Raw genomic sequence first — 72,089 nt, forward strand, 5'->3', positions numbered from 1 at the left:
AATGAGAGGCCTTGCCCAGAAGTAGCAATTAGCTTGCAGGAAACATTGGATTCGTTTGTAAGGGAATAAAATTGTAAAAATGCCAAAAATGATCCTCCTACCAGAAAAACACAAAGCAGGATTGTGGATTTCTTTTTGACGCCTGCTACCGGCAGAGATCTCTGGCTATCAGCGATAAGCATACTTGCAGAGCAAAATGCTAAAACTAATGTTGATATGTCATCTTTCTGTAATTGTATTGTGGATCATAGTATTTTGGCGATAGACCTCAGAGAAGAGAGCTCATTAATAACTGGGGCTGTCCTTGAACCTATAGAATTGGAAGACAGCCAAATTAGGATAAAAGGGAGCCCTTTAATGAAGTCTACCATAAGTGAGCTGATGTTGGTTCTGACGGAGCATCCCTCCCCCACAAAGAGACGATTAGCTCGGTTGATAGCGTTACGGAGACAACAAGGGAAAATCGAAGATTACATCATACCTTGAGAGAGTTGAGGGAAGAAGTGGAGAGACTGTCCACCAAAAACCCTGTAAACTCTCTTCCTCACGTACTGGCTGAACTATACGACAATGTAAAATTAGAACTTGTAGCTCACAGTTGAGCGAGATTAAGCTAAAACAAGAAGGTATTGAGATCTTGATACATCCTATTTTCAACACTCATCATAGACTAACACAATAACATCATTGTATTCAAGGATGTGTTCCCCTACTACGAACCTGGGGCAACATGATTCCTTACAGGCAAATATTGGTACGGCAACTGAAGAACTGGAGTGCCACACATTTTGAACCTCACAACTGTCGATAATGGGTCAAGGAGGCTTAGCCAAAGATGCAAAGGAAGCTGTGCCTATGAGCCAGGCACTTCCGGGCCTTCCACTCACAATGGAAGAAGACAATGATTGGGCTAATGCGGAAAGTGTGTCAGCAAGCGATTACCAGCCCACAATTAACAACAATACCAACCTTCTTCCTGCCAAAGTTAAATAAAAAACAAAGGGAAGGAGAAAGGCATTGCCTAATAAGCAAAGTGGTAACAAGTTCTTTCTTCATTTGAACTTTCCAGCATCCCTTATACAAACTACGCAACATCGAAAGAGTAATAGGAATGATCCTAATGACGAAGTTCTACTTCAGGAGGTGCTTCATCCACTGGAAGTAACACAAACAAAACCTAATGGGAACAAGGAGACATACTCAGCTTTATATCCAGTGACAGCAACAACACGCTCAAAAGGGGCACCCCAAGATGACATTACCACACATGGAGATCCTTTGAGCTGGTTGTCCACTAAAAACAAGAGAAAAGCAGCTGTACAAACCGAAGCCCATAAACCTGTGCAAGAGAAAAGGGCAGAGAAAAATATTATGATCATGGGTCAAGCAAATGAGTGCTCAATGGACCAGGGTCAACATACTATGACCCTGTGTGTGTGGAAATGCCATCCATATCCGGTCTTGTATGGCCAACTCAGCCCTGAGCAACACAAACAGCAGTTTGGGGCCCCATGACTTATAGTTTACCACAACATCAAAGAGCTCTGGCTGTGAGTTTAGAACACAATAACTCTCACAAGGAGTTTGATCAGTACTGCAGGCGTATGTAGGCACATTGAAAGCTCTGTAACAGAGGCCCATATTTGGATCCAACAGTGAACTCGTGGCAGAAAAATTGTAATCTTGAAACGTCCATAGGATTTGTAAATTAGAGATTCATTAATTGGGGTGCACCATATACATTTATGCCGGAATTGGTTCTTAGAATGGAGAAGCCATAAGTTTAAATATGAAAAATGTGTTGTATCTATTGCTTGAAATACCATGTTTGAGGTTCCTGACTACCAAAGATATAGAGAGAGTTTTTTTCACTGATGACAAAGGGACTGACATTGTCGAATTAACTATCCCCTCTCAAAATTGTGGCAGAAATGCTGATAACAGAACTCAATCAGCTAAGAACCATGATCTTGTGCCATTGCCTGTGATGCAGACCGGCATAAGATGACATTTTGATCATATGATATGATATGGTATTTTATTTGTATTGCGCTCATACACAAGTGTTTCAGAGCAGGATGAGGCAAGTGAGGGGAACAAGGGAGGTCAAAACAATGATCTTACTAGGCCCAGTGACATTGAGAATGTGCAAGTGCAAGGGAGAGGGAAGGGGGAAACTGCAAGGGTGTTGGGAGGAGTGGAAAGTGCTGAACACGGGATATAAACAACAGGTAGTGCAGCCAGCAGGTGGCAAGTGCAAGGTTAAAGAGCAGACAATGGGTGTCTAATAAGTGCAGGTAAGGGCACTGTAGTGTTGCAGATACAGACCCAAGAGCAAGGGTTGCCAGGAGGCAGTGCAGGTGTGTGGCTGGGTGGGTAGGGATCTGGGCTCGAAAATCAGAGGGTAACCATGTTCCCGGTGGTGAAGCAGACAGATCAGCAGCAGAGAGGAAGATTGAAGGCAGAAGCAAACAGGAAGGTCTTGAGGTGCTTCCAGAACCGAAGATGATTCTCTTCAAGTTTCAGAGAGGCAGGGAGGCTGTTCCAAAGGGAGGCCCCAGCCAAAGAAAGAGATCTACCCCCAACTGATTGCTTGGAGAAGTGACTGACCCTGAGGGAGTTAGAGGTGAAGGAGTAAAGATCTCGAGTAGGAAGGTATCTAAGGAGGGAGAGTTGAAGGTATTGTGGCCCCAGGCCCCAGAAAGCCTTGTGGACAAAACAAAGAGTCTTGAATTTAATCCTTGCAGCCACTGGGAGTCAATGAAGAGATTTCAGGGCTGGAGAGATACAATACCAGGGCTTGAGGCCAAGGACAAGTCTTGCAGTCCTGTTCTGGATGGGTTGCAAAGGGCGGAGAGTAGAAGCAGGCAGATTTAAAAAGAGGCTGTTGCTGTAGTCCAGCCTAGAGAGAACCAAAGCTCTAGAGACAGTGAGTTTCTGGGGGAAAGAGAGGAAAGGAAGAATACCTCTGAGGAGGTGCGGTTGTTAGTTTGACTTCTTAGGGATGTCAGAGATGTGAGGAGAAAAGGAGAGTGTGTAGTTGAAGATGACCCCGAGGTTCTTAGCCTCACGGGTGGGAGCTGGAAGGCTGGCCAGAGAGTGACAGGAAAGGAGGGTGCAGGTGTGCCAATGAGGAGAATCTCAGTCTTACAGGCATTAAGGCAGAGATCATTGGTGGCACACCACTCCTGGATAGCAGACAGCCAGAGATGAAAGAAGGAGAAGAGGTGGCAGAGGGAAGCCTGAAACCGAGATGAGTGTCATCCACATAGCACTGAAAGTTGGAGCAGAGAGCGGCAATGCGGTGGGAGAGACATGCCAGGTATTGGTTGAAGAGCCAGGGAGATAGGTACACCCCTGGGGGACACCACAGGTAGAGAGTGAGATAGGGGAAACGAAGGACCCAAGTTGGACCGGGGCCGGATTGATCAGAGAGGAAAGAGATCAGCCAGGCTAGGGCTTGATCAGTGATATCCAGGTTAACACAAAGACAGTTGAGCAGGATGGCAAGGTTGACCGTGTCAAAGGCAGAGGAGAGATTGAGTAGGATGCGGACAGATGGGGTGTTAGAGTTGAGGTTGGAGAGCAGTACTTCACGGATGTTCAGGAGAGCAGTTTGCATGCTTCTGGCAGCTCGGAAGCCACACTGATGGTCATGGAGACACCCAGCAGAATAGGTGTGAAGATTAAGCTGGCAGATGGTCAGATTCTCGAGGGGTTTGCCCAGGAAAGGAGTGATGGAGATCGGGCAATAGTTAGCCGGGCATGAGGAGTCGGCTGTGGGATTGTTGAGAAGAGGGTGCACAAGAGAGTGCTTCAGAGGGGAGGGGAAGGCTCCAGAGGCAAAGGGGAGGTTGCAGAAGATGGCCAGAGCAGGAGCAAGGGTGTCAATGTGGTCTTTGATGGTTTTGGACGAGCAGGAAGAACCTGTTTTGACGTGACTTTCATAGATCTGGATAACTCGTCAGGGGTGGAAAGAGGAAAGGAAGAGAAAGAGGAAGGGGGTGGGTGCAGGAGGGCCAGAGATAGCGGAGAGAGAAGGGGGAAGAGGAGGAGAGGATGAGAGGGAGGATAAGATGTCCTGTGTTTTAGAGATGAAATGAGAGGCAAGGGCTATGCTAAGGGTCGTGGAGGCGATAGCAGGGTTGGCCAGCTCCTTGCAGGTTTTAAAGAGTTTGGCCGAGCTGTTAGATGCTGCAGACACATGGGCTTGGATGTGGGCTCTCTTCTTAGTTCAGACACAGCGCCGGTATTGCCTTTGGAGCAGGCAGCAGGCCAGTTTGTCAGAGGATGTACAAGAGGCCTGCCATGTCCACTCGCGTTTAGGGGTAGCTATGTCAGAGTCGTACCAAGAGTTGCTCTTGGCTTTGGGATTCAAGCGGATCCTCATGACAGGGGAAAGAATATCAAGAGTGTCAGAGATAGAAGAGTAGAGCATGGAAAGGTGCTGCGTCAGAATGCGAGTCGGCCAGATGAGGAGGAGGGCAGGAGAAAGTGGCGGAAAAAGCCTCAACTGACACACACTTCACGGGTTGGATGACCGAGAAGGTAGGTGGCAGTGTTGGAGTTGGCTTGGCCTGAGGGGTAGAGAGGGAAAGATGGGAGGAAATGGGGGAGTGATCACTCCAGGAGAGAGGAGTGGTCAGAGGGATAGAGAGGGGGAGGTCAGAGGAAATCAAAACATGCAATGTGTATCCTGCAGAGTGAGTAGGGCCAGAGGGGAGTCTAGAAAGAACGAATTGCAGAGATCACAAAAGAGTTCAGAGGTGGAACAGGGAGCATCCAGATGGATGTTGAGGTCCCCAAGAAGGAGGAGTTGAGTGGTTGAGGTCAAAGGGAGGAGGAGAGGTCTACCCACTCAGAGAGGAAAGAGGTGATCTGACCAGGTGGCAGATAGATAGTAGCCGCAGTAAGAGGGTGGCCAGGAGATAAAGAAAGCCTGCAGACAAGGCATTTGAAAGAGTATGCCTACATAGGAATGACAGAGACAAGAATCCACTCCAGGAAGATCAGGGCTAGACCCCTCCAGAACGGTTGAATCTGTGCTTGAAGAGGATCTTGTACCCATCAGGGAGGAGAATGTCAAAGCTTGTGACAGAGCTGGTCATGAACCATGTCTCGTGAGACCGAGGAAGTTGAGGTCAAGTTCTTCCAGGAGGTGGCAGATGTCAGAGGAGTGTTTGACGGCTGAGCGAGAGTTGAGAGTGGCAATGTGGAGAAGATTGCCATCCTTGAAGGACTTCAGGGCAACGGTACAGATTAGAGGCATGCCCTGCAGAAGTGTAGAAGGAGCTATAGGCGGAGCCTGAGGAACAGCAGGAGATGAAGGTGGAGAGGGCAAGGTAGCCAAGGAGGAGGCAGAGGGGGGAGGCACAGAAGGAGAGGAAGGGAGAGAAGGGACAGCAGGAGAAGGAAGGAAATTGATGAGGAGAAGGTTGGCCTGATGGCCTTGGACCAAGATGGTGCCATTCAGGTAAACATTAATGATGACCTTAGAGGAGAGGAAGGGGGCCAGGAGGGCCCCCATTAATGGGAGAAGAAGAGAATGGAGAAAGCACAGAGACCATCTGAAAAGTCCATAGATCCGGCTACGGAACGACAAAGAGGATGTCGTTGAGGGTCTGTCTAGAAGATGCGCTGGTGGTAGTGTCCGCGATAGGGAGACCAGGGTTAGAGACCAAGATATTCTTTTTGAACGTCTTTCTGCCAGACTTAGTGAGAAGGGAAGGATAGTCGATGGAGAAACAGTTAGAGAAGATAGGATGATGAAAAATATTGAAAAAGGGGGGATATTTTTAAAAGTATGCGTAAAAACTCCATAAATAGTCAGAGAAGCATACAAGTGATTGACACATTAGTACGTAAATGAAGGGACGGCACAAATGACTAGAAGTGGTTGAAGGTAACTTTTGCAATGCATTTAGGAAACTAAGAGACCGTGGTACGGGCCTTTAGCTCTTTGAAATCCAGTACCAGTTTATCTTTATTGATTTGGAATTCTACACAACAGCTTTGTAATCAGTGATCCAGTTAGACAGATGATGTTGAAAACACCACAGTATTAGTACAAGAAACATGGTTAACAACTACAGTACATGTAGACGGTTAATATGCAACGCAGCAGTTAGCGAGGCCTAGTGATGGGGCTGCTCAATGGGGTGGCTAATCACTGTGGTACAAAATGAAGAAGTTGAAGCCGTTGAAGTTGCATCTAAATATTTGTAGGGTATACTGGTGGTGAAGATTACGCTAAAAAAAACAAGTTCGGAACCCACTGTATGTGGTAAACATCTATTGAAATACGTTGCGTCAAGATCACCACTCATTTTTAGCCCAGGTTCTGGTCGATGGAAAAGAATAATGGTGGATGCAAGGGGAAAAATGTAATTGTTGGCAGAGATCTAAATTCTGATTGTTAAACAGGGTCCTGGTTAAAGCATGAAACAACAATTAGAAATAGTCATAAATCGAGAATGCAAGGAAAAAAATGCTTTGAGATGCTGGAATTGTGGTATTTAAAAAGAGCTAACTGTAGCATAAAAGGGGATGTTCTGTGTTAACCCACTTGAAATGGACAAAAGTCGGTTTCGTATCTTGACTATTTGGCATTAACATCCCTTTAGTATAATTATTGTGACCAATTCTCTATAATAGTGGAGAATGCCAGTAACCATAATATGGTGAAAGCAGTATTTAACTTCATGGTAGCATATGCTATGAAGGGGCCCCATACAAACCTTACAGTAAGCAATCAGACAATCAGATAAATAGGGTGATGAAGATAATTGACAATAAAATAGGCTTTATTGAAAAAGTTCAAACTGCAGTGGATGTGACCAAGGTAGAAGATAAGATATTTATATTTCCGGTTGATCAGTACCCAAATCAGAGAGGGAGAGGGAGAGTTCCCTTCTGGCGACCATGCTATGATAAACAAATCCAAACTAAAAAGAGGCTGATGACAGTTGCCAATGGACAATTAGGAAAGTCACACCATCATGAAACAGACTACTGCAAAAGTTATTAGAATATAAAGCAGAACTATAATAACTGGCTCTGGTCATACAAACATCTATGCAGTTATAAAGAGAGGGAGAATATGCTGAGGATATTGACTACAAATAATTCCAGAAGTTTTGGGGGATTAGTGAGTAGTTGAACAACATCACCAGAAAATCTGCAAGCAAACCCAGTTATGGAAGAGGCATGGGCAAGGCATATTCATCTCCTCTATGGGGGTAATTTCCACCTTGATTAGAACATACAATTAGCCATTACCTGACCTCAATCTTTTAGAATTGAGGAGATTGAGATGCTGATGAGAAGGCCTTCTTGTCAGTGGCGCCTAGTCCATGTGGAATTACCAACTAGATTCTCAAGAGTGATGAAGCTATGTGTACTTTCATACTATAAACAATCTTTGAACATATTGTGGAATCAAAAACTCTGCCAAAGAGTTGGTGTATGGTGACTGTTATCCCCATTTATAAAAGAAATCAGATAGGTTCGAGCCTTCAAGCTATCAACCTTTCACCTTACTGTACGCAGAGAGCAACATGTTTGCTGCATTGGTGCTTAGAAGAATGAAGGCGTGGTCTGCCCAAACAATCCAATTAAACACTTCACAAACTGGATTAACGAATGGCTTTATTGGAAACTGCCTACAGGAGAAACTGCTAGGCGAGGAAGGAACATCAGTTTATATTGCCGCTATAGATCTCACACAGGCGTTTGATATAATAAATAGAGAACATCTTTGTTCAAAACTGAAAGCCTGGGGCATCCTTGATTATCTGCTGGACATACTTTTACAGATTCATTTGGGATCAAAAGTACAGGTGAGGTGGAACAGGCAGGGGGTGGTAACAGGGGCCCTGCCCACCTTTACAGGATTGCAGCAAGGATGTTTTCTGCCCCTTGCCGCTTTAACTTATACCTATCTGATTTGGTCTGTGCTCTTGATCCTGTCGCCTTTGCTCCATCTAAGATTGGAAATTTGGTGACAAGTTGATTATGGCATTCGGATGAAACCATTTTAATAGATAGAACTCAATTGGGTCTTCAGTGACTAATTGAGGAAACAGTGGAATAAAAGAAGGAGAATTAATTGACTATAAACTGCTCGAAAACTGTTGTCATTCATCTTACAAAAGGTCAATGACATAACATGTCTGGGTTTGGTTACTGATTCACACAAGAAGAAAAAAGTATTGTTGGGGCGAATCACGTGACGTGCCTCAGTGTTAAAGTGCACTGCCAGCCACCCTTGCGGCGTTAAGCCCGGCGGGGTCAAGGCCGCTAGCTGTGCTGTTGTGCGGCTGTTAGGCGCTGGTGGCACTATACCAGTTTGGAGACTGTGGAGGCTTAATCTCTTTGATCCACTCCGGATACCAACATTTAACGTGTTCAATGGTATAAAGTTGAACGTTCTTTTTATCACAGGTTACTAAGTTATATGCCATTCTAACTTTGAAGAGTTAAGCTTCTTTTTCTTTTCCATTCCCTGCTTAAGTTGATTCTGAGTCCAAGGGACCGAAACTATGTATAATCTAACCGCAGGAATGCCATCTGTGATGGACAAGACTATGTTTGACAATAATTCTTGCAGAACACCAACTGGTGCACTCGCAAATCATTCTTTGAACACTCCGATTAACAATCTGGTACCCAAATCTTGTTATAAGCCTAAAAGCCTTACACAAACTTAAAAAAAAACATAACTTTAACACCAATCAAAAAAACGCCGGTTTCTAATCATGACATCCGTAATTTTTACGAGAAGATTACGAGTGTCTCTAATCATAGTGATAACTCGACTTTAATATCTAAACCTACTGAACTCATTATTTCTCAAACACCCATTGTTGTGACACAGGAAGTAGCAGTGTCATCTTGTGCTTCCAATATTTCGAAACTAGAGATGACTATCTCTGATTCTACTATACTCACTATTGCACAGTCCCCTCAAAAAATTAAAAAATGTCCACAACCTTTCCCAGTGGTAATAGAGGAATCCTTGACTGAAAATGCAATATCTAGTAATGAAATAGCTTTGAGTGATTCGATAATGGGTATAGAGAATGTTGAAATAATAGAAGTGGTGTCAGAGGAGGTCCCGTTACTAGATACATCAGTCCATGTAGATGGCCGTGAATTAGAAAGCTCGAGAGCATCAGTCCAGACAGATTATAATCTACCTGGCTCTATGGACTTAACAAGACATGGTGAGGATATATCCTTCTTACAACCAACACCACGCAGATGTCAATCCACGAGGAAACCTCGTGAACATTCGGCCAATCCTGCTCTCATGGAGATTACCCTTGGAGCCATAAACACTACTATATCTAGTTTGTTTAAACTGTACGAGTCCCTAGATTGTAAGATCACTAGTCTTGCCTCTAAGCTAGATTTAATTGGAAATGACTTGAAAGTTAGCTCTCACTTTGTCCCTAATACATTGACACTGGAGAAGATCATGCAAAGATTGTCTAGTTTAGAGACCTTCTGTTTGTCCAACCAAACTGATCAAACTCATGTTGGCTCAAGTATTGCACAGAGACTCGGAGCATTAGAGTCTCTTTGCAACCCACCCACCATGACAGACTCAGTTTTGCCTGCATTTACCCATATCATTCGTCCTGTAGAAAGTGCAGAGGTCACCGCCAAAAGAAAAAATGACTCTTGGATAAGTGTCGATTCTCCTGAGAGAAACACCACCCAAGCTCAGTGGGGTGCTAAAACTGACAATAGAACTACACAAACAAAAAAATCTCAACGACCGACACTAAGCAATAAAAAGAAAACGGCACAACATAAGGTTTCTTTAAGAAACACGAATGCTTTACCTAAGCCCAATGCACAGCAAGAAAATGTCTCTGTAGTGAATCAGACAAATTCTGATTGCTTTATACCAGCGTCAATAGAGACATCTCGAGAACCTTTAACCAATAATGTCACTCCACACGCGAGTGTACCTGTGCCATTAAGTTCTGTCCCCATTCCAGTTAATCATTCAGTGACACAAGACTTGACTTTGGGTTACACGCCATTAGATGATCTTATTGAACTAGTGTCTCACGATTCAAATATAGATATACCAGGTCAGCTCCAAAAGTTCGCAGAATCCATGACACACACACACTCAAAAGTGATGGTAGTTGGTGTTGAGAAACCTTCCACTTCAACTGCTATACCACAACAAGGCCCTGACAATCGATTGAGTATTCTCAAAGCTGCAGTTGATTCCTATCTTTTGAATAGATTGTCAGAGGTGTTGCCAGAATCAACTCCCGTCAATCCACAGTCCCTTCAACCCAAAACAGCACATTTTATCAACAAACAGACTAATATCCCATTTAAAGATGCAAAAACGACAAACCCTAAGTCTTCCACAGCCTCTATAGTTGGTGGCTGCTCTGGGCCTAGGGCCATTCAAACTTCCAAAAACACTGACACTCAGAAAACAGTGTCAAAAGTTCATGTGGGTGACAAAAGAGATTCTAATGCTCTGAGATTTAAAACTTATCATACTTTGATTTTGAAATGCTGTGATGGTGATTTCCCTAAATACGATCTAAGTCGTGCTAGTGTGCTTAATATTTTTGGTGATGTTGAAGGATTGGAAGCAATTGCTTCGAGTGATATAGATCAAATTGAATTTCTTTGTGATAGGAATCTGTCTGTTGTTCGTTTATGGGTTAAATCAGGAGTAGTACGTAATCTATTATAGAATGCAAGCATGGAACTCTTTGATATGGGGTTTTTATTGGCTCAAGATCCGGCCCGACAGAACCATCTTAAGCCTGATAATGTAGAGATACTTACAACTCCTGCAGTAGAGCCAGTTTGTGTATGTCATTTTTGTGTCAATGAAACCAGCCACAACTCAATATCATTCCCAATGCATAACACTCATTCATAACCACGAACGAGAGCCATAAGTATTGAAATTTCACTTGCCAGTTGGAATACGCGAGGTTCTTCTCATCTCCAGTGGACCAAAAATGATCATTTGAATAACTATGATATCGTAGTTTTGCAGGAAACATGGATGTTACATGCTCCCATATGGGACTACCATGATCTGGTCCTACTACCTGCGGAATTCTCTGGTAAAGGAAGACCAACTTCTTGTCTGCTAGTGGCAGTGAAATCTAGTAGAGGATTTGGAATCTCGGCATGGAAATCTCCAAATAAGTTTATTCAGTTAGTCAGAATCACCATTGGCTCTGAAATATACGCCCTGATTAATCTTTATCGAAATCCAGTGGGTATTCTCGAAGAAATATTCTACAATACTCTGTCGAGTCTTTTTGAAATAATTGCTAGAGACAAAGAGATCTCTGGAATCTTGGTAATGGGTGATTTGAATCTCTCATGTCTTGAAACTAACAAAAAGAGTACAAATTCTAATAGTCAGAGATGGTTGTTATTTATGAATGACCTTAATCTAAGGATGGCGAATGGTGCTATTATTGGCGATATTCCTCCAATGAACACTTGGGAGAGAGGAAATTCCAAATCCACTATTGATTATATTTTTTTGAGTAATAATATTTTTATGAATACTACTAAATTTGCAGTTGTTAAACAGGTACAAAGTGACCATCATTTATTATCCCTCAGTTGGTGCATTCAAAATCAAATTGTGCCGACCACCAAACAATGGTATAGACAAACTCTTGTGGTCAACAATGTTAGAAATCGTTTTAGCTGGTCCTATGATAAACTATCAGCCTTAAACACTGCAATTTTGAACAGCCATGGAACGAGCAATGTTGAATCATATGTTGATGTCTTAAATACTTTTAAGAATATTCACTTGCTGAAACATAAGACCTCCGTGATTCAGCACCATGAATTTGACTTAGCACTTCATGCCCGCAAAAAGGCACATAGAAAAGAGATTAGAAGCCTCCGTAAACTACCCATCGCTGATCAAATAAAAGCTATTAAATCAGCTAACTGTCATTATCGTAATTGGGTTCAATCAAGGAAGGCTGTTCTTTTTCAAAGTGATAGTGAGAAATTTTTGACAGCGTGTTACAAAATAAATTCTGCCCAGGTATGGAAATTACTAAACATTTGTAAGGCTGGTTCTCAAATGAGTTCTCAAATTAATGCTGTGACAGAAGCACAATGGATTAATCATTTTACTAAACTGTATGCTGACAGTAAAATGTGCAATTACACTCACAATACGAGCATGGCTGGAAGGTGGCGTTTGAAGTGCTCTGTAGCAATAGTTGAGGACTATATTAAAAAATCATCCTCCTCAAGGGCAGCAGGCCCAGATGGCCTTTCGAATTACATGTTTAAACAAAATGTAAATGAGTGGGCAAATATTCTAAATAATACCTTTCAATACATCATACAAAACAAAACCATTCCTAATTCATGGCGTTCATCTATAATTGTACCAATATATAAAAAGGGTGACCGTAAGGACCCCAAAAGCTATCGGCCGATAGCATTGCTAGATGCGCCAGGGAAAATCTTTTCAAGGGTGGTTTTAAGGGAATTTAATGAATGGACAGACAATGCTGGACTCCGTGATCCTGCCCAAACCGGGTTTGTCGCGGGTTTGGGGACTGTGGTAAATCTTACCACCTTGAATGCCATCAGACATCAAGCCCAAATTAAGAGATTTACACTTTATTTTGCATTTGTGGACTTACACTCCGCATTTGATTCTGTTTCCAGACCAAAACTTATGGCTAAACTAATTCATGCTGATTGTCCTCCAACCTTGATTGATATTATTTTTTTGCTTCACTCCCAGACAAAGGTATTCATAAGATTAAGTATGGAAGGGCTACTTTCCAGAGCTGTTGTTACAAATAGAGGCTTAAAACAAGGATGCATTTTGGCATCAGCATTGTTTAACTTCTTCATTAATGATGTGCAATGGATTTTCCCCAAGCTCGTAGCTGATGCTCCAAAATGAAATGGTGTAAGGATTAATGCTTTATGGTACACAGACGATCTTGTTTTGGTATCAAAGACCCCAAGTGGATTAAATAATTTGTTAAATTCACTATGTTCATATTTTCGAGACAATGAATTCGTTGTTAATAGTACCAAGACCCAAATTGTTACATATGTACCAACGGGCATGCGAAGAAAGAGAATGATCTGGCGAATAGAAAATATTGTTTTACAAATAGTTCCAAATTACATTTATTTGGGTCTCATTTTTGGTGGCCGTCACTCCGACCATTCGCAACTACATAAAATTGAACAAAAGCTATCTAGTGCCATATACCAAACCAGAATAGTCCTTTACAAGTATGGCAAATTTACATTAAAACCTGCTATTATTTACTGGAGTCAGAACGTAGTTGCTACATTATTATATGGTCTTGAGACATATTGTACAATTTCAATGACTTTTCTGAATTCATTAGAAACAAAATTTTGGCGTGCTATTTTACACTTACCACAATGTATTCCAGGAGTGCTTATTCGCTACGAACTTGGGTTAATCTCATTAACTGCAATGTATAACTGGCGTCTATGTGCCTTGTTACGAAAATGTTTGATGTCTTCAAGCAACAATACCACATTAGCTATAGTTACCAGCTACTTACTTAAAACCTCTGAAAGCTTTCCGAGACAGTGGTTGAATAACATCTTTTCTGTCATGCTTCATGCTGATATTTCTCTTGAGACCCTCCTATTTAATCCAGACCGGGCTAAAAAAAAAATGTATCTGATGGATTGGATTTTTACGAGGGATAGATGTCTCCAATATAAGGACTTTGATGCCTCAGTATTCAGTCCTAAATGCTATAGAGAAATGGCTTCCTACTTAAATCTAGCACCATCAGCTGCATCAAGATATTCCGATTTAATATCTGGCCTACCCGCGAGATTAAAGCCAGAAGGAAACTGATACCTTTTGATGAGAGATGGTGTTATTTTTGTAATGATAATAGTGTTGTTGAGACGCTGAAACATGTAATTATTGACTGTCCGGCACTTACAAATTTAAGGAGGATTCATTTTTCAAAACATCTTGCGTATTTTGCACAGATGAACCCTGAACACCGCTGGATAGCATTGGCCGCCTCTAAATCAATGAGTATTAGTCTAGCCACCATTAATTTTTTGACAGCTTTGAAAATGGAATGAATGGCATTTTATTGACCTGCACAAATGCACTTTAAATTAACTTAAAATTGAAAAATTGTAATTGTATATGTAAAAATTGTCTTTTATCTTTTTTCTAATTTTCTCTTGTAAAATTGAATGATTGATAAAATTGTATTGATTGAAAAAAGTTGATTAAATTCAACTATATTCAATAAATAAATAAAAAATATATATATATTGTTGGGCCGAATTAAAAATAAGGCCAAACAAAACCTGTCTCAGTTAAAATGGATAAAAGTCACAATATTGCAGGTTTTCAATACGTCCCTTGCTTGAATACTATAGGTTCAAAGTGGTCACAGCACTTTTATATGGCTTATTACAGAATCCCTTACGCAGAGACACATATTCGGATGCTATTTAATCACTGCTTTGGGAAAGCATATTGTCCCTTCCAAACTGCGTCCTTATTTTAGCAATATCATTTGAGCTAGCCCTGGTCTCATTGTGAGGATGGTATTACTGGAAAGTGTTAACTTTGTACAAAAATATTCTAGAACCTGTTCAGGGGTCTCCTCTTAATGAAATATAAACACAAATACAGTGGAAAATACAACCTTATTGGAGGTTTCTGTACATTTGCAGAACGGATTCTGGCTGAGAACATTTTTTCAGTGCAGTTGTTAAGAACCAATCCTTGTAAAGCAAAGAAGAATTGTTTCCATTCTGACTGGGAAAAACCCCATAGCCCAGATGAGATCATATAGACTGTATACGAGTCTTAGTAGTTGTGATAAGATGTTAGGTACATTGCCAAACTCTTTTTCCAAGATTCGGAAGGCATATTGGGGGACCCAATTCCTTTGTTTTAGAATAAACTCACTCTTAACGGGAGAAATTGTATATCTGCGTTCGAATACATCTTCAGATGTGAGAATGTGTTCTTTATGCAAAGAGATAGAAAGCATTCAGACGAGAGACCACTTGCTTATGCATTGTACAGATCTTCAAATTATAAGGCATATATTATTTGAGAAACTTGTCCATGATGTAGCCTGGTTATGGAGAAATGAGTTCTGGAATCGCGCTGTAGGTGGCTATGAGACTCTAGTGACGATTGCAGTTTCGAAACTCTTGAGTGTAGCAGAAGTGATTCAGATTAAGGAAAAACTATTTTAATATTTTTTATTCTTTTGACTGCTACCCAATGCTCGCAAAATAGGAGAGAGGAATGTATAATGACTTAATTTGGAGATTGGTTTGTGGTTGTTTTAACCAAATATTTTAGCTTTTGTAATGGAATGTTAGTTTTCTTTTTTGTATTGAATATAATGTATAATTAATAATGTGTAAAAATCGAAGTATGTTATGTGTAAGGTTAGTTTATCTAGCCATTTCACACAAAAACAAGGTAAACAAATCTAAAAAGCCCCCACAAACATTTGAAATACTTGTTTTCCTTCATGTTAAGGGACACTATAGCAGAGTGGGGTTCAGGATGTAAAAAATGAGTCATCTCAGATACCCACCTATTTATATTCTTTGCAATGTAAGGTATTAAAGGATCCATATTGGCACCTAGTACTTTATTGGTATGACTTGCAAAAGTACCTAATCCATGTCCTATCCCACGCAAGGTTAGAAATTGATTTTTTAACTGTAGCTACTAGGAAAATTCATGCAGCGATTCATAAATAATGCATGCATTATTCATGATAATCTGCATGTTTTACTACTGTGCTAAGGTTGCACTAGTATTTACCACAACTAGTCAAATAAATTACTGTGCGTGGTAATCACAGTCAAAAATCAGCAAAACTTGTAATTAGGGCCTAAGTAACTACTCAACCTATCACATTCAGGTAGCTGATGACTCAAGGCCATCTCTCTCAAGTAACCAAACTACCTCACTGAGACGTTCAGACTCTCCGGAGGCCTACAATCCACCAGAAGCCAGGATATGTGCAGACTTGAATTCTGCAGGTGTGGCAAGGAAAGAACCATAAGACAGGCCTTTTCTGTCTATGCTCCTGAACCTCCTTCCCGTCAGCACCAGACTCTCCCTGGTCAAGCAATTTCTCCTCCTTGGCACCTAGGACTCACTCACCCTCCTTCCCACCTACTCTTAAATTGGGTGATGTGTTCCCACATGTTTCCCGCCCTATTTACTTGCTGATCCCTTCCTACCTAAATGCCTGCCCTTCTCTTCCCTCCCTTAGCTCCCCGCTCCCCTGTGCTGATCCCTTGCAATCTGCTTCTCTTGCTGTGCACTTCCCCTGCGACAAAATACTTCCCAAGCACCAAGACCTGCAAAGCTAACAAGTAACAGAAACACTAATCTAAGGAAAATCAACCGATTATACTTAGGACCTTCAGAGCAGTGCATGTCATTCTCAGACATAAAAAGCCACAGAATGGATCCTATAGGCAGAGCACAATTGCACTGGGCTCTGGGGACCTGTGCAATGTTGTGCAGTAATGAAATTGCAGCAAGAAAGTTGTCTGTAAATTAAATCGCACTAAAAATGCTGTGGTTTGACCTGGTAAATGTGTACCCATTATACCACTTAAGGGAAGCAGGGGTTGCGGGGGTGTCTCCCACTCCCCGTTAAATGGTATAATCGGTCCTGGGGGTTGCGGCGGTGTCTCCCACATCCATTACATGGATGGCTTTTTGTCGCAATTTCTGATGTAAATGGCCAATTGTTCCACGATTTTAAAACATGGAACCCTGTTAAATACCATCAAGACCAGTTACCAAGAGCCTCGTCACAGCCATTACCTCATTTTACAATCCTTAGTTTTCTGAATGCACTAACAAACACAATAATAATAAAGAGAAAGAAAACATCCTGAAGTGGATATATTTGTATCAATGCCTCCAGCTACAATACCCATACTGAATTAGTCAAACCTGCACTCAACTAAGATAAGGTCTGATGTTTCTCCCGGGAATCAGCTCCATTCTGCAATCAAAATCAGACCACATACCTAAATAACCAATGTCTTTTATGTAATGTACAGTACTAACCAAGACATATCTCCAGAATCCCGGAAAGCCAATTCTGCAGTCCGCTCAGGGACAGCATGGTTATTCTTAAAGGTGCATATTCTTCTATTTGTGGATTGCCCTGTGGGGGTGCGAAAGGGGTGGAGCACACTATGTTCTTTTTGCAGCCTCAACGAGAAACCTTTAGTTTTCATTCTGTTTCTTTTTCTTTTTTTTTTACCATGGGCTTGAATACGTTTGTCGGCGCTTGCCATGGTTTGATTTACTGCTCTGCCTGTGTTCATGATTCTGTTTTGTTATGTCGTGTTTCTAATATCTTGATAAAAAGATGTAATCTAAAAAAAGACAATTCTATAGTTAACCCAAACCTTATCACAACCCATGTTGAGTTTCTCCACAGTAGCCAATGTCAAGCAGCCACCTGAAAAGGGCCAAGAAGCAGGACTGGGCATCTCTGAGGGAGATGAGAAGCTACCCAATGTTTGAGGTTGCCACTGATGGTAGTATGTGGGGGATCCAGCAGACCTCACACAGCCAACCTCATAAGAGGCCCAAAGCAATACACCCACAGAAAACCTCCTTACGTACCTCATCACAATAGCTGTTACAAAGAGGAGCGTGCCAAGAAAGTTTGGGTGCCAGGAGATCGCTTGCAAATGTGTTTTAAACGGGGAGAAATACAGAGAAATGTCTTGCGCCATCAGATTTTTCTAACAATGAGTTCCAGCATTTCACAGTGACTGGCAGTATGTATTTTAAAGCAGCGGCTGACATTTTATCAGGAGCTGCAGATAACAAGCATTGGCAATGGCAATAGTTTTGGTGTTTACTGATGTTCTTTGCATGTTGCATTTACATGTACCTGGGTGCAAGGAGAAGAGTGTGCGGTTTTAAAGGAGGATGCGATAAGAGGAGGAGAATATGAAGGGGAAAAGAGCAAGAGAGGAAGCCATTGAAGATGAGCAAGAGAAAATATGAGCAAGAATGGGTCAGAGCGAGAAGGTAAGAATAAAAAGAGAGTGTGAGAGGTAGGATGAGAGGGGAAAGGGAGAGGCGGTAATGTGGATGGAGGTATACAGGGGGTAGACTGTGGTAGGTGTGTGAAGGAATATGGATGGTCTGTGCACACTGTAAGAAACCAGAGGGTCTCTCAGCTGCTAGTCCCCGGGAATCTCTATCTCAGGTCGCCAGGGCACGGCCATCGCCTTTGGATCCAGATCCTGGGCGTGGATCAGTGTGGGAGGATCACCTGGGTGAGGGGTCTCCGAGGAGTGGGGGTGAGGCAGCCGATGGTGAGATGCGGTATTCTCCCCTATTTTGTACATCCAACCCTTCCTATTTCTTAGGATCCGATGTTCCAACTTCACTCCCCCCCTCTCTGCACAAACACTAGGTCAAGGAAGAGGGCAACTGAGAGTAACAAGACTAAGTATTATACATTGTACAGGATATGTCCCACTAATCGGGTCAAGCAAAGTCAGGCACTTGACTTCAAGTACATACACCTGATTCAAATTAGCTCTCCTCACACGGATAAAAGTTGGAACCTAGAGACACACTCTGAGCAAGGTGCAACACGCATATGAGCAGAACATCAGAGATGAAGATGAACCTACTGGAGCAGAGTGACGGACCAAGGGACGAGAGCAGCAGGTTGAAAACCCCAAGATTCCCATACGGGAGGTTGTTGCCTCAACAAGGCCACGAGAGACACATGGAGAAGGCCAGATCCCAATATCAAAGACGCATTGTGTTTCGAGGATGCCAGCAACCCTCCTGGGTGAACGGCAGAGTTGGGGAAGCAAAGCCAAGCCTGTGATACTAATCTTGACCTGGCAAGAAGGAACCGCACACAGCCAGTGAGTTGGCAGGCGACCTGAGGGACCAATGTGTGATAAGAAAGATTGAGGTTTTATTTACAACAATATATCGCAAGTGAAGGCTGCACGCGTGTGGATGAGACGTGAGGAAAGGCAGACCTGTGAGTGAACTTTAAGATAAAGGCAGCTGTGGAATCAGTGATATTGAGTAACAGAGTGGTCCGGCGAAAAGGAGTAGCTCATTCAAAAGTCTGCATGAAAGGTACATTGTATGAAGCGATAAAAGTGAATGAACTGTAAAAGCGAAAGTGAATTAAGGTAACCATGAGAGAATGGGAGAGGAAAAGCTGAACATTGTTTTCTGAGTCAAAGTGATCCTGAAGTGGTCTGTAAAGAAAGCCGGCATATTCAAAAGTCTTTAACATCTGTGAAGGGGTCTGAGCCCGACTGAGGGAGACCCGAAGTGTAAAAAGCTTGGGGAAGGTAGCCCTGGCAAATGTTGTTGAACTGTGAAAGGTCTGAGCCCAGCAGAGGGGGAAAAACGTTGAAGTGTGCAATGTCTGAGCCCGGCAGAGGGGACTAACGTTGAACTTTATATGTTCTTGATGAGGTCTGAGCCCAACAGAGGGGGACCGGTGTGAACATTTTGTATCATTATTTAGAGAAGACTGGAACAAGAGCCTTTTAACGTGGAAGGAAAGGTGGCCAGCAATCCACGTTCCAAACAGTTTCAGTGTTAAAGCCGGAGCCAGAGTGTGTCATCCTGCCTATAGAGACTGCCTAAACGTAGGGAGGAGAGCTGATTCAGCCACATTTACTCTTTGTCAAACACTGATTTTCCTTTTGTATACATACCTCCTTTATACAATTTTTTGTACAAGAGATAGGGCAGGCATTCGGTTTTATTAACATAGGCCATTTTGATTTGACAAACATGACTAACACTGTTTTCTTTATTATTTGATGGTTGAGACGACTTCCATCCTAGTTGTATGGCAAAGTAGGAGTTTTTCCAAACCCCACAAAGTTAATCAAGGTTTTACAAATTGTATCCTTTGTGTCAGTGTCATACTTGTGATACCATTCCTTCCCTACAGCATTCCCCAGCCTTAGGTAAATATGCCATATATGTGATCATCACCAGCCCCTCTACACGTTCAGTGTGTACACTCAGCAGCAAACTCTACTCTACCCTGTGTGTTATGATGGATTTACAAAGTGCACCTTTGCCATGTCCCTGACCGTGTGGCACTGTGTGTTCACACAAGTCCCCTACATGCATGTGCAGCTCACTCAACATGTGTGAGCTCACTCTATTTAAGGTCTGTGCATCATATGCCCGAGTCCACTGTGGCCAGTCCATCACCCGTATTCACTATGTGCAATCACCAGCTCCCTGCTGTACATTTTGCATGCACAGAACCCTTGCACCTTTTACCCTATGTGCCTGCTCTATGTAGCAGCCAAATTGCACAATGAAATGGCAGAGCTATGGTCCCTGCCTGCTCCCGCTTTCCACCACCCCCATACCTGACAAGGCTCTCCCCCAATGAAAGCCCCATACCTGCATCCTGTCTCTGCTCAACTCCCCAACACTGAGTTTCAGATCTGTACTATCAACACTGAATTAAGCAATGAAAGGAAATGTCCTCAATAATTTTCAGTCATTTCACTCATTTAAGGGACATTCCAAGGACTACGCTCCACACGTATCACCTTCACACAGAGCATTAGGTTCTGCAGCATCAACTGGTGTAAGAACAACTATGCACAGGTTTTGTTAAACTCCCAACCCCTACCTTGTCATTGTTTCAAGTGAATCCCGCCTGCAGGAAGCAATCCAGTTTACAGCGATTTGTGTAGCCCTCGAATGACATTTACTTTGATGAACTGGTCCCCCATTTAATCAGTTTCATATGTGTAAAAAACATACAAAACAAAAAAAACAATAATCTGGCCAATGCATTTCAATGTGAACGTCATATGACATAACCCTCACTAAAGGAATATGCACATGGCTGAATAAGCAGAAGTTAACTGCAAAGCTGTAAAACCAGTGTCCCTCCTCATTACTGCTGTGTTGTTGCTGGGATCTGGCAAAGGATGTGCAGCAGCACATTGAGTGAGCTTGGTTCAACCCCTTCTGCGGGACAGAGGGGCAGTCTCTGTGCCTGACACTGCCGGCGCAGCCTATGTTGCTCTCTCCCTCCTTCTGCAAGCCTTCCAGCGGCTGAACTGCAGGTTACTGTGGGGCAGCCTGGCGCCCACGAGGCGGGAGGATAGCATGAATGCAGTCCCGCAGGAAGGTGTTGAGGCTGCTACAAGAAGCCCTGAACTAGGCTCGGCGGAGGCTGCCTCTCCTAGATTAGCTGTCCTTCTGCAGCGCCCTGCTAAATGCCATCCTGTGGGAGGAGCCGCTTAGGCACACAACGGGGCAGGGACCAGATCTCGGTGGCATCCTGAATCACCGCCAGGTTGCGGTTGCCAGGCTCGGGCAGCACCTTTCACTGCCTCCCTGCAGACAGCAGTTGCAAGAAATGGCATTCGAACACATGACAGTTTCTAGGCAATACGGTGCTCATGAACGTCGTGTGCGTGCAGGGGATGCCAGTAGCAGCGCCAGCCTGAAAATGGCTCCAGCTTCGGCTCAGAAACAGTTCAATCCACGGCAGAGTTAAACAGGAGTTTAAGTGACAAAAAGCATTGGTGCCTACAAATGAAAACAATAACGGGCATATAGTTAAGTGCAGTCCATTTGCTCCTACTTCGGAGCGCGCAAAACTTCCTGACAACAGCAGCAGGCCGGCAGACGTGTGCGCGAGGGTCAAGGCCCTCTAAGTGCTTTGGCAATTACATCATCATCATCGTCATAATCATAACTTTATTCGGCCATGAGTCCATGAAAGTACAAACAGCACAAAATAACAAACAACACATCCCCAAAAGCATTTTTGCTTTTGTAAGCAATTACAAAATAATTAAACATCGTACTACTTTCCGCCATGCCACGTCCCGCCTACAGAGAAGCACTGATATATTAAACCCAAGATCCCCAGTCCAGATCATACTCCCTACAATAATCAGCTTCCATAAAATGTACGTATTTCTTTTGTCATTGTTCTATTAGATTTCATCCAGGGAGGTTTACCCAGTGGCAACACATTTTCCCCTGATTTCATAAAATTCGGGGGCTGCACTATAAACAAATGAGCCGTTATGGGGTCACGGTAGGGACTGATTCGGATGGGGCTGTTAGTTGTTAGAGGTCTTTGCTTGTTAATGCCCAAAATGTTACGCACAGTACTGTGGTCCCAAAACCCCAACTTGATGAAGTCACAGTCATTAACCCCCTTATCTTCTGGTGCAATTAGAAATGCTCTCCCTGGATACAAAAAGACAGCCCCGGACAGTATGCATCCAGTGTAGGCATTTATTTAGCAACGCCTCTCTTGAGTCATATTGTTTATTTTGGGAACTTGATGCAAATAGTGTGCCGCTCCTTAGTATCTGCACAGGGCAGGTTCTGCTTACCCTAGTCCATGGCACCGCATTGATGTTATTTTGTGCCATAGGGTCATCTCCAGCCAGGGGCTTGTTGCTTAAAAGTTTGGTTTTTGTAACCTGGGCTGTTTCCCCATGTGAGGACTGGTCAAGACTTTGTGACTTTTTAATCTGTATAAGGGAGACCAACCCAGAGCACCCAGACTCATATGGGACTGCTACTTGCTTGTTCGTGGATGTGGTGACACCTCTCCAAGGGTATGCATTGATAAAATCGCAGCAAAAATGTCACCTGTGCAAAAAATCACAGCAAAAATGCTGTGGTTTGACCCGGTAAAGGTGTACCCCATTATACCATTTAAGGGTAGCAGGTTTGCGGGGGTTTCCTCTGCTTCCCTTAAATGGTAAAATGGGTCCAGAGGTTGCAGGGGTGTCCCCTGCATCCTTTACATGGATTGCGACAGCAAAACCACAGCCTTTTTGCAGCAATATTTTGTGTCCATGGCCATTTTTGCCACGATTTTAACACATGGAACCTCTCCAAGTAGGATCACTGTTTCCAGACGCTAGCACCCTCTCCGTCCTACCCATAGCACTGTTCACACTGTCCAGCTTAGGCTGAGGTAGCACCCCCGTTAAACAGTTAGTACTCATACCGTCCCTCGGATCTACTTTTCCCCTTGGAAGCCCCCCCAAAAGAATCCGATTCTCCTTGGCATTGATCAGGATCGATAATAACCTTTTTACCTCCCAAAGTTCGGCCAGGATGGTTCTACAGAAACAAACACAAGGTAAAGATGGACCCTCAGCAGCTAGACCAATAAAGGGCAGGGTTACTGTGTTGAAGATTTTCTGGGATTTCGGGGGTCTTGAGTAGCTGGATAGCTGGGACAGAATATTTTGGGGGGGTTCATTGTTTGGCCGGAAAGGTGGGGGTTTGAGCTTTGTGTCAAAAATGTCATGAACAAAGGGTCTATTCAATTGCAGTTGAAAAGAATGTGGCTCAGGGACTGATGCACCCAACAAATCCAATAAGTTCATATCAAAACTGGTGCTCTTGGGAGATGGGATCGCACTGACTTTGGCCATTGGGGTAATTTGATCATTCAAATCAACCATCAATATGTTCCTCCGTGGCGACCCCATCCCCACTTCTAAGTTCAAATTTGGATCAATACTGCCAGTGGAGGTGCAGTTAATATCCGAGGCCCTTGGCGCTAGTATGTATTCTCGCTTGATCTCGGGCCCTGCGCTAGTAGAAACTATGGTGGATTTGACCTTGAGAGTTTCCATACCCAGGAATTGGTTAATCTCCTTGCTTAGTGATTCATTCCAGTGTGGTCACCGGGGGCTACCTCTAGCTTGCGTTTGACCATCAAAAACTTGCGCTTATGCACTGCTCGGTCTACCCCCGTGATGCTGCTGCATGGTAGCTCAGGGGCACTTGGGTCATCAGCCATGCCAGTGTTATTAAGGCTCCTCACCTGTGATTCCATGTCTCCCAGTTCCACCTCGCTTTCCTTTCTTAGATGAGTGGACCTGCCAGTAAAATGTCTTCCTCCCCTCGGTATGGCCAACTCCCTTCAGGAGCCAAACTCCCTCGCCCTTACCCCCCGCGGGCTTCACCCTTGTGGGGGGAGGCCGGGATCCTTGTAGAGAGGGCACTGTGGCTGTAGTCAGCTTCCTGCTGGCGGGAGGATTATGCAGCTGAACTCCCGTGCCATTACACCTGCGGGTTTCAGCCCGCGGGGGAGGCCGGGATCCTTGTACAGATGGGGAGTGGCCACAGTCAGCTTCCTGCTGGTGGTAGGATTATGCTGCTGTACTCCCGCACCCTTACCCACACTGGCCATTTCATCGGCAAGCTCAGCAAGTTGCCATGCCAAAGCCATTCGCGGCTCCTGCACACCCCTTTCTCCTTTTTTTGTTTTGACATTTACAGTACCAATGTTTTGGTGATAGATGGCTTACGCCACCAAAGCGCCAAAAATGAATGCAAAAATGGTGATTTTGTACAGGGTGTCAGTGGGTCCCGTACATAAGACACAACCAGGATTTGTTTCAATATATAAAAATAAACTAATACAAGCTGGGACTCGAAACTGTCCTCTCTGTTTGTAAGCTATGAGTCAAAAGAAAACATCTATTTTTAACTTAGAGATAAATACAAAACGTGTATGTCCGTGTTAGCTTACATTTTTCATTACATGTTTCATTTATTGCAGCTAAAACCAGATAGCACAACACGGTATGTACTAAACATACTTAGTAGCGGAATGGGTTCAAGTCCCTTCTGTGCCAATTACGCCCAATTCTCTCCTGAGGTATGGGGGCTGCAACAGCAGACTCGACATCTCTTACACAGACAACACTGAAAGACGCCCCTGCCAAACCGGGGAATGCTTAGCTTTTTGCGCTTTTTGACAGAAGGCACACAATAACTTGCGCAATGGAGCGAGCGCAAGGGCTTCATAAAATGTCGGCCCTCAATGCTGGTTGTTTGTGATGCATTGTGTGCCATTATACCAGTGTATTGTGCGGCATGAGTTACAGTTGAATAGCTCATCATAACTGGTGATTTTCTTTGGTTTTAGATGTTCACTCTACCCACAACGTCCCTTTCACAACGCTTTTCCACTGAATACAAACGTGTTTATTACAGAACGTAACTACAAAATCCCTTTAACAAAATCCTTACACTGAATTTCACAATTTTTACATAACGTCGCTTTAACAAGATGTGTCACTGAATTTCACATGTTTTTATAATGGCAACTTAACAATAACGTCGCTTTAACAAAGACTTTTCACTGAGTATATATATGTATGCAAGTTGGTACGTTGGTCTGTTCCTGATGGTTTCTCATATTAAACATTCCGTCATGGTCCACGTGCAAGACTTGTGTTCATGAGGAACAGCAAACTCTAACAATACACCTGGGGGGAACGCTACATCATGGCGTGCAGGCTACATCATTCGTTCTGTCACAGTACATGGATTTTTAGAACAAATGCAGATATAAATTCCAGGTAGCATTTCATGCCGCCAGATGGAATTCCTCCTATCATCCGTTCAGAAGCTGCTCATCCACTAACGGGCATTTGTTTAATGCTGCAGATGGTCTGAATGTTTCCCAGTCCGGAAGCAATTTTGGAAACCAGGAATCATCTGTTTAGATGTGGTCAAAAAGACAAAAAACGGGATTGCAAACACCACTAAGCACAATAAATCCTTTCTGGTGAAGAATGCGCAGAGAAAATAATTCAGAAAGAGGCACAAGAAGGGCCCGTGGAACAATGTATGTTGCCTGTGCAGGTATCATGCTGGCCAAGGCAAAGGATCTTCTTGACATCGCCTGCCTTATAGTGTTGCCAGTATTGATGATTTAAGGGCGAAATGGCTCCCCTTCTGTCACGCTTCTGTATTTCCCAAGGCATCCATCCGTCTACAGTGGACACGCGAATGCACTACAGTAAAAGGAAACTGCTCAGCGTGTTTACATCAACAGATATCACACATGAACAGTGTGACTCTTCCTGAAATATGATGAATTTTGGTTGATATGATTTTGGTCATATCCCCTAAGCACAAGCACGCCACTACAATGTGTAGAAGAGTTACTGGTTCATATGTTGGGGTATAAAATCACGTGTACTCACGAAATAATGTGAAGCACTCAGACTTCCCCAGAAGCGTGCGTCACAATAACTGTGCTTGTCCTACTAGCAAATGCATTATGGGACGTGAGAAATGGAACCGCCCAAAACCAGAACTCGGCTTCACAGATAGAGTTCCAGTGGGACGAGGAAGAGAGATGGTCCGCATGATAGCTGTAATAAAAGATGAGGAGCAACTGTGGTGGGCAACCTTGTGATCGGAAATATATTCTCAACAAAATGGATATCCCTGAAGTGGGAAATAAAACCATATACGTCCAAATCACTATTTGTATTTATTTATTTCCATTTGTAAAGCGCACAATCGGCCCTTAGGCATTATGGCGCGGTTGAAAACAACTTGCCTAGTTATGGGGAGATGACATTGCAAACATTTGAGTAGGGTACAAAACACAGTATAGGTAGGTTTTTTTTCATTTAGATAACAGGTTTACAGTGGTTACATTGGAACAGAGTAATACATGTTAATTAAACAATTTAGTTTAAAATGATTTAATTAAAAGACCTTTGTAATTACAAGTGTCCAAAATCCCTCTGAGATAGAACTCCAAGAAGTACTAAGGTATAATACTTGTTTAACGCAGATATCGAGTCCGGGGATGATACTCTATAATAGTTGGTAGAAGGAAAGGGATTTGTGAGTTGTCATCAAACAAAGATTGTATTGCATGATCATGGGAAGTGGAAGGGGATCTTGATCGTCAACTGGAAAGGAAATGTGATTCTAACTCTGCAATGCTATATGAGTGGGAGGCTTCATTCCTTGCTTCCTAAGAATTCCCTGGAGGACAAGGACCTCTAAGAGCATCAGAATTGAGGCAAGTAAGAATGGAACATCAGTGGAGCAGGGGACAACAGTTGGCTCCCAATGTCAAGTTATGCAGCAAAAGACAATGTGCTGCGAAAACCCTACTAGTACAAAGCAAGGATGAAGGTGAGCTCAAAACTCTGGACAAAGGAGGCAAACTGTAAGGGCGACAAACGTCATATGTCCTTGGAGCTACATTGGAGTTCCTGGTGAAACTTTAACTTGTACAACTGGACCCACCATCAAAAAAGAAATGATTCGGTTTACTACCACACAATCGTGAACTATTTCATGGGCCTACTCGTCATTCCCTCGAATTAGAAACAGTTTTTTAACCTAACCTTTCACTTTCATTTTATTGAATGTATTTAGGAATACAATGCACTGCATTTGTAAAATATCTACTCTGACGCTGAAATCTTGATGCACAAAAGTGTCAAAAACAAATATATAAAACTTGGCAATGTCCATTTTGTCATCCATACCATCTTTTCATTGTAGTTAATAATGCATTTTCATCACATGTTATGTTATGTTATGTTATTTTGCACTTATATAGCGCCTTATATACCATTGGTATGGTCTGAAGGCGCTGGTAGGTTGAACGCCCTTGGGAACCGAAGTTCAGATCAGTAGAGAGAGTAGGGAGAGTCAAAAAGGTGCGTGTGTGCACCGGATATGTGTGCAGCTCGTGCGGTACGCGTGTAATAGCTGATTCTTATCGGTAGGTGTGGTGGTTGAGAGATCAGGAGAATGTGTTCGTTCTGGCAGGATTAATCCGGAACGGATGTGGCTGCGTTAGGCCTGGGGAAAACGCCTGGCTGAGGGTGTGAGATCAGCAGTGTTTACATAGAATGATGTGGAGTAAGCGGCGGATGTTCGTATGAGAACAGTTATACCGAATGGTGTCATAGTATCTCTGTGTTCTAGTTGAGTGGTGATGTAAAGGAGAGAGTAAGCGTGGGGTGTGGTATGAATTGTTATATGCTCTTTCAGTGTGCAAACTTCTAAATGCAACTTTCCCAGATAGGGTACTGGGCGAACTTCTAAGTTCTATTTTCCACAGAGAGGCAACTAGGCAAACTTAAGTACAATTTTCCATACAGAGGCTATTGGGAACATTTCTAAATTCAATTTATCAGCGAGGCTACTGGGCACACTTCTAAGTGTAACTCTTGCAGAAGTTATTGGGTACACTTCTAAATGCAATTTTCGCACAGCGTCTACTGGGCACATTTCTAAATTCAATTTTCCAGAGAGGTTATTGGGCGAACTTCTAAATGCAACTTTCCAGAGTGTCTATTGGATACACTTCTATAATCAACTTTCACAGATGCTATTGGTAGCACTTCTAAATGCAGCTTTCACAGCGTGGCTAATGGGCACACTTCAAATGCAGCTTTCACAGAGGATATTGGGCCCATACCTAAATTCAGTTTTCCACAGAGAGGCTACTGGGCGCACTATTAACATCAAACATCAGCATGTCGATGTACCTATTGGGCACATCTACATTCTCAGTGTATAAAGTTATATGCCTTTGTTAGACCATCATAAGGCAAGATTCATCCTCACATGCCCATGTTCAGTCATGCTGGTCCAGGATCGACCATAGGTGTGCACATATCACCTTCATATGCTGGATCCACAATCCTGTGCCATTGTATCACCATAGATGTCAATGTACAGTCATTGTATGCCATCAATTGCTTAATATGTCCAGATTCAAATTCACACTCCCCTGTTAAACAATTTAACTCAGCAATAAAATGCCAGATTGAAACTCAAGTAGCCAGGCGCCACTATATATGACCGGGAATGTCTGTAAATTATCAGATTCTGCCTCTTTCACAAAGTAGAGCAGGATTACCGACAGGCAGACACGAGATATGTATCGGAAGTAGGGAGAGCTGTCATGCAACAATAAGCCTCTTACTGAAAACCAATAAACTGCTGATTGGCTGTGGAATCTACAGACCAATCAGCCTGCTAAATACAGACAATAAAGCACTGAGGAAGATGCTAGCCCTGCATTTGGAAGTGGTGCTGCAGAAGATGGTCAATGACAACAAGTGCAGAGTCACCAAAGGAGAAATTTGAGAAACAATGTGTCGAGGCTACTATCAGTCATGTTGAAAGGAAGGTACTGCAAAGACTCTCTGGCACTTCTGGCACTAGATATGCAAAAATCCTTTGACCGAATTGTGTGGATTTACATATTTGCAGTCATGTAACATATGGGCTTTGGTACGAACTTCATTGGACTGACTGGGCTGCTACATCTGAGCCCAACCCTGCCAATAATTCATGACAGTCTTGATGTAAAGTTAACTGGTGTCATTCATAAATTCACCCTTTTTCACAGGCATGTCTCAAAAGTGGTCAGGAGAACATGGGTTTCACTTGGTGTTTAAAAAGACAAAAATATCTTGGTACATGGCTGCGAGCAGATGTGGCTGGCCTTGTGAGGTAAAACATTGATACAATTTTGGAAGAATTAATAACACTGCTGAGAGATGTATGAAAATCCAGCTACAACTGTCGCAGCAAACCAATTTGAGAAAAATGGTCTGTCACTGACAGTGAACTAAATATTGTCCATGTTTCCCCTGCCTGAGGAAAATCTTTAAAACATTTACATTCTAATGTGGGCATTTGTGTGGGATGGTAAGGCAGTAAGAACCACCCTCAAACAACTTTTGCTACAGTTCCGGCCAAGGCAGATTTGGCCTACTTGACTTCATTCCACCTGAATTTCGCGTCCTCACAAATAGGTGGTTGGTTGGAGGGAGATGGTTCGGCTAAGGAGAGGTGGTCTGCTACATAGGCAAATAAGGATGATCCACTGCTGGTGATGTCACTGCTGATGGTTGCATTACTGGCAGGCCACAAGAAGAAATTTTTGACGGGCTTCCTGAGATCAGTGTAGTTGAAGATTTGCAATCTTCATGGCATAGAACCTCTTGTGTTCCCAGTGTACTCACGCTTGCACAAACTGGTAGACATGCTTGGAAAACAATGTTCTTGCGTAAGGGCTAAGTGGGTGTGTTGAGGGTGATGGGCTGGTCAGGAAAGGTCCCAACGTTGAAGAGGAGTTAATGTTGCGCATGCCATATTTGTGACTGGGGGTGCAGCGAGATGGGTGCAATGTTGCAATTTCATATGTATCCAGTGTAGTTAAATGTGAATGGGATGTGTTACTTTAGTGTTGCTTTGTGCTCAAGATGTGTTGCATGCGCGTAAAAAGATAAATGCCCAAACCGCCAAATGAAATATAAACATGATGGTGTGCCTAAAGGTTGGGCAGTGAGGAGTTTAATAAATGCGCATGCGAGGAAGGGGATTGGTCACAGGGGACTCACTGTAAAGAAGAGACAATACTTATTAAACATGCATGCAAGCTAAGGTACATACATTGGGACATTTCATAAATCTACATTTAGTGTGCTCGCTGTATAAATCGATATGTAGTGGGCTTTTTAAAAATGTATTAAACCTCTTTGGTCAGGAGTTTGCACATTGAATTTTAAGTGACTGGGAAATTCTAGATCTGCCGGGTTGGTGGTTGGAGAAGTAGCAATGATTAACCGAGCAGATGGGCAGCCAAGGAACTGACCAGAGATGTATGGCTTGGCAGTATTGTGGAAGCAGATTCAATCTCTTTTAAGGGCATGGGAGCTTGCAGAAGGGCTCCAGCCACTTGTTTTGACCAACAATAAATATGAGGTGAAGTGATGCTCGAGGCCAGAGTGGCTGATATTCAGGAGTTCTGATTGTTGTTTTAGGATGTTATCAGAGAATATGAGTGTTGAATTGGTAGTTGTATGAATCAGAATGTTCTGATGATGCCAGTAAGCCCGGGTGGATGAGATGATTATCAGCAGTTCAAAGGGAACCTGTTTATTCTGCTCTCCCACATGTTGTTTAAAGTACTCTTCTAAACCATGTGGAATTACATTTAGGGTTAAGGGTTTCAGGCCAGTTGGAACTTGTAATGAATTATGTTTGTAGGTGAATTTTTAATTGTGTGATGATGTCATGGTCTACCATGGACACATCCTAAAAAGGGGTGTGCTGTGAATATGACCTGAAGATGGTAGTTAAGATATTGATGACCAATGAGAATGGGGGAATTTGAGAAAGATGGGATTTCTTTGTATAGGTTTTGACCAATTATGTATGGGGTGGATTGTAATAAAATATATGGGAGTGCATTAACTGTTGCAAAAATGTATATAATATGTCCACTTATGTGGTTCCATGAGACGGGTTAGTTTGACTTGACAGGGTCATCTAGCTCCTCGCCGGATGACTGTACAATAAACTTGCTTTACGTACAAATGTGCACTCATTCCTTAACTGGTGGGTCTGCTTGGTTAAGGTAATTAGGGGCCAGCCATACCAGGCTTATTGAGGACCTCCGTGCTAATGGCCGATAGCTGATGTTCCCCAGACCAAAAGGTAACCTTGTGAAAGCATCTTTAGGGGATACCTCAAACTTCAAGGAACCCTGACTAGGGTAAACTTGGATGTGTGTTGGAGGGAGCCTATGCACAAAGTTATGGATGAGTTGAGAATATTGACAAAGAAAGCACACAGGGTCTCTAATAATATAAGGCAAGCTTAATGATATTGTGAATGCCTGGTGATTAAGGATACCTCCCTAGATGTCAGATTAATTTGCTTCATGAATCCTATTAGACACCATGTAAGATACCTGCATTAGCTTGCAAGGCACAGACACTTTTTGGGATTACGAACAAGCCAGGGTCATGTTGTTACACAAGCTGCAGGGCTGTAAAATGGTTGCACAATTTTGGGACAAAGTTAAGAAAGACATCTCTAGGGTCCTCGGGTCTGCAATGACAGATACATGTGAGGTATTTGTCATGGGAGCAATGAGTACCTAAGTTTGATGTTACAAAGGTAGAGAGTGTTGCTTAAGAGTGTAAACATACTGATCTGGAAGGTGAATTTATGAATCTGGAAATAACCTAGACATCCATCTTTTGATGTGTCACTTAGAAGTGTGCAGAACCTTTGGGACAGAGAGGGCTATCTTTGGACACAGAGTAAGCACCAACAGAGTCGGGGTAGTCTGGTGCATCATCAAGGAGCTCTTGGACTAGGACGATTTTTCTGTCATCTACCAAGACAATAGCCTACCTGATCAGATACATACATTAACCAATCGAGGCCATTTGCCAATTTCATAACATTCTACCGTTGTTTCATGGTTTTATCTGAATATCGTACAACCAATACATTTTTAAGTGGGAAAATTAAGGTTTATTAGGGATATTTACAGGGTTGGGGAAAAATAAACAGTGAAAAGAAACTTAAAGCATTGTTCAGTAACACCATTGGGATGACTTCTCCTTGGGATTTGCAGTGCTGGGTATTGCCAGTGTCCCTGATATGTCTTTCTTATTTCCTGTTTCTTCAGGCTCTGATCACCTGCTTCTTGTGCTAGATGTTGAAGGAGACTGCCCACAGAGCTCCCCTGATTAGCATGCACCCACACACTAGACCTCACAAGAGGCTATAGTTGGGTTTTGGTAAGAACTGTGTAAACCCCAGAGCTTCCACCACTATTCTGGCTCTCTTTACTTGCTCTAGTTCACTACCTCCCTGCCGCAGGGTCCTAGCTCTACACCTGATACCCATATCCGACCTTGTTCCATGGCAATTCTCAACAGTCTCATCCCTAAAATATACTCTCTCACGTGTCCCACCCCCCTCTCTTTTTCTCCTCACCTACTTCCACAAATCTATCTTCAAACTCTCCTGTAACAATCCTCTGGACCTCCGTCTTTTGACTCACGTTAGCTTCACACTTGTGGTTTCCTACCACCCCATCTTCCTTGAATTCTATTCCACCTACCCTGTGATATGAAACTGGACCTCTCCCTAGCTAGAGGTCCAACAAAGACCTATGGCTGCGAACTCCTTCCAGCTTCTTCTTCACACACCTTGCCCGCAAGCCTTTTCTATGGTGCTCGTTCCTCCACCTTCCTATAACCTATTTCCACCTCCTCTTCAATGCCTTCCTCTTCAATGCTCCTTCCCCTACCCAGTTTACAACTCCTTGCCAACTCATCTCCAATACATTTCCACCTGCTCCTCACAACTCTTTACAATCTCCTCCATGTTGTTCACCCTTACCTTACGCCAGGTATTTCCTTCCCCTACTTCATGCATCCATTCAGCCTTCTTACTCTACAATCCCTTTACTTCCTTACTGTTCTCTAAAACAGCCTCATCTCTCTCACAATCTACGTGCCTCTCTCCTTAGCTTATAACACCTAAACTGTAACCAAGAGCTCCTGGATTGTACTGGACCTCAGCCCCTGCCTCCGGATTGTTGGGTCTGTTAGGCAACTCTAATTCAGTACATCTGATGTAAGTGCAGGGCCTTAGCCCCTCCTTCTGGGTCAATTAGCGAGTGCACCAGAGTGGGATGGTGGGTTAGAGACATTGATTGATTTGTTCGACGTCTCTGCTTCAGCGCATGTGGTGTAAGTGCAGCCATGCTGGACCATAGTAGCACACTGACTAAGCTTGCAAAACGATCGCCTGCCATTTTGAATTGGTCATGTGCAGTTCATACATAGCCATATGGATGGCCCTCATGCAGCACTCCAAAGCACTGCTTGACCACCAACTCTACTCCCTTGCAGCCGTTGAACCAGGCAGGGGTAATTACGTCGTATAATTAAGCCTTGCGTTGTGCCTTTGTGCTGCAATCTGATCCAGCTTATATCAACACTGCAGACTTTAGGAACGTGAGAGGAATTATACTTTGGAACATCCCTTAAAGGGATCAGAGTGGCATGGGCAAGTACCCTCTTACAGTCATCTGCCAAAAGCTGGGGATTGAACTAGTGGTTCAGGGGATTCCCCATATACTGCCATTGGATCCAGCATCAATCCAGTGATTGCACATGTATCCCCTGTGACCACCCCCAGCACCACCAGTGACAAACACAGGACTACTCCCAAAGCAACAGTAGTACATGTAGCATAGGTTCAGCCATGCATGCCCGTGCACTACCATCAAATGCAAGGTTCACAATCGCATGCCCATGCTCAGGCCATAATGTTACCCCTGCACAGTGGAAGTTGTGGTGTTACCTTTTCAGTGGCAGGAGAGAGAAGCAGCAAGTTAATGGTAGACTGAGTGAGGCCAGCCTCTGCAGTGCTGCTTGTTCTAGACTGCTTAGATCTCCACTGCTAACAGAGGCCGGCACACAGGACCTTTTGTTCCTGTGTCAAGTATCACCCTTTGAAAGACTTCCTGTCCTAGGGTGAGCCATTTGATGTGCTCTGGTTCTTATGAATTCAGTGTTGACTATTCTGTGCAAACTGAACCTGATAAAAATGGGGTCTGACTGTACTAACTGGTGCTAAAGTCAGGCCTTGAAATCCAGCCTGGGAATAATGGATTCATAACTTTCATACCTTTCAGAAAGTAAGTGGTTTGGGCCTCATTATGAGTTTGGCAGTAGCCATGCCCTTAATTCGGGTCCGGCTCCGGGTCCCGCAAAAGGGGACTTACTGGGCCATTCTGACCTTTGCGGGCCCGGTAATTCCCTTTTGCGGGACCCGGAGCCGGTACGTCCCCATTCCCATTGGGCCCTTGTAGGGCCCAATGGGAATGGGGAGGATGGTAGTAGCGGTACCATTCATAACTGTACCGTTGCTACCATCCTGTTCTGCTTGCAGGTGTGACCAGGCGTGCAGAGCGGCCCCCGGGAGCTGAACTCATAATGTGGCGGCATGGCAACAACGGCGCCGGTAGCACTACCTGTGCCGTTGTTGCCTTGCCGCCACTGTCGTAATGAGGTCCAGTGTCATGAAGAATCAAAAAGAGTGCAACACGCTTTGGGAAAGTAATGGACATTCGTGAATTAAGTTTTTTAAGCAATGTGATGCCAGCAACACGGAGAGCTGCTGAGTGAGGCACCAGAGAAACAAGCATACGCAAAGCCAAAAGAGTTGTCTTTTGTGTAGGCATGGGATAGGCATTTGCCGTACACTGCCATAATGGAACTGGCTTGACTGGCAATTTGGTGTAGTCAATCTAGCCATTTCTTACTGCGGCATGGCATTTTTTACTTGACATCTATGATGAGGCAGCATGATATGTGTCATATTACCTGGCTATACCAGCATTTTAATCAGCCAATCTAGCTATTTCTTACTATGGCATGAGATTCTTTTTCAGGCATTTTATGATGGAGGTTTTGAGTGCCTTCAGGAAGGCACTCAAAACCTGGCACTTCCCTACAGCACCCTTGCACACTTAGACTGAATTTCACACCCAACTCGAGCACCAACCACCGCCTGAGGAAAGCAGAACAAAAAAGGATACCTAAACTTGACACAGTAAGGAAATGCCTAACCACCAACATTGAGTGGGGGCTATTTATGAGCTAGCTGGGTCTACAGGTGAACATGGTTGGGCATATACACAAAACCATATATGCTTTCCCATTGTGTGGGCCGCGTTCTCTTACTGAATAGGTCTATTCCTCAGCCCTCTGTTAATGTCACAAATGCAACTTAAATTTGGAACAACAAGGGTCTTACCTATATGAATAAACACATGTGTATTGTTTATGCAGGACAAGCATGCAAAAGCTGCTCTATAGGAACCGGCAGCCTAAGAAATTTTAGCCATCTCAATCAAGTTTTTCTACAAGTGAACTCATCTCAGATGAGTTTAGCTTGGTTAATAAGTTTTAAAAAGGACATTTGGTTGCAAGGATATTTTTCGAAATAAGTTGTCCTGGTTTTCAGTTAACATCTACAACCATTTTGATATGTCACTGAAAAAGCGAGGCATCCAAGACACTTATATAATAAGTGTTTTGTTTTTCTGTCGAAAACATTTTTAAAAATCTTAAAATGATCTCCTAATATGTGGCCATTTATAGCCTGAAATGCTACAAATCCATTCTGGCATATCTTTGTAACAACAAAGTATACAAGATGCTAATATAAAATATATAAATTATTAAACAGATTATACCTGCCATCTCTTGTGTGAAAACGTTCTTAAATATCTTTAAAACGATCTAAAACCATTGTTTCCCTTAAACGGCTGGCACTTGTTAGCTTTTCAAGTTTTGCAAAATGGCACTGCAAAAAGACGAGAAACAACCGTGTCGAGTGCTCTAGTCGTCCGCAGGCTTTTAAAGAAATCAACAGACTCCCTTGATTGTTACATCCCGAGAGAGCGAACGACGCCGGCCTTAGACATGCAGAAGAAGGTAAACAATTTCTCATGTATATCTGCTAATAACGATAATCATGCCTTTCTTTTTTTTTTTTTGCAACGGCGGCCCTTATCGTTACACAATAAGATGACAACGACCTTGAAAACATTTATTAAACCTACCTTAATTATAAATGTGGTCTCTGTGCTGCAGTGTTGAGTAGTTACTCAATGGATGTTACTTTTTCAAACAGTACGTTTTGTTCACACTAAAGCAGCAAAACAATAATAAAAACGATTTGGCAATATTTTGTCCGTACAGTCAAAATATCACGGTAATAAACATATTTATTTTCTAGCGTCCACAGGCAACTAAATTGAGTGTCGTGAAATACCGTAGTTGAAAAACAAGAGTACCGGTACTTCACATCAGACTCAGATGGCCGCATGATTTGCCCAAGCCTTTCTGAGGTTAGTGATTTCGTCATCCCCTTACTCACATCCTACTGATGTAAAAATAGGAAATTAAAATGTCTTTTCTAAGAAAATTAATAAAGCTATTAAGGCGCAGTACCTTTAATCGGATTTGCACTACGAGCCGCTCCTCGACTCTTGCTGTTCTCTACCCCTGACACACGCTTCCTGGAGGAGGCGGGGCTACGCACGGCACGTGCTCGGATCACGTGACCTTGGGAGCAGCTAAAAGACCAGGCTGCCCCCTGCACTGTGCGCAGTACCTTTAATCGGATTTGCACTACGAGCCGCTCCTCGACTCTTGCTGTTCTCTACCCCTGACACACGCTTCCTGGAGGAGGCGGGGCTATGCACGGCACGTGCTCCAATCACGTGACCTTGGGAGCAGCTAAAAGACACAGGCCACCCCCCTTGCGGTGTTAAGCCCGTCAGGGGTGAAGGGCAACAACCGTTTTGCGGCCGTTTGGCGCGGGTGGTGCCATACTAAGACGGGAGACTGTGATCCTTCATAAAGACATGACTGCAAGGGCAGTAAGAGCAAATAGAAAAATTGAGGTCATCGGATCCCCCCTAGAAGATGACGAAGGTAGGTGTCTAAGAAGTATGAAAATGACCCAAAAACAACAGGGAATCACCCCAAAGAGTCAGGAGGGAACACCGACACACAATCCCAAGACAAACAAAAATGATAGAACTAGTGAATGGGGTCTGCAAGATAAGGGTGGCCAACAGACGTTACACCAGATTTTGGCTCCGCAATTAGATCAAAACATGCAAACACAACAAACAGATCCCACAAAATCGTTACTGACTGCAATATGGGTGCGCTCACTAAACGAAACAAAAACATCACAACCGCAGCCATTGTCATCACTGCAATTATTACCTGAGCCCGATCCTGATCCCGTTGAGGAGCCGGTCTCGATAGACCTGGTTGACTTGTGCGGGGGGCCCGCGGCTGGGATGCCGGGGGCTCATGGAACCGGCCCCTCATCCACGAGTGGGGAGGGGAGTGGCCAGGGAGGTGGGGAAGAAGGGGAGGACGCAGAGTTCTTGCAAAATGCACCACCTGGCGAGTCGAGCCAAACCCCTCCCAGCACAGCCCAACAGGGGGAGTCGACGCCGGTCCGGATCCAAGTGGAGGCAGAAATCCACGGGGAGACGGAGGGCTGGATGGATGACGGGATCAATCAAACAGACATAGAAGCAGTCCTTATGGCCAGCGAAGTTAGTAAAACACCTAACAAAAAAAAAAGGCAAAGACAAATGGTTAAAATTACCACAAAAAGAAACAATGGTGGTAAACGCTTCAACAAAAATAGGCCAATAACAAATGGAAAAAACTCAGTGACCAACTACTTCACGTCTCGAGTAAACACAACAGGGGCAAATAGACATCATATGGAGCTATCGGATATGGAGATACTTGATGCTTTAAACGAATGCTTACCCCCTTTCAAACTACGAAGAGTAGAGTGCAAAAAGAGTGGAAGGCAAAGATCAAGGGACGTTTCAACATTGGAGGAGAAAGAGAGACCATTGAACCAGTTAGATAGAGGAGCAAGTGAAGATCCCGAGATACCCAAGACACCACTCCCCCCAACGATTTTGCAAGAAACAGAGACGCCCAATGGCGATCTGCATCTACAAATCGATACAGAAATGATAGAAGAGGGGGAGAAACGGGACAATTCGATGGCTAGGGAGCAGGAGAAATCAAAAAACCAACCGGAAATAGAAAGCCTATTTGAAAAATCAGACACCAGGGAGAAAGAAGAAGCCTCTGGTGGCACACCAACAGGGATGGACAAGACAAATAAAACACGGCGGGAAGAAGATACCACACTTTTTTCGAAACTGGACAAAGGAAGTATGTTTGAACCAGACAAAGGAAGTATGTTTGTAACATCTACTAACCCATTCAAGGAGTCCGACCCGAAAGCAAACGATGGGACCAGACGGGAACGACATCTGAGTAAAATGGAGGAAAACACACACTCAGTTGACCGGTCAATCCCGTCTAAGGTGATAACATCAGTCCAGGCCCAAACGAAGAAAAATTGGTCGAACCACCATCAAAACCTGTGGGGCCATGAACCACTTAGCCCTCGACCAGATACGACGGAGAATCGAAGTCGCTTACTTGACATTGCCGCACCATTACAAAATCAGGGGGGAAATACGACAACAACTGTAATTGATGCCCCAACAAGGAGATCCTCAATGCAACAACATTCTTCGAGTCCAGCGGAACACTTAAATAAAAAGACTGATCTACTTTCCATCATGTCATCAGTAAACATAGCACTTTCTCCATTTATGAAGCTCTACGAAGCCATCGCCGACTCATTAAAGGATCATACCAGTATTCAAGCAATGATGTACAGCAAAGTCATTTTTTTAGAAGCCTATATCATGGCCTTAGAAGCCAGGAAAAAAAACCATCAAGAAGTAAACCAAGATTCATCAGCCACGTCTAAACAAACACGTGGGAAAGACGAGGCGCAGGCAGTGGCGACAAAAACTATAGAGACTCAAACGATCACCATGATAGATTTAACAGCGAGCAAATCATTAATAGAAAAAGCCTCTAAAGTAGTAGAGACGAATATCCGATCAGGCCAATTAGAGTCTACATCGAACTCAAACAAACCAGAAATTACAATCGAAGTATCAGGAGAAAAAATTCAGGGGCGAAAAATCGTCCAAAAAAAAGGGGAACAAAAATACTGTCACCTAAGCTGGTCAAGCCAGGCACAGAATCAGTAGAGGCGATTTTTCAAGTTTTTAAGCGGCCAGTAAATCATAAAGACAAAGTATGCCCGGAGGAGAGCTTGAACACAAATACAGAACCCAGAAAAAAACAGGAAAGTTCGGAAACGAACAATACATCACCACTGAAGATGACTCATGATTTTCTGGTAAACGAGGAATTAATGAACCAGAGTCAATATGTGTCGGAAGACTCTACTTCAGAAATGAGCCCAAAGAAAAGCTCTAAAACTCTGTATTTACAATCGGCCAGTAAAACCAACAAAGCAGACAATGACATAGAGGTAAATTCACAACAGACCGAACAACGACTAAAACAAAAAATGGTAAAAACCAGTAGCCGAGACAAAAATGAAATCGAGGTAATTGAAACGTCGAGACAAAAAATTCTGAGACAAATGATGGAAACAAAAAAGGAGAGAGAAAGGCCTAGATCAAGAACACCAGAACAACGGAGTAGCAGAACTTTAAAGAAGGTAGACTACCATCCCCGTGTAAGACCAGAGGCCCGTGAGGGCGAATGCTCCAATCGAATACAGCGAGAGGACTTTCAGTATCGCCAAGATGAGCAAGAGAGCAAAAGTAAAAGCTCAAGAGGGCATACGCCAATGAGCATGGATATGAAATATAAACACGACAAACGTGGAAAAAATGAAAAGATCTCTGCAACTTCATCAGGCGGCAATGGAGAATTGAGTTCGCAGCACAGAACTAAGACCAAACGGCCCAATCAAAAACTTAGGAAATGGGACCAAGCGAAATGGCAGATCAAATTAATGCAAGTGGAAGAAAATGAGGACAAGGTAATACTAAATAGAAATTCGGTGTTAAAGTTGTTCAACCACAATCGAAATCTAAAACACATCAAATCAGAAGATTTGTTAGTGGTAGAACCAAGTCATAGAAACACCAAGGCTAGAACTTACTTGCATATAGCGTCAACGAAGTTAAAAAATATCTTGCTTGAAAACAAAAGAGAACTAGAAAATATGGAATATGACTTAAAAGTGTACCCAGTGACGCAGACAGAGGAAAAACACGACAGTAAAGAAAGGAGGAGGAAAGAATCTCCGGATAAAAACTTGAATAAACAGAGGAATTCCAACTTGCAAATAAAGAAAAGTTACACAAGTCCCGGAGTTAAGGAAAAGGCGCGAGAAATGAAAAAGCGAGAAGGACAAAAATCATCGAACTTGAAGGATAACACCCAAAACAGAAGAAATGAGAGAGAAGACAAGAGACAAATATATAGCGTCATGGAAACATCCTCCCGAAAACAGGAACGAAAACAAGAAGACCCAAGAAAGATTCACAGAGCCAGGGAAATAACAGCCCGAAAGGATCAGAATCAGGAACAACAACAAAACAAAATTGAGAGCGAATTTCCACTAAAATGTGCCCCAACGAAAGGAATATGGTCCTGGTTGCCAAAAGCGCTAACAGAAAAGAATCAAAAATAGCAGTTTTTTGGAGTCGAGCACATTCTACAAGGGACAAGCAAGGGAGGAGAACAGAAGCAGTTAATAAAAATGTGCTCGTGGAACACGAGAGGACACTCTCACCTCCTATCCGCCAGTGACATGACCTTGGGAGCATATGACTTAATATGCCTTCAGGAGACCTGGCTGTGTGAACCACCCTCTATGAGAGGATTTGATTTAATCTTGGCACCCGCTAATAAGGGCCATTTGGGAAGACCATCATCAGGGCTTCTGATTGCCTGTAGAAATGGAAGTGGGATTAAACTAGACAAGACATTGATCAGTAATCTTGATATATTGATGGTGAAAGCCTCATGGACCCGCAAGACAAATAACAGAGAGGGCTATGGAAAAACACCACTAATAATAGCAAATGTCTATTGGAATCCAGCAGCCACAGAAACAACCACCTTCCTGGAAAAAGTTGAAGAAGCATTGGATGTAGCCCTTGCGGATCATTTAGTAAATCACTTCCTTATCTGCGGGGACTTAAACGCAATTTGCTCTACAGTCCAAGAGAAAGGAAATAGCCAAGTAAACAGACAGCCGGGAGAACAGCGCAGTGAACTATGGACCAGCCTGATGAAATCGAGAAATTTGCACAACTTACATGAAGCCTTCCCAGACCCAAAGCGGCCGCCAACATGGGAAAGGAACAACTCTAAGGCAACAATAGACTACATGTTTGTTACAGAACCAATTTTGGCTATAACAAAAGACTTTGGAATAATTAGAACAAGGTCCAGCTACCATAATCTGCTCTCAACTTCTTGGGAAGCCTCAAGCCCCCCGAATGATTATATGGAAGATAACATCATAATCAATGGACAAGGAAATCGTTTAAAAATATCAAAGGAGCACATTGTGGAATTAGAGAACAGATTTACTTCCATGACGGAGATAGCAGAAGTAAACAAAACCAACTATATCCCGCTCCTAACGAAGTACAAAAAAACTGCATTTGTAAAAAAGTTCGGAGGAAACCCGCCAAAACATGTGTTTGATAAATCTCTGGTGGAGAAACGTCGTATTCTTCGCAAAATCCAACGTAGAGCAAAAATTAAAGGTACATCGGCAGCAAATGAAGAAGCAGTGGCTGCAGCAAAACACTATAAATCCTGGGTTAGAGGACATAGGTTAAAACTCTACCAATAAGACTCGGAAAACATCTTAAAATTGATAAGTGGGAGAAATACAAGGGAATTTTGGAGCACCTTGAGAGCCACGATGGATGTACAAGAAAAATCCTTAATAAGTGAGGTGGGCGAAGCAACATGGGTAAAACATGTTGAAACAATGTACTTGGCTCCAACGAAACCTTCTACCGAACTCGTTGGATGTGAGCAAGGTCCATGGCTTAAAGTGGATGACCCTGAGGAGATCCGACTAAAGATCTCAAGTTTAAAGAACTCAAGAGCCCCCGGGCCCGACGGGGTTACTAATGTGGACTTAAAAACAAATCCCGAAGAGTGGGCAAGCCTACTGAGTAAAATCTTCAGAAAATGTGCGGATCTGAGAACCATACCACCGTCTTGGAAATCAGCAACAGTGGTACCCATTTTTAAACAAGGAGATAAAAAGGACCCAGCGAACTACACACCAATCGCGTTGCTTGATGTCATAGGGAAAGTGTTTGGAGCAATGTTGCTAGATCACTTCAAGCTATGGGCAGCAAATGCTCCATGTGATGACCCATTCCAAACGGGATTTAAGAAAAATATGGGCATGACGGCCAATATCCTACTTCTTTCCGTCCTGAAAAACAAAGTCCTGGAAGGGGGTCCAAACATCTTTGTGGCATTCATCGACCTGACCCAGGCCTTTGATCGTATAGACAGGGCTAGGCTTTGGTCTAAATTGGAGGCGTGGGACTGCCCAGCCACCTTGCTAAACCCAATCAAGGCTTTGTATACAGACACCAATATGCGGATCCATTTGGACCAAAATGGTTTACTATCAAACCCGATATCAACAGCTAGAGGTGTGAAACAGGGGTGTCCATTGGCCCCGGCCTTGTTTTTGGCATTCATAGGGGATGTAAAAGGCTCAGACGCAACAACACGATCTTTCCCACCGAAAATTTGCAAAACATCTATAACGAGGCTTCTATATGCGGACGACCTAGTCCTTTTAGACTATACTCCTGTGGGATCACAGAGACAAATGGCAAGTTTGCAGAAGTATATGCAAGAAAACAGGCTGGAAATCAATGCTAAAAAAACTAAAATTGCTGAGATTCGAGAAGTCGACTAGAAAACGCAAAGGACCGTGCTTAAATCTTGAGGGCAAGCCGATTGAAACAGTCTTGGTTTTCAAATACCTAGGAGTCACATTAGACAGCACAAAACAAGACAAAGCTATGCAAATAGCGTTAACAACGAAAGTAAACCAAATGGCAGCCCAAGCCAGGGCAATAGACAGAAAGTTTGGCAGATACTCGCTGATACCAGTGCGAGATTTTTATAAGAAAAAGGTGATGCCAACACTTTCATATGGAGGCGACGCCATGATAAACTTGCCATTAGATATCTGGACAAAAATGGAGGCAAAGTTTTGGAGAAAAGTCCTCATGCTGCCAAATTCAACAGCGGGTGCTTCGATTCGTAAAGAGCTTAGTTTGCCGTCCCTTAAAAGCTCCGTAGAACAGGCAAAACTGATGCTTTATAGGAAATGCCGGATGGCGGAGCCTCCATCAATTTATAACTTAATAAATCAGGAACTTGAACGAACTACTACCGGAAGCCTAATGAAATGGAAAAACGACAACATCCGGGTGTTGAAACAAATACAGGTGAACGAAGATACATTAATCACCAATCCGAAACAAGTCCTCAAAAAATTACGAGAATACGATTGGATACTAACTCTGGAAAGCGCGGAAAAAAATAAGCTAACTGCACACCTGCCACCAAATGTCAAAAGACTAAACGAATTACAAGAATTCATCAAAAAATTCCCTTGCAGGAAGGGGAGAGACATGCTGCTACGTGCTCGCCTCAACCTTTTGCCTACAAATGAGATCTTGGCAATAAGAGGCAAAACTGCATCCAATTTCTGTCGTTTTTGCAATGTACAAGAAACAGAATCAATACGTCATTTACTGCTAAAATGTGCCGCAAACCAACAAGTGAGAAGCCGTTATTTGAGTCATATTTTTTCAGATTTTATCATAGCTGACGAAGACACTTGTTGGGCTCGCTTAATGGGAGGAGACAAGACAAAATGGCAGATAGCTACATATAAAATATTAGAATCATTTAATCTGCCACGATTATAGTCTGCGAGGACGGCACATTTTAGCGAGACCATCTGTTTCACTCAGCGAGACCACCTGTTTTATGCGAATTTTATGACAAAATGTCATTTTGTAAAAACCTATTGATTAAATACAAAAAAATAAAAAAAAATAAAAAAATAAAATAAAGCTATATGTGTTTCCTAAACAGATAAATGATCAAGTGAACTTCAGTTTTGGGAAAAATTATTCAAAGTGCCCATCTACACCCCACACAAAATAAGGTTAGTGCTTCACACTCTGAAAAACCCACAAAACTGGTATCAATGTGGCATCCACCCATGACAAAGTTTTTAAAACATTTGTATTCTCCATTTTTATTATAGTGTGATTGTCTCAAAGAAAGGGGTCATATCTATTTTTTTCACATATATAAGAAGAACCATCCTGAAGAAAGCCCACTCTTCACCTGTCAATAACGTTTGGATCAACGGATTAAGACACAAGGGCTGAAACATGTGTAGAGATAACATGAAGGCCTAAATGACAGGCTGTCGATCCTTTCTCCCGTTTTTCTCCATTTAGGTGTCTCAGCAAAAACGTAGACACCCCTTTTGTGTTATTCTTTATTTTGTTTTTTTGAATCCAAGCAAAAGCAAGAGCAGTATTGGAGCAGGAGCCTCCCCCGACCTCTGCAGGAGCAGCAGGCTGCATCCGAAGGGCAGCCTTCCACCAAGGTATGCTGATAATGCTACCCCTTCGAGCATTTGTTTTATTTGAATGAGATGCTCTTAGCGCACTAGGAGCGGCATCTGACGGCATTTATCTGGATATGTAAGTGCTTCATCCTGATAGCGCTTATTTGCCACAATTAGCCCTGGCAATTCTGATGCCCACAATAGCGCCATTGACACACACGAGGCTCTAGCCAATCCAAGATGGCCGCCCGTGTAGCTCAACTTCTTTGTGCCTCCCTGCACCTTCCATCTGAGGACAGCACCTCCCTGATTAGCTGTATCACGAAAGATACTAGCCAACCCAAAGCCGGCAGGTGTAAGCCGGCCCTTCCTGGAAAGGCACTGAGGTTAAGGCCAACAACTGTCCAGAGACTGTCCTGAGCTGACCAGAGCCCAGGGCCATACCTCCTGCCCGCATCTTATGAGCCTGTGAGTAATGCATGTTAGGCTAACATACTCTATCTGCACCCTCTAGATACCTATCCCCTCAACCAGTTCCTTCCATCACCTCTCCTGCACCTGCCATGTGCTCTAATCATTGTATTGGACCTGAAGGCAACAGTGCGCAGCCCTAGTCGGGCCTGTGTGCCCTGCATCCTGGTGGACAACTATACCATGCCCACTCCTCATTGGCAAATCACATTTATATGTCCTTTGTTAATGCATTTGAATTTAGTGCCTTTTTGCATTTGAATTTAGTGCCTTTTTGGCTCTTACTGCTAAAATTGAATTTAGGTATCTTTTGTTTATGCTCTTGCTCAACGGTACTCTCAGGTCACCTTTATGTTTGCAGACACCTAGTCTACTCGAGGCACCTGTATCCACTGTGCCACTCTGGTCATTGATACTATAGTCCCATCCAATGAGACCCTATCTTAACCAGTGTGAACAATTTCGTAGGCATCCTATTCAGATAACTAGCATTACCATCATGCACGTCAGTGTGCTCCTTCTACTATACTACACTCTAGCCTTACGGGCTGCCCAAGCCACTCAATCACCTATTGCAAAAACCTTCCCCCTTTGGTACAAACCCATCCAGCCACCCAATAGTCTGTCCTGCCTGAACCCACATCACCAGGCACAGCAACTGTGACTGTGACTCCTAGAATGAGCCCTGCAGCAACCACCGCAGGCTTACATTACTCTAGCAACCTTACTAACCAATACCTTAATGATCCAGCACTGTGGCTGGAACACTTCGCCAGGAAACCCACCCCCAACCAACCATGCCCCCTCTTTCTTAGAAACAAGAGATTAGTACTAGATTCCGCCTTTGACACTCCCGCAACAACGCTACCAAGCCAACTCCACACTTACCACTCGATTCTCCCTCATGCACGGCCACACACAACTCCACCACCACAGAGGTTAAACTACCTGTGTTCAAGGGTGCCCTTATCAACGCTAGATCGCTCACAGCACACGCATTAGACATTGCTGACCTTATCACCACCTCTGACCTCGACTTCATCGCTATATCCGAAACTTAGCTACATGCTGCATCTGGCCCCTCACTATCCCTGGCCTTACCACCTGACTACGGCATCACGCAATGTGACCGTACCATTGCTCAAGCTAGAGGCGGTGGTGTGGCCTTCATCCATAAAAACCCTCTTGACCTAAGAGTGGTACCTGACTCCAAACTCGAACCAGCCGAGTCGTTGTCAGTCAAACTATTGCTAACGCCCAACCAAACAGCTACCCTCCACCTTATCTACAGGCCCCCAGGTCCGGCACCGACCTTTGTCGGTGAAATATCCACTCTCCTCCTTGACAAAACTAAAAATAATTCACAAACCATCATCCTAGGCGACCTTAACTTAGGCCTTGGTGACCCTAAAGATCTGTCGCAATAGATCTAGAGAATGTCCTTACTGACCTCGGCCTCACCTTGTACATTCAAGAACCCACCCATATCAAAGGCAGAACCCTTGACTGGTTAGCTGGCTCTAACTGCAATATTAAAGTCCTTGGCAATACCCCTTGCTTATGGTCTGACCAGCACATCATAACTTTTAATATCGAAGCCACCCCGCAAACTCCGACACTGATAGCCCCAGCAATCCCCACTAGAAGTAAAAAGGACATAACTAAGGAGAAACTCCTCCCTTTGTTACTCCCCTCCCTTAATGAGGCCACCAACACCTGCTCTGATCCCACTTCCTTAGCAGACACATATAATCAAACTATGCTTACGGCCATAGATTCTATAGCACCTTTCAAACTCAGGAAGGCTAGACCACAAGCACATCTCAACTCATGGTTCACCCCACAGTTAAGATTGCTCTGCAAAGCTAAACGCTGTGCTGAAAATCGATGGAAAAGCACCCCTCTGATGAGCATAAAGATGGTTTCCTTCTTGCCTCACTTACCTACAAAGATGCCATCATCACGGCAAAAAACTAATCTCTTAACAATCGCATTCTGCAAGCTGATTCAAATACAAAGGAGCTCTTCAAAATCCCAAAAGAGCTAGAAACCCCAGTCTCCCCCCCAGATACCTGCACGAAAGACAGTAAATGGTGTGCTAACATTCAAGCAGCCTTACTAATTAAAATCTCTACGTTACAATCTAAAATTAAAGACAAGCAGGACAGCCTGAAGCTCGTCAACCGTTCTCACTCCCCGGCTAGAGCCCCCCTCCAGACATTGCTAACACCAAACCATTTGCCTTCTCACCACTCACTGTTACCGAGGTAGAAAATATCATCCTGAGAATTAAACCGTCCAACTGCCAAGGTGACCCCTGCCCAGCTCCCATCATTAAGGACTCTGCACACGATTTGGCCCCAACCATTACAGCCTTTATCAACTCCTCCTTTAGTACAGGTATTGTCCCAGACAACCTTAAGGACGCTTGGGTGATGCCTTTGCTCAAAAACCCATCCCTAGACCCAAGCATACCTACTAACTTCCGACCTATCACCACGGTTCCATTTTTGCTTAAGATTCTAGACCGCGCAGCATACCTTCAGATCCAAAATTACTTGGAATCTAACAACTTTCTAGGTCTACGACAATCCGGATTTCGCCCCAGTCACGAGACGAAAACTGCTTTAATAAACCTAAAAACCCAAATTGAGGTATTGAAGGATAAGGGCAAACTAGCAATGCTACTACTTCTCCACCTCTCAGCCGCATTTGACTTGGTCAACCACCAGATCCTTTGCAAGCACCTCCACTCTGCTGCCAACTTCTCGTCCTCTGCTGCGGCTTGGATCAAATCCTTTTTGAGCAATAGATCCATGAGGGTCTCTGCCACTTCCACAGCCGCAGACCCCTCCCCAATTCATTGCGGCGTACCTCAGGGATCTTGCGTATCACCTACACTCTATAACATCTTCACGAAACCTCTCTTTGATGTGCTTGACTATCTGGGTGTCTCCTACACTAACTATGCGGTTGACACCCAGATACTCATACCCATCACAGGTGATTATCTAGCTGACACCAAGGCCCTTAACGACGTCTACCTGGTCATCCAAGCCTGGATGGCCCAACACCAGTTATGCCTAAACGATGACAAGACGGAGCTCTCGATCCTGGGCACCGCACAACGCCTGAGCAAACTAGAGCCGTCCTATCAATCATTCACCATTGACGGTAACACCATACGAGTCTCGAAAGATACTAAAACGCTAGGTTTCTACCTTGACGCCACCCTATCATTATCCCGTCAAATAAATGCAGTCAGATCTGCCTCAGCATATACCTGCAATCTTATTGCAACTTGCAGCCCGTTTCTCACCACCCCTAACAGTGTCACACTAGCTAGAACCCTCATTATGGCTAAGATTGATTATTGCAGTACTCTTTACTTAGGTACCAGCCAAGAGAACCTGAATAAACTCCAAACAACCCAGAACAATGCCATTTGTGCTGCCCTAAAGATTCCCCGCAACCACCACATCTCAGATTCTAGAACCAACCTAAAGTGGCTACCTGTCAAGCAAAGAATTTCACTTAAAACACTCTCCCTTACGCCTAAATGCTTGGCTAACAAGGCCCCTATCTACCTCTGCAGTCGGCTGTCGCGCCACTCGTCCTCCCGATCACTAAGAACTGCCCAGTCCCACTGTCTATCGTTCCCTAGGTTTAAACTGCAAAAAGCGGGGGGCTCGAGCTTCCCTGTCCTAGCTTCTAAGCTATGGAACTCCCTCCCCGCTACAATCAGAGCTGAAGACTCTTTCAACACATTCAAGGCCAAAACCAAATCTTGGCTTTTCAACAAACTTTATGACATGATAAGTACCCTTGTCTTACTTGCTTTGACCTGCCGACCGCCGGTTCTATCTCCTGCTGTACACCCTATGGGTATATCCACTGCTAAGCCTTAGCGGCACTGAAATCACTGTAATATTTGTAGATAGGAACCCTGTTAATATTTCTGTTAATGTTAATTTCTGTAATTTTTATGTCTGTATATATGCATTCTTGTAACTTGTACAAATTGCGTCCTGATGCCCCCAGGCCTGATGGTTTGCACGTTAAAAATAAAACAAATACAAATACAAAAGTAGTGAGAAAAAGCGAACATGTTGAAAAGTAATTAAATCACATTGCTACTAACCCCACGTCAACAAAAAATACTTTTTGTATGTAATTTTTATAAGCAAGATTATAGTATTGTTGGAGGATTTTTAAACATGTATTTGTGTAATTTCTATGAATAAATTGATGTTTCCTAGATTAATAATGTTGTTTATTCTGGTTGGACTATTATATGCCATATTCAACTATAGCATAAGAGCAGAGTGTGTTGTAAAATAGAAGTGTAGATGAGGAAGGGGTAACCAGACGCTCTTTTTGTTTATATAGTCTCATAGGCATCTTCCCCATAAGTGACTAGTTCCCTATTAACAAAAAATTGGGAAGTACCCATAGTTAATACACACCCATAACTAAGCAAGCATTGTAAGTGTTAATATGTACCTAGATTGTCATTTTGGTGCAGCCACTCTAGGCATTTCTTACTGTGACATGACATTTTCTACTGGACATCTAGGATAAAGCAAGCATGATAAATGTTATTAGGTGGCTTGACTGGCATTGTGGTGCAGCCAGTCTAGCGATTCTATTACTGCGACATGACATTGTTTACTGTGCATCTATGATAAAGCAAGCATCTTAGGTGTATTTACCTGGCTAGACTGGCATTTGGGTGCAGTCAGTCTAGCCATTTTTACTGTGGCATGGCATTTTTTAATGGACCTCTATGATAAAGCAGCTTGATATGTGTTTTATTACTGGGCCATAGAGGCATTTCAATCAGCCAGTCTATCTATTTCTCACTGTGGCATGAGCTTATTTTTCAGCATGTATTATAGTGGTTTTGAGTGGCTTCAAGAATGCACTCAAACCCTGGCTCTTCCCTACAGCACCCTTGCACACTTAGACCAGATTTCACACCCAACTCGAACACCAACCACTGCCCACCCTCCTTCACAGGAAACTCAGGAGCACAAGAGGAGTCAGTTAGGGGGATCATAGCACTCCTTACCATGCCTATACGGAATGCACCGCTTAACAAAAACTAATATGCTTCAGTCCTTCTCCACAGGACCCTCGTGCACTGCCTCCCACAGAATACAGCTGAGCACCTCATAATAATTCTCTCAAGCCCACTTCCAGCTGCACTTCTTCAGAGGTATTCTACCTTTCCTCACTTTCCCCACAAGCTGTCTTTCTCTAGAGTCCTGGTTCTCTCCAGGCTGCACTACTGCAACAGCCTATTTCTCAGTCTTCCTACCTTTACTCTTCGCCCCGTGCAACTAATCCAGAACAGGACTACAAAACTTATCCTGGCTGCAATTACTCAGAGCCTTGCAGCCCTGATCTCACTTCTCCCTTTCCTCTCCCTTGCACAACCTTCTCCTCTTTCCCCCCGCACTCCTATTGTTCCACTTGCATGATCCAAATGACACAAGGCCTAGTAGGAACGTTTGTCTTGTCCTCCCTATGTGTTCCTTCCCTTGTTTTGTGGAACCTAGAAACACTTCTGTACAGGTGCATTATATAAATGACATATCATATCATATCATATCATATCAAGCTGCTGAAATAACCGCAAGCACACCTTTGAGATACACGCTAGTTGTCTATACCTTGGCCTAAAGATACATCACCCTCCACCACAAAACACTATAATGCATGGAATACAGCTGAGACCCACGCAAGATTCGGTCCAGCTGTTCCCATAACTTCACTCTTTGACTCTTTGACAATCTGGCACAGTGCCCGTCCACACACCTCTCTTATAGGGGCTGCTGTTTAGCCATTCTCTTCCTACCTTCTATTTTGTTGTAAATGCACAAACACATTTACCACTCCTTCATTACTTTCAACACAGACTGCAGTTTTCCAAAAAGCGTTCATCCTCACAGTGCTTGCAGCCAATCTAGCTATTTATTACTTTGGCATGGCCTTTTATACTGGGGATAAATGATAACGTAGGCATTATACATGTTAATGTGTGGCTAGACTGGGAGGTTAGTGCAGCCAGTCTAACTATATCTTCCTGTGACATGGCATTTTTAACTGAGCATCAAGTGTAAACCAAATATGATTAGTGTTATTTCGTGTCTAGACTGGCCTACATCGTGCAGCCAGTTTGGGCATGTTTTCATATTGTGGCATGACATTATTAATGACAAAGCCAACATGAGTATGGCATTATGTGGGGAACCTGCCATATGTTGGTAGAGCCAGCATGGATATGTTTTCTTGTAGTAGTATTACTGGCATTATGTGCAAAGCAACCTTGAGTATGTTCCTATATGGGAATACTAGCATATAATGGTACAGCCAGAATGGAAATGTATGGGCACAGCCATCATGAACATTTGTTTATGCTGGCATATGTTGTGGGCAAAGGCTTCTGTGCTCTGTTGGTGACTTACATCTATTGGATTTTTTGTTTGGAGTTTCTCTACAAAACCAATAGCAAACTGTCTGGCTTTTTACTCAATTTGTAGCAGACACTATGCTCTATAGTATACCATTTTAACCCATTATTCAAAACATTTTCCAGTGGAGAGAACACACCTGAGTGATTGGTGTAGGCTAAGCATACTTTAATGAATCAATGCTGCTGTCCCTACCAACAATCTACTGTATGTGTGAGGTCATACCCAGAGTGCTTTGTAACAGGAAATGTAAAGAGGTAAAAACCTGTGATACTAAGTCCCACCTATCTTCCTGTCTGTTGTTGATCAAAGAGTCTCTCTGGTTAATGGATCTCTATGTGGTTCCTGATGAATGTGGCAGGTCTCCCTTGAAGCTGTGGCAAGCCCAGACTCTCTGGCTCCTGCAAACCACATTCTCGTACATTAGCAACTAGCAGGTTGGCCTACTGTACACACAGTCCCAGACATGACAGCTCAATGTATGGATAATGAGCATCAAATCTGGCTTCAGGTTGACACAGTTACATATGAATTGTTGTTGGGTTTCCTGTCTCCTTGGTTAACCTCTGCAGCCAGGCCCCATGTAGGCCTTTTCGAAGTACCCTCTAATTGGTATGTTAATCGCTGCCACCAGTTGCAGGGCCTAACAAAACAGCAGGGCGGATACGTGGAGCCTTTGTTAGTTAATCAGGCTTGCCATGGAAGGGGGAAGCTTGGTCCACCCTCCCTGGAGATGACATAGTGTACCACTGGCTGTCACATTCCGACTAAATATGACAGGTTGGGCTGTGCCTGTAGTCTGTGTCTACCCAGAGTACACAGGTGTTATGGACTTGTCATGGGTTGAGCATAGGAGAATGTGTGTGGATTAGCCACACACATTTTCCTGAGGTTCGTCTGCCATCATTCCATTTAATTACACATTTCAAAAAGCCCAGGCGAGCACATGCTCACCAGGCGGGTGGTTGAATTCCTCATACAGTCACTGAGTTAGACTTCTTCCTGGCCCAACACATGAGTGTTCTCAATAGTTCATAAAGTTCGACAACAGTTCAAATCTTTCTTGCAGATGTCAGTTCAAAAGAAAGGTTCTTCAATACATTTCCCTGTACCCCAAGACTCTTGAGAACAAGCCTGTCGCTCTTGGACTGCCCCAAGTCTTACAGCTTTCTGGGAGACTTGGTCACTCTCGGCTATAAGCTTAATATAGGGTGTTTGCTCACTCAGTTTACTCAGGTTCCCATAAGCTCGCTGGCTTCCACAGCTTAGATGCAAAATGTTTGTATTCAACTCAGTTTGGTTCACACAGGGCACTTGCCCCTTTGGGTTGCGGAGTCTCTCTCTACCTTGCTGGTTTTTCCACCTTATATGCAAAGAGTTTATGTCTGTCAATCAGATTCACAAGGATGCATGCCCATGTTAGTGAGTGGGGGCAGAAGTCCCAGGTCTCTCTGCAATTTAGGATGAGGCGATTGTAGAAGGAGATGTTGTAGGGGAACTGGGAGAATGGAGTGAGAGGGGAGTCCAGCATAGAAGCTGGATTGCAGTGGAAATGTAGTGAATCCTGGAACTAATATTGCATGTGTAATGAGACTCAGTTTTATAGATCAGACAACATCTTGAAATTGAGGCCTAGTGCCATAGCTATGTCAGGATGCCTAATCCTGTCCCAAGAATTAGAGGGGTGTGCATGCATCTCCAACTCACAGCCCTGGCAGCAATGTAGAAGGTTAATTCACTGAAGACACACAGTTCTCCATTGTGTCTTATCATTAGTGCATTTAACCCAGAAGGAATGTGCCCTGCAAGGCCAAGAGAGGGTGGGAATTGATCTTTCAAGAGCTAACCCATGGGAAGGGGGGTGAGGGCTTTAGGCCTTCGAGAGTCCAGATCTTTAAGTCATAGAGATCATGGACCCCCAAGTCGAGGCCACAAGTATTTGGCTTGTGGGATGTTTTTACCCATGCATCCAAGCCCTACCATAAAACTGTGCAGTACTGGCATGGAAAACATCATGATGGCCAGAGCTCCCCCGAGAGTGCACAGGGAAAACATGAAGAATAGGCTGCCACCCATTTTTGCCTATGTTGTGAGCACAGGAGGGCACCGCCTAAAACCACCATTGAGCTACACACACAGTAGCCTGAAACCATTGGGAATGGCAATGCTGATTGCCAAAAGCAACCCAGAACTGTGGGGAATTCATTTTCTTAATAACAAAAATGGATGTAGTACCGGTGCTCACCACTATCAGAAAGCCGGCGTTTTAAAACCACCAGACTTTTGTGTAAAACTGAACAAATGAACCGAAACCAGGCTAAGGAAAGACTTGCTAAAAGGTGGATACAATGTAAAACTATATTCTGAAATGACTTGAAGGAAGTAATTATTTAATGTATATATACAAAATAGCTGCATGTAAGTTGGATTTGAATGTAGAAAACTGGGAACTAAAGTGACATTTAGCTGAATTCTGCCTGACAACTACCCCCGACAGGAGTTGAACCTGCTCAGCCACTCTTCCCAGGCCTAGCTGCATCCTGCTTCCCACCAAAAGGAGATGGCACCTCTCTGATTAGATTAGGGGAGGGGCACCTGTAGGAGGTTGAACAAAGCCCTGTCCTGGGCTCAGGCAAATGTTATATTGGGGGGGTCGTAAAGTGGCTTCCTCTTGGGGGAAACTGGGAGGGGCAGTGCCTGTGAGAGCCAGCTGAGCTTGGGGGAAGTGGATAAACCAGTTATTCCACCATGTGATGTGGGAAGCCACACCCCTTTTTGACCAGGGCATAATTTTAAAAAGATAGATAACTCATAGTGCGGACTGGTCAAAATTATATAAATAATATCATTATTCTTGGGATTTTTCCGTGCACATTTTAAAAGGTGTTAGGACCATGTGGGATGTTCTTGGGGATAGTAGCGGAAAAAAAGGTTGTTACTCCAAATGTATGCATGTTAAAAATCTGACACTTTATCATCTGAAACCCATATCCCTGGTGCACATTTGTGTAAAATCTGGAAAGGTTTAGAGGGCGTTATCTGGATGAAAAGGGGAGAATTCTGTCATCAGTGGACACAACATCGTACAAAGACAGGGATCGGATGGTTTGGTGCTACAGAAAATATGTTAACTGGACCTATAATATGAGAAAAATGGTACATAGATAAATATGTATTTGGATCAGAAATAGATTTGTGTGTAATTTGACAAGAGGAGGTTCCTCTGACCATAAAACCTACAGCATCACTCTGACACTCCATTTCTTCCCCCCAGTCATGGGAGAGGGGAGAATTGGGCCAATGACAAGTAGATAGGGGCAGGCTCAGTTAAGCCAGGCACACACCCATTTTCAAAACACATAAAAAGGGCTACTGAAACACAGGTAGGGACATTCACTTTCCACTTTCTTGCGGGACGCTTTGCCGGGAGACTCCAGACTTCAAATCCATCAACCTCCAGAGACCAGAGATCCAGAGAGACCAGAGATCCAGAGACCAGAGATCCAGAGAGACCAGAGATCCAGAGAGACCAGATATCCAGAGAGACCAGAACTGTGCAGTGCTGAGAGCAGAACCAGAGACCAGACCGCTGTGCGCAGAACCGCCAGAAGTCCCGTCCAACCTGACCAGACCTTGACGGCTTATTTCAAAAATATAGTGTGAGTATAGTGTGAGTACTCACTGTGCAAAACCAATTTCTTAGTTTAAAATAATCTAATCCAAACTATTTTAGCCTATTAGAACTGCCTCCTAGAATCGTGTCATTCTGTCATCTTTAAACTGAGCTTTAAAATTTCAAATCCGAAAAAACTACTTTCACAAAATCGTCCGTATCTCCGGAACCGTTTGTGCTGGGAATTATATTTAACTTTCATCTTAAAGCTAAGATTCTAGGCTTTTCAACAAACCTACTCCTTATAGTGCCTCCGTAATTACGCTCGACGCGCGCGAGTAAATTTGCTGCGATTTGACAGTTTGCACAATTTCAGCCACGTGTAAAAATCAGCAGCTTCTTGCTTTCCTTTGCTAAAATTAGTTTTAACCTGCTGGTTACACATAGAGCATTGCTAAAGTGAGCCTGAACTAATATAAACTAGATATCACCCACCCTGAACCTCTAGAGGGAATAAAAAGGAGTTTTAGCACATTTCTCACTTCATTGTCATCACATTCAAAGCATTTTGGGCCTGTGTTTCAAACTTCTACCTGTTTCCTCTATGCTTGCTGGGGGGAACTGAATTTCGTATTGTATTTGATTGCATTCCTGAGAACTGTGTGCTCCTCTTTCCATCTCCTTCCATTTCTTACATTGCATAGAGGGGGGGGGGGGTGAATTGCCAGAGAAAAAGTGATTATCTTATCTTTTGTTGATCGATATTATATTCATAAGTGTGATATCAATTATTAAATTCTTATAAAAGTGTGATATATATATCTTGTTAATTTTTCAAATAAACCTTTTAATTTGCAAAACAAACCTACTTCTTGTCTCAGTGGGGTCAGGGGGATTGTAAGAGGGGGGTGTTATACAAGGGTTCATCATCCAGATTATAACTTGCCATAAAAATATATAAATAAGGGCTTCCCTTGGGCATCCCAGACAAGGCACTGACTTAGTGGGATTGCTTGATTGGAGTCACTTACAGAGTGGGGGCTCGGAGCAGGGATATTCTGGGTTAGAGTTACCACTGTGCAGATTAATACAGTGTGCCAACTGACCAGATACACACATCTGGTTAGATCACCACGCTGTTTTACACTGTGAAAGCACCCCTCAAAGGAACGCTCTAAGGAAACGGTCTGTTTTGCAAAATAAAATACTAACTGTTGTAAGTCAGGAGGGAGATCAATCTCCAGCATGAAGACCGTGGTAGATATGAAAATAGCGAGGGAGCACCTCTTACATAAGCTATTTGTGAGAGGTGAGTGGACTCATCAGGACCAGGCGGTCTGGTTGCAGGCAATCGCGCAACAGGTCACTGAAACAGGGTCAGATATATGGAGAGATCAGGGTTCCCTACATGTGGCCCTGAGCGAACTATATATGGCCCCTAAGGCAAAAGATGAACACAATAAGATTGCCAGGATAGCGGCATATTTGTATCTATATATGGAAGTCATGCAGGACAAATGTGCTGAAGGCCAGGATTTGGCAAATAGGCAACAGATGGCGTTGGAAAAGGCCCAATCTGACCTGGTCTCTTCTGAGCAGAGGCTGCACGGGAGCCAGGAGTCACAAAATGACAGCAGACATTACATCACTAAAATAAAGGAGGATATGGATAGGCTGCAACAGGAAAAGGCTGACCAGGATACAGGTACCAAGAAGGTTTGGGCTCCCTTCTGCAGAGCCAGAAAAAGCTGGAGCAACAACTGGACTTCAACAGGGCATGCACAGAGCAGGTAGCCACCCTGCAAATTCGATTAGACAGAGAGAAAGAGGAAAGCAATAAATTGATTCTGAAAGACCTGGATACCCAGGCAGAGTTTGATCAGGAGCGCGAGAAAGCTGGTACCTTCCAAAGGCAAAGGGGCGACCTGGCGGCACAGATGCAGGCTCTTAGTCAGGAAAGGGATACCTTAGGCCAGGAAGTCTGCCACTTAAAAAGGAAAATGGAAGAAAATCACCTTGCCCTCCAGGGACTTGGTGACCTCCAAAAAGAACACCAGACATTGTTAGAGCACACCAGGAGGGTGGAGGATGCTCTGGCAAGAAAGGAGCAGGCCAATAGGGACACAGCTCAGGAGGTAACCCTCCTGCAGCAAAGACTGGCCCAGCACTCCAGGTCCAATCAGGAGGCACAGAGAGAGAATGAGGCTCTCTGCCAGCACAATGATAGGCTCCGGCAACAGGTAGTGAAGCAGGAGAGACTGATAGAGTCTAGTAAGGCCTTAACTGAGGAACTGAAAGCGCAGGCTCTGGCATTGCAACAGGGAGCAGGGGCGGATAGAGATGAGGTTCGCTGGGAAAGAGAAACTCCTGAGCATATAACCTCAGGAGCCCTAGTGCCAGAGGCCTTCACCTCTACCAGTCCCTGGACTCTGCCACCCCATGTTCCCTGGCGCACATTAGCACAGGGCCACAGGGATGGCAGATTACTATCCAGCTAAAAGTAGGGGGCTCATGGGCCAGTACCACCCAGGAATGGAGGGGCGGGCATCCGGGTATGGGCACCCAAGCACAGTGCAATTTAGTGGGGAACCCCAGGAGAGTAGGCCCATTAAGGGCATCCTGAAAACCTCTGCCCAGTTAGGTCAGTGGGGGGTTACCCATCAAATCCTGGCAGCAAGGAGGGATCTGAATCTCCTCTGAGCGTCACAGGACACAGGAGACCAGGTCCCCACATTCTGCCAGCCATTCCCAGGCTCGCAGAATCCGGGAAAACCTGGAAGATCAGACGGGCACCTCTGGGAGCAGTGCTTCTGCGTTGGAGGATGAATGGACCAGGGTTACCCGAACCAAAAAGGCCAATAAGGCAAAAAGGGCCTTGCTTAAGGACCCATTGAAACAAATAAAGGCAATAAGGAGTGTCATCACGCCTTATCATAAGAACGCCAAGTATTCTGTTTGGGAACACTTGGAGCTCTACGAGCAAATGATGGAGACTTTCCATTTGAAGGACAGCCAAAGCTGTATTCAATATGTAAAGTGGACCTTCTCACCAGAATACTCCAGTGTCTTTGCGGGGCTGGAGGATCAAAACCATTCAAGGTGGTCCACATACAGGGCGGCCATCTTGAAACATTTTTCTGTGCACAGAAATCCTCAAGAGGCTCGCAAGGCAGCCTACAATTTGCAATGTGGGGAGGATCAGGCCCCACAAGAATTCGTACAAGAATTGATGCGTGCCTTTGCGCAGACCACCAGAAGGGTACGCACGGACAGCAGAGAATTTGTCAATACTTTTTTCCATGCCTTGCCCATATACATCATGACCCAGCTCGTGAGAGATTTTCATGAGAAGAGGTCACTAGACTGGGTCATTGAACAGGCTACCCGGATCTATGAGGTGCAGAAGCCCATAGAAAATAAAAATAATGTGCAGAAAAACCCCAAAACCAACAGCAGCCCTGCTGCTGCCAAGGTGGCAGAGGTAAAGTTTGCCCCCGTTTTAGATTTGGAGATGGGGGGGCCTAAAAACCTGTCTGCACCAAATAACTCTAACACCAGAAGGCCCTCGGGCCAGTCACAGACAGGGAGTCAAGGAGGTAGTCCCACAAATGGGGTCCCTCGCTCCCCTGATTATGTAAGTCCCCGCTACAAGGAAACCGACCCATCCTGGGTTATGTGTGGACTCCTCCAGCCCAAGGGGGGGGATCCGGCCAAGCACCTAACCCAGGGAATTTCCCTCCTAACTTCCCCCAGGAGGGCAGAAATTCACCAAACCCTGGGCAGAATTTTTTCCCCAGGTATCCACTCAATTTCCAGCCCCAAAATCATCCATCCTTCTTTCCCCAATTCCCTGAGCCCAGACAACCTAATCCAGGAGAGGGGAGGCCAAGGGTGGAGGGGTACCCAAATCTTCCCAATCCGGGGTATTACCAGAGAAGGGATAGCTACCCTTCCCATGATCAGCCCAGGGGAGAAAATAGAGCCCCGTATCAGCCTGAGCGGGTTTCACAACTTGAGCGCCAGGTCCAAAATATGGCACGGGATCTGGGTCACATACTGAGGGCTCAACAGAACCCTCAGATGAGCATGCCACTGCAGAATGCCCCAAACTCTGGGCCTGGTGCTCCAGAACAATGACGGGGGCAGCACCCCGATAACCCACCGGTTCCCAGTGAGGAGGCACAAGGGGAAGGGGGGTGTAAAGCCTTGCAGGAAGCTTCCTTCCCAACTTGTAAACAGCCCCTGAAAAACCAGGAACCGGAAACAAAATCTCCTGCCCCTGAAAGCCTGCCTCCCAAGGAGCAGAGAGGGGGTAGGAGAAACAAAGGACCCAAACAGACCCACTTTGTGGAGGAGATACAGGTCTTCCAATTTGAGGGAGAGGGATCCTCAGAAGATCCTGGGAAAAGGATCTTCTCCTTCAGAGATGGGGGAACTCCTCCCAAGGAAAAATGGGTCCCAAGGGATGCCAATTCAGACTGGGGAGATGTGGAGACTGAGCTACCGCCGCCCATCATCTCATCCCAGAACCGACAATACCAAAATCCCATGGGTCAAACCCATCCTGGTGACTGCCTCCAAAAAGGGGGGTCGGCCCAGAACCGGAACCAGGGGAACCCACAATGGCTCTGATCTCCAGTTGCCAACTTTTTCTTTCAGATTCCCAAGACTCTCCACAGAATTCTGCCCAAATCTCTTCGCTAGCAATGTCCAAAACCAGAAAGTTAGCCCACCAGTTGTCCAAAAATGTGCATTATCTGTGCCCCCTTGAAGTGAAGGAGGGAAGATATTATGCCCCTGTACAAGTACAGGGGCAGGGTACAATTTCGGCACTGGTGGACACTGGATCCCAAGCTACCCTTCTGTCCAAAAGGGCAAATGCAGGAAGGGGGGGAGAGTTACCGTATCCCTCTCACCTCTCTTCCTGGACAACTGCAGAACTTTGACGGGAAGGAAATTCCTGTCGAGGGGACTGCAGATTTGGACATCAAAATTGGGCGACACAAGGTGAAACACCCAGTCATAGTAGTGACTCCAGAGGGCACCTCTTGTTTACTAGGGAACGACCTCCTGAGAAGGTTGTCACCCCTAATAGATTGTGTAAACCCCACATTCAAACTGATAGACAAATGGGAAATGGATCTGGAAACACCCAATTCCAAACATCTCCTGCCAAGCAGGTGTATGCTCAAAATCTCCATTGGCAACAAGAGCATAGTCCATAATTGTTAAACACAATCTATTAGGGGTGACTAGCCGACCAATAACATTAAAATAGAGTGTCAACCATGTTAGTTTAAATGGCACCTGCCACATGGTTGAACAAAAATCTGACCAAGTACAATTTCACTTCCAGAACAACCAAATTCCAGACGTGACAGTAATAGCAGTAGGACAACAGACTTGTGATGAGGGGTCCTCTCTATTTCTGAAAATCAACCTTCCTTCCAGTTTAAGGTGGTATTCCACACTGGAAGGAAATACTCTGAAATTCTTTACCAATCCACAATCAGACACTCCCACTCCTATTGTCCAGAAAGATGTGAAATCAGCTCAGAGCCTGGCTGATATTCAGCAAATTGGAGAGCAGTTGTTCATCCCTGTTCAGTTAAATGATGGGAAGGACTCTGTTCTCGCTCGAGTGTGGGTGAACAACGGTAAGAGCTTCATCAGCGAAGCCATGTTCCGCCAACTCCCAAAAGATCCAGCCATTCCCACATTCAAACTGATAGACAAATGGGAAATGGATCTGGAAACACCCAATTCCAAACATCTCCTGCCAAGCAGGTGTATGCTCAAAATCTCCATTGGCAACAAGAGCATAGTCCATAATTGTTGGGTCGTGCGAGACGTCACTGCTGCCTTTTACTTAGGCAGTGACATTCTCAATCGCTTTGCCATTAGTTTGGACCTAATAAACTTCAAAGCTTGGTCCCGATTAGCGGATAATCCCATGAGCTTTGATGATCCAGAAAAAGCATTTAGGTCAGCTCAATTGCTACCTTATGCAGTTTAAATTCAGCTTAAAGAGGAAGTCACCATCCCGGAAAGGACCCGACAATTCTCCCTGGAAGTGAAAGTTAAAAGAGGACAAAAATTGAAAAACCCTGATGCTTACATTCATCTAAATGCTTGTCTCCAACAGCAAGGGTTAGGGGTAAACCCAACACCATTAGTCAACATAGAACATGACACCATTCCAATAGAGGTGGATAACAGCGACTTACAGAGTATTACTCTAGCCGCAGGCACCATCATTGGAATGGCATTTGATGACCGACATTTCTCCATTGATTTAGGAAATGAACTGTTAGGACCAATCCCCAAGGACTGTTTTGACAGTGACAGTGAGGACAATACAACCCCAGACAGGATTTTCACCCGGCATGGGGGGAACTTCCTGGTGTACACTTCTTGCCCTTATGGTAAGGAAGATGTGACTTGTGACTTCAGGAGGGATGAGGTGATTTTCCAGGTCCAAGAGGGCTGTCTTTCCCACCTGAAACCTCCAGTCCAAATCAGCACTCTGACCAGGGACTTCTCCACCCAGCTGGAGGAGGCCGCTGAGATAGCCAAACCAGAAGTCTTTCCAGGCTTCAGGCAGATGGTGGAAGAGAGAGTCAACCTAGCTGATGCCTGTGTGACTCTGGAACAGAAGCAAAAGTTGAAACAAGTTTTCTTGGATTTCCAGATCTCTTTGCGGTAGACTCATATGACTGTGGTCGCACCGACATCCACACCACAACAATTCCCACAGACCCTGGAATGACTCCAGTGTTTGTGAAGCAATATCGTTTGCCTCTCGAGTCCCTTACTGAAATAATTAAGAACCTTGAGTCCCGGAGAATAATCCGTCCAGTACACAGCACCTTCAATAATCCGGTGCTGGGAATATTGAAGCCAAACGGCCAGTGGAGACTCTGCGCCGACCTTAGGGAGCTCAACAAACGGGTCCATACTTCCCGATGGCCTCTGCCCTACATTGACCAAGGGCTGGCCCAGATCCAGGGGTCACAGGTGTTCACTGCAATAGACCTAACCAATGGATACTGGACCGTGTCTGTCAGTAGGGAGGACCAATACAAACTGGCTTTTACCTTTGGGGGCCAGCAGTACACATGGACCCGGACTCCCTTCGGATACCTCAACTCCAGCAATGAATTCAACATTTTCCTACATAAGGCCATGCCCGACCTTGGTGCGAGGGGTAACCTGGCTTATGTAGATGATGTCCTCATCAAAAGTTCATCTGTGGAAGAACACATAGCGGAGATCCGTTATGTTCTGACACAGTTGAGGGCCGCCGGAGCAAAACTTTCCTTTCAGAAAGCACAGTGGTGTAGAACCCGTGTTAATTTCTTGGGGCATGAGATTACTCCTCAGGGTCTCTGTCCCCAGGAAAAGAAAGTGGAAGCACTTCAGAAACTGAAGGATCCCACAACTCTGCGGGAACTAAGGAGCCTCCTTGGACTGACCAATTACAGCAGAAAGTTCATTGAAGGCTACGCAGAGATCACCAGACCCCTGATTCATCTCTTGAAGGGGGGGGTCAAGTGGGAATGGGGTCCAGAACAATCTGAGGCAGTAAGACAACTCGAAAGAAGCCTCTAACAAGCGCCTTGCCTAGCTTACCCTGTCAGAAACAAGGAGTTCTTCCTGGAGACAGGGTTCTCTAATACGTGCTTCACGGCAGTATTATATCAAAAGCATGATAAGGTCAATAAAGTAATCTCCTATGCGAGCAAAACGTTATCCTCCGTGGAGGAAAAATTCAACGATTGTGAGAAGGCACTCCTGGCAACGGTGTGGGCATTGAAGAATTACCGGCCGTTTATCCAGGGGGAACACATCATAGTGGAGACTCCACACCAGCCTCTGCAATATCTCCAAAGTGACAGAATCCGGGCCGGAAATGTGAGTAATTCCCAAATTACTTCCTGGATTCTGTCAATGCAAGGCTTTCCTGTGGAGGTCAGATATGGCCAAAACAAGAATTGTCCCCTCGCGCAAGGTCTGGCTGACTTGCATGATTGTGCCAGAGAAAACTGTCTCGAGGACGAAAGTCTAAAAATCATGGAAAACATGGAGGCATACCTTAATTCCCCACACAAAGTCTTTGAAGAAGACAAGTGTGAGGAAATGCCCACTGTCTATGTGGATGGATGCTCTTACCATGTTGACAACAACGGGGAGAAAGAACTGGTGGCCGGCGTAGGGAATGCATGGGTGAAGGAGTTTCCAGAACCCTCCGCTGGATACAAAATTGGTCCCCGAAGTAGTCAGGTGGCAGAATTGATGGCTGTGCATCAGGCCATCCTCACTGCTGTCCAACATCAACTCCACGAACTGGTCATAATCACAGATTCAGATTATATACAGAACGGGTTCGTGGAGCACCTGGTTCACTGGAAAACCAGAGGCATGTTATGTGCTAATAACAAACCCCTGAAACATGGGAAGTTAATCCAAAATATTGATGATCTGGTCACATCGAGTGGGATGACCATCTATTGGAAAAAGATCAAGGGTCATTCCAAAGTAGAGGGACCAGCAAAACTGGAAATGACTTAGCTGATCAGCTGGCCAAAACCGGGGCCATTCAAGGGGATCTAATCAAAATAGAGTCCCTGTTGGGGGAAATCCAGGTCACTGCTATCACTAGGTCCCAGACAAATGCTCACAATGATCTTTCAACTGCACAATGGAGTAAGGGGACCCCTGATCCTTATTTGATTACAGCTCAGAAGGGGGATCCAATAATTGGTAAGTTTTACCAACACATTGAGGACCCTGAGAACTTTCCCCTGACGGATCCCGATTACATTGGGAAAGAGGACCTAAGAGTGTTGATGAAATGTCCAAAAAGGTTCCGAATCCAAGACGGTTTGTTGGTAAGGAAATCCCAAGCTGGCCATGATCAGTGGGTGGTCCCTACCTCATTCCGAAGCCTGATGTTAAGTCACACCAATGATGCGGCCACCGCCGATCATAGGGGGTTTCACACAACACTGGAAATCTTAAGAGAGGTTACATACTGGCCACACATGGGGCAGGACCTCGACCAATACTTGAAGGGGTGCCTTGTGTGTGCACAGTTTCAGCCATCATCCCTCACACACCGTGCGCCTCTCCAAAAGAGGGGGATGACACTGCCATGGTCAGATTTGCAAATCGACTTTGTAGGCCCTGTAATTCGCTCGTCTAGAGGAAACAAGTACATGTTGACCGTTACATGCTTGTTTACCAAGTGGGTGGAATGTCTCCCAGCCCCAAACTGCAAGGCAGAAACAGCAGCTGCCCTGATGATTAACCACATCTTTTCCCGTTTTGGTCTACCTCAAAGGATTGAGTCAGACAGGGGTAGCCACTTCACCAGTGAAGTAATGACAAAGATGTGGGAGATTCTGGGGGTCAAAAGGAAGTTACATATTGCTTACCGGCCAGCTTCTTCTGGAGCAGTGGAGAGATACACCCGAACCATTGTGAGCATATTAAAAAAGTTTGTGGCAGATTCTGGGCCAAGTTGGGATATCCGACTACCTCTGGTCCTAATGGCCATCAGATCTACCGCTTCATCTGCAACTAAAATGTCACCATTTGAGTTGATGACTGGACGCAAGATGGTGCTTCCTCAGCATTTGCTCTACAGGACCCAGGAGCAGACACTGATAAATGCTTCCACAACTCATGAGTATGTGGAGAATTTAAGGAAACACCTCCAACATGCTTTTGCCTTTGCTCAGCGGAATCTAGAAAGGTCAGCTGAGAGTATGAAAACGCACTATGATTTGAAAACCACCAGGAAGGAATATTATGTGGGAGACTGGGTCTATCTATACAATTTCCAAAGGAACCAGGCCAAACAGCGAACATTTTTGCCTACATGGAAGGGACTCTTTGAAATTATAGACAAGATCTCCCCTGTTGCCTACAAAATCTGCATCCCCAAAGGTAATTTGGCGGAAGGGGAAGATAAGTGGGTCCATATTAATCAGCTTAAGTGTTGCCATCCCAGGCACACTCTGCAACAACTGGAGGAATCCACTGGAATCCCAGAGGGGGCCGCTCCAGAGTAATTCAGTTCCAACCCTAAAATATTCCACATATAGCATATATAGTTCTGTGATTCTTGTATATATATATGTTCTTGTCTCCTAATTTAAAAAAGAAAATGTATATGTTCATATCTTCTGATTTATAAAATGTATATGTTCGCCACACCATTAATAGTGGTGGAAAAATGTCTAGCAATGTGTATTGCTGCTTTGCTTTATCATCCTAGGAGAGATGAAACCATGGAGACTGACCACGGAAGGTGACCTGGGGACCGGGAGCGAAGATCCGAGGGGCCCAGGGTACCGCCCAATCCTCCCATCAGGACCAGCAAGGAGAACTGATTGATCGACTGGAGGGAGGAAAAGATGCTGAACTGTGCCATCTACGGAATTGGAAGAAGATGAGGCGAACATCCCAGATCTTGCGAGTTCCATCAGTGAAAGGTCAGAATGGCCATCGCAAGAGGGGGGGCTTGTGGGATGTTTTTATCCATGCATCCAAGCCCTAACATAAAACTGTGCAGTACTGGCATGGAAAACATCATGATGGCCAGAACTCCCCCGAGAGTGCACAGGGAAAACATGAAGAATAGGCTGCCACTCATTTTTGCCTATGTTGTGAGCACAGGAGGACACCGCCTAAAAACACCATTGGGCTACACACACAGTAGCCTGAAACCATTGGGAATGGCAATGCTGATTGCCAAAAGCAACCCAGAACTGCGGGGAATTCATTTTCTTAATAACAAAAATGGATGTAGTACCGTTGCTCACCACTATCAGAAAGCCAGCGTTTTAAAACCACCAGACTTTTGTGTAAAACTGAACAAATGAACCGAAACCAGGCCAAGGAAAGACTTGCTAAGAGGTGGATACAATGTAAAACTATATTCTGAAATGACTTGAAGGAAGTAATTATTTAATGTATGTATAAAAAATAGCTGCTTGCAAGTTGGATTTGAATGTAGAAAACTGGGAACTAAAGTGACATTTAGCTGAATTCTACCTGACAACTACCCCCGACAGGAGTTGAACCTGCTCAGCCACTCTTCCCAGGCCTAGCTGCATCCTGCTTCCTCACCAAAAGGAGATGACACCTCTCTGATTAGATTAGGGGAGGGGCACCTGCAGGAGGTTGAACAAAGCCCTGTCCTGGGCTCAGGCAAATGTTATATTGGGAGGGTCGTAAAGTGGCTTCCTCTTGGTGGAAACTGGGAGGGGCAGTGCCTGTGAGAGCCAGCTGAGCTTGGGGGAAGTGGATAAACCAGTTATTCCACCATGTGATGTGGGAAGCCACACCCCTTTTTGACCAGGGCATAATTTTAAAAAGATAGATAACTCATAGTGCGGTCTGGTCAAAATTATATAAATAATATCATTATTCTTGGGATTTTTCCGTACACATTTTAAAAGGTGTTAGGACCCTGTGGGATGTTCTTGGGGATAGTAGCGAAAAAAAAGTTTGTTACTCCAAATGTATGCATGTTAAAAATCTGACACTTTATCATCTGAAACCCATATCCCTGGTGCACATTTGTGTAAAATCTGGAAAGGTTTAGAGGTCGTTATCTGGATGAAAAGGGGAGAATTCTGTCATCAGTGGACACAACATCGTACAAAGACAGGGATCGGATGGTTTGGTGCTACAGAAAATATGTTAACTGGACCTATAATATGAGAAAAATGGTACATAGATAAATATGTATTTGGATCAGAAATAGATTTGTGTGTAATTTGACAAGGGGAGGTTCCTCTGACCATAAAACCTACAGCATCACTCTGACACTCCATTTCTTCCCCCCAATCATGGGAGAGGGGAGAATTGGGCCAATGACAAGTAGAGAGGGGCAGGCTCAGTTATGCCAGGCACACACCCATTTTCAAAACACATAAAAAGGGCCACTGAAACACAGGTAGGGACATTCACTTTCCACTTTCTTGCAGGACGCTTTGCCGGGAGACTCTAGACTTCAAATCCATCAACCTCCAGAGACCAGAGATCCAGAGAGACCAGGGATCCAGAGACCAGAGATCCAGAGAGACCAGAGATCCAGAGAGACCAGAGATCCAGAGAGACCAGAACTGTGCAGTGCTGAGAGCTGAACCAGAGACCAGACCGCTGTGCGCAGAACCGCCAGAAGTCCCGTCCAACCTGACCAGACCTTGACGGCTTATTTCAAAAATATAGTGTGAGTACTCACTGTGCAAAACCAATTTCTTAGTTTAAAATAATCTAATCCAAACTATTTTAGCCTATTAGAACTGCCTCCTAGAATCGTGTCATTCTGTCATCTTTAAACTGAAAACTGTCACCTGTCATTCATGAGCTTTAAAATTTCAAATCCGAAAAACTACTTTCACAAAATCGTCCGTATCTCCGGAACCGTTTGTGCTGGGAATGAGATTTAACTTTCCTCTTAAAGCTAAGATTCTAGGCTTTCCAACAAACCTACTCCTTATAGTGCCTCTGTAATTACGCTTGACGCGCACAAGTAAATTTGCCGCGATTTGACATTTTGCACAATTTCAGCCACGTGTAAAAATCGGCAGCTTCTTGCTTTCCTTTGCTAAAATTAGTTTTAACCTGCTGGTTACACATAGAGCATTGCTAAAGTTAGCCTGAACTAATATAAACTAGATATCACCCACCCTGAACCTCTAGAGGGAATTAAAAGCAGTTTTAGCACATTTCTCACTTCATTGTCATCACATTCAAAGCATTTTGGGCCTGTGTTTCAAACTTCTACCTGTTTCCTCTAAGCTTGCTGGGGGGGAACTGAATTTCGTATTGTATTTGATTGCATTCCTGAGAACTGTGTGCTCCTCTTTCCATCTCCTTCCATTTCTTACATTGCATAGGGGGGGGTGGGGGGGTGAATTGCCAGAGAAAAAGTGATTATCTTATCTTTTGCTAAAATCATATCAAGTATTTCTGTACTGCATTTTATTCCTCATTGCTTTTCCCTTGAAACCATTAAAGTATTTTTGCTACCTTATCCATCCTATACCCACTCCTCATTGACTGTAAAGAAATGTGCTAGTGTTAGGTTACCCATTGTTGATCAACATTATATTCATAAGTGTGATATCAATTATTAATTTCTTATAAAAGTGTGATATATATATCTTGTTAATTTTTCAAATAAACCTTTTAATTTGCAAAACTAACCTACTTCTTGGCTCAGTGGGGTTAGGGGGATTCTAAGAGGGGGGTGTTATACAAGGGTTCATCATCCAGATTATAACTTGCCATAAAAATATATAAATAAGGGCTTCCCTTGGGCATCCCAGACAAGGCACTGACTTAGTGGGATTGCTTGATTGGAGTCACTTACAGAATGCACTGACCAGCACAAGAGTCCTGGCCATAAAACTGTAAATTGACCAATCATTCAGGAAGATCAGAGAGCAGTGAAGGCTGCCCCCACCATCAGTTCTGGGATTTGTGCTGCAAGGTGCTAGGGGAGAAGATAACAAATTACGCACTGGCACGTCTGGGATGGAATGGGGGCTCATGTAGTTCTGAGAAGTTATCAAAACCTCGAAATTATGCGCCTTGTTCATGTCTTTGGTACCCCAGGTGCACCGTAGAACTATGAAATAATTTATTGTGTAACTAAACTGCCAATTAGAGCATTTGTACCTGATGATGGAAGAAGAAGATCCCCGTGTGGAAGAAGATGGACATAAGATGCTTGGACTAATCGCCTGGCATCCTGTATGGAGCAGGCTATATGTGTATAGGGTCGCTCCAACCAGCTACATGGAGTTGTAACCTATGTAATATACATCACTTTTGATGCTAAGTATCTTTAAAACCCACTGTTTTTGCTGTACTCATCAGAGTGCTCCATGGTAGCAGAGTACTTTGCTGGCACGTACTTGTATATTTGTGAGTTTAAACCTTGTTCTCCTTGCAAGAGATGAGCTGGCGCTTTTTCCCTAGTGGATTATATTTTTTCTTGTGTGTGTGTTGGAGGTCTACCCTACACCCGTTCAGGTTTCTCAGTCTCCTGTAACCTCGTAGGTTCTTCTAACCTGTTCACAAAGTGTCTGTATTCCTCTTGTTCTGCTTTGTACAGGCTGCTTGCCCGTTCGGGTTTCTCTGGCTCCCGTAGCCTTGTAGGTTCTCTTAATCTTGATTCAGAGTGTTTGTATTTTCCTTATTTGGCTTCATAAAGGGTGCTTGCCTGCATGGGTTTCTCAGGCTCCCAAAACCTTGTAGGCTTCCCCAGCCTTAGTTTGCTGTATCTTCTCTCCGTGATAGTGTTCACTTCCCTGGTACTGTGTCTTTCAGCCGTGAATGTCTGTTGGACATGAAGTTCAGGGATTTGTGCTTCTCCCTGGTGATCTGGTCTCAGCGTCGGTTGCTAGGCACCCGGCCTACTATGGCTTTTTCGTGGTCATGCCACCATAGCAAATGGTTGCTTCTCTATCTCGGCCTGTCCCTCCAACCCTGGCATCTCAGGCGGATGGGACACCAGCCTTCCAGCGTTGAACTAGCTTTCAGTGCGCTTCCCACACTACTGCCGGCTCTGTGTTCTGGTGTGGCTTTGCCTCTCCATAATATCTCTTTCGCAGAGGTTCATCTGAGCATAGGATTCACTCTTCTCCCTGCGTAGGAGATTTCTCATTGTTCAATGTTCCTCCTGTGCTAAGGTCCGTCATCACAGTAAAAAGGAGTATGTCCGTCTACCTTTACTGTGACACACTGATGGAACGCATCATTACCTGGAGGCAAAGAGGTTGAAAACATTTTACTGCTTGGTGGTTTCAAAACAGAAATAGCACCAGCCTTTCCAATTCCCATTTAAGCTAACACAGTAGTCCAATCTCAGAGGTCCTTCTCGAACTGGGAGTCCTTGTCTCAGAGAGGGGAGTCACTCCCAGTGAGGTCCCACTTGCCCAGACCCCCTTGGAACGGTCTTGCAGAGCAGGCTCACCTCCCTAACCTCACAAGAGGTGGCTCCTCTATGGGGAGAAAGAACGAAAAACATCAGAGTTGTCCCACCAGCTAAGCATTTTTCTGCTTGGAGTTACAAGTGTCTCCTCTCGTTGCACATTTCAGAAGTTGTCACGTGCCTTGAACCAGGTAAAGAGGCAAACTCTTGCTCCCATCCCCCAAAGTTTAAAGTGTAAGGGGCTGATTTACAAAACATATCACTCATTTTAGAAAGTCACTGGAGCAGTAGAAGATAAATAGTGAGTAGAGACTTACGAAAATCTACTCGGAAGTCATACAAAGTACACAAACAGTTACTTACACAGAGAGGATAGGTAAAGTCCACATAGCGTGCCCTTGTCTCCTCCCGACACTGCGAGAAATGTTGTTGATGCAACAATCAATGAGCACACAGGAAAAAATTAAGATTCAGGCAAATGTGGGCAAAACACGTTATATAACTAAAAGGAGAGAGGTTGAAGTCGGAGAAAGTAGAAAAGTATACTGTTTTACTACTACTATAGTGTTAACCCCGGGATATCCTGCAAGATATTTGTCAATGTTCTCATTCCACATTGTATGCAAATAACTAATGTTTTATTGTGTTATATATGTTGCTTTTCGGACTCTAGTCGTAATAAAGATGAGAAACGTTTTGACCTAAGGGTATCTTAATGTACATGGTGGTGTAAAATGTTAGAGTACTCTAAGTATCTGCAATGGACATGTTATCAGCAATGGAGATAATGGGCCACGTTAGGGACTGAGTGGACGTGGCCATTCAGTGCTGCAAGTAGGGCCTGGTAAATGTTTCTATTGGACAAACAAGAAATACACGAACTAAGTTTAGTGACCTTTGAACAAGTCTCAAGCAACATCCAAATATCGCTCGAGAGCCCGTGAATCAGATCACTGGGGGCATAAGCTGATGAGACCCTGGTGGGATGAAAAAGACCTACGTGGGAGAAAGTGCTACACGTTTCCATAAGAGCAAAATAAGCGGCTTCTTCAGGGCAGTTCTTATGCTGTCTAAGCACAATTTTCTCAGGTGGTAGTGTGAGAACGGTAGGAACGAAAGCCAATATGGGACATCTTGTTGAGAACTTTTGTTGAAGAAATGTTACAGAGGTGAACTACTGCGTGGGACAGAGCACAGCTGGAATCTGAAGCACATTGTGTGGTCCATGCATCATAATCAGTGAACAAGAGTACTTGACAAGATCATATAACATATTTCTACTTTTACGCATTTATGGGCATTTAAGGACAAAATTGTGTCCTGATTTGGTCCAAGCACAAATACTGTTAGTCCCTCCTGAGCACTACTTCGGTGTTTATGTCACATGGCTCATGACTTCTTGCAGCTCTTTTGCTTAGCAATGGTGAAGTCAGCCTCTGTATGGCAATGCCTTTGGTTGTGTTGCCATCACAAATACAGCATGCATTAATAATTTGTGTTACCACATGTGGCACCCTGTCCGGTATTTAGGCATTATGACTATATCACTCATACAGTCCAAACGTAATCCCAGACTTGCAGTATTTATGAAATACTACTTACAGTAAAAACAATACAATGCAGTGCTTATTTGTAATACAGGCCTGGGGTTGTAAATGTTTTTTAAAATACTTTCTATCCCCAACAAGGAGAGGGAAATGCATGTGGGGGAGTGGTCGTTCACATCGCTGTCCTTCTGTAGAGAAAAGATGCACAAAAGAGTCTGTAGAGGTCGTTGTG

Source organism: Ambystoma mexicanum, chromosome 5q, assembly GCF_040938575.1.
Source record: "Ambystoma mexicanum isolate Mex_15411 chromosome 5q, UKY_AmexF1_1, whole genome shotgun sequence".
Lineage (NCBI taxonomy): Eukaryota > Metazoa > Chordata > Amphibia > Caudata > Ambystomatidae > Ambystoma > Ambystoma mexicanum.